Here is a 65148-nt window from a genome sequence, read left to right on the forward strand (position 1 = left end):
CACACACACACACACACACACACACACATGTCTACTTGTGACCAAAAATATGGAACTCATGACATGGGTATGTTTGAATATTCTGTATCCATCAAAAAATAATTTTAACTAGTCATGAAAAAAATTATCATCGCAGAAAGTGCTCTAGCTAGGTGTGTTAGGCAAGATTCAAGACTTAATGGAATTTTAAAACAAGAGAACGTGTTTCCCTACTGCTTCACTCCCCTGTGTGGTTTCTACTGAAAGGGTTTGGCTCAGCTTTCTGAAAATAACTCTGAAAAGTGCCATGGATACTCTTTTCTAAATTTTTAGTATATATGTGGAAATGTTGTGAATCATTGCCAATTTATGAATCTATTGAAATAAATAAAATATAATGATTTTAATCCTCTTGTGGTCTTTAAAAATGCTTGTTGTTGAGGCATTACAGAGTTTTACAAAGATTTATTATACTATTCACTTCAAGGTTTTCGTGAAACAAAAGGAATGTTTGCCAAATGTACAATTGTATTGTATAAAAAATGGCAGGGTGACTTATTTCCCATATGAATAAGCTAACTCTGAAGCTCCAAGTAAAGAAAAGCTTACTTGTGACCTAGCTAGACAGGTGCCAAATTTTATATTGAAACACACACTTTTTATTACCAGAATCAGTGATAATGGATTGTGCACATTTCTAACAGGAATCAATATACAGAAGGTGTTAACATACCATTGAAATAATTATATAAACTGTCTTCAAAAAGAAGAAGAAATATTGGAGAACATGTCATGGCTATTGATAAATTTAGAGCTGTTTTCAATTTAGTCATTGCTCCTTTAATTTGTGTGTTAATTATATTGAATTGACACAAGAGGGTCCCTAGGCCTGGCCTGAGATCCGGGCCTATCGGGGTTTTCCTTTCCCCAGCTGCAGGCAGCTGGCTCCATACCCAGCCGCTGCCACTGCTTGCCATCTGTGCAGTGCTGTCCCCCTGTCCCCTGCCACCAGCGGCCTCCATCTGTAGGTGACAGGCTGGGGTGCGATGGCTTGGGTGGCTGAGCCTCCCTCTTTCTTTGCTGGGGGCAGGGCCAGCCCAGCGAGGGGCCGTCTTGCTTACCTGATTACCCTAACCACTGGTCTGCCTACCTGATCATCCCTAACCACTCTCCCTGCCTGCCTGATTGCCCCTAACCACTTGCTTGGGGATGGGGCCAGCCCACAAGGGGCTGTGGTTGTCTGGTCTCTAGTTGTTTCGGTCACGATGCCTCTGACTTTTTATTATATAGGATTATATTATACTAGAGGCCCGGTGCACAAAATTCATGCATGGAGTCGGGGGTGCTGTCCCTCAGCCCAGCCTGCACCCTCTCCAATCTGGGACCCCTTGAGGGATTTCCAACCGCCTGTTAAGGCCCGATCCCACTGAGCGGGTGGCCGGACATCCCTCTCAAAATCCAGGACTGCTGGCTCCCAACTGCTCTTATCTGCAGGCCTGGTCCCCCCCAACTCCCTTCCCCTGTAGGCCTGGGTCCCACCCAAAGTTCTCCCCTGAAAGCCTGCCCCCCCACCTGACTTCCCCTACAGGCCTGCCCCCACAACTGCCCTCCCTGCAGGCCTGGTCACCCCTAACTGCCCTCCCTGCTAGCCTGATCGCCCACAACTGCCCTCCCCTACAGGACTGGTCCCCCCCAAGTGCCCTCCCCTGAAGGCCTTGTCCTCCCCCAAATGCTCTCCCCTGCAGGCCTGCCCCCCCCCATTGCTCCCCCCTGCAGGCCTGGTCACCCCTAACTTCCCACAACTGCCATCGCCTGCAGGCCATATTGTGGTGGCCATCTTGTGGTGGCCATCTGTGGTGGCCATATTGTGTCCACATGGGGGCAGCCATCTTTGACCACATGGGGGCAGCCAATTTGTGTCTTGGTGTGATGGTCAATTTGCATATTACTCTTCTATTAGATAGGATAGGATCCTACTGTAAGTAATGTTCCTTTTTCTCTCTGGTTGGTTTGAAGACTTGCTTTTTGCCAGATTTTTTTTCCAGCAATTTGTTTATGAGGTGTTTTGCTGTGATTTATATTTTTATTATTTTGTTCGGATTTATTGATCTTCTTGAATCATTCAGTTTATAGTTTTATTCAGATTTAGAAAAATTGTGACCCTTTCTAACTTCAGATAATTTATCTGTCTCCCCCTACTTCCATAACATAACTGCTACCACTTTCTGGAACTTCAATTACATATATTAAACTGCTTGATATTTTCCAGGGGTCACTGAGACTCTTTATTCTTTCCTCTCTGAATGCTTCATTTTTAACACTTTCTATTGTTATTCAACTTCACTGATCTTTGTCCTAAGTTCAAAATCTGGTTTAGTAAATATTCAACTTCCTTCTGTTTAAAAATTGTCTTGGTTATTCTATGTTCTTTGCAAAAAAACAAAACAAACAAACCAACAAAACACACACACAGAAAAAATAATGTAAAAGAACAACCCCTGCCACCCTCCTCCACAAAAACAAAACAAAACAAAAAAAAAAAAAACAGAACAAACAAACAATAGCCTTTGGAATCTGCTTGTCAGTTTTCCCGAAAAAATTTTTTTTTGAGTTTTTAAGTCATATTTCATTGCATTTATGGATTATTTTTAGGACAATGTTTATGTTAAAAATGTTGCATTTTCCAATTCATGTACATGGAGTATATCTCAATTGATTTCTTTTCTAACTTCTCTCAGCAGTGTTTTATAGTTGACAACATCAAGGTTTTACAAGTCTTTTGCTAGATTTAATTATAAGAATTTGATTTTTTCGTTGTTATTGTGAATGGGTCATAATGTTTTAATTATATCGTCCTGTATTTCTTATGGTATAAAGAAATATATTTGATATTTTAATATTGACCTTATATATTAAGACTGCTAAATTTACTTATTAACTCTGATTTATAAATTCCATAGAAATTTCTTCTTACACGATCATATCATCTTCTAAGAAAGGCAGTTATCTTTCTTTTTTTCCCCCCAATATGTATGACTTTGATTTCCTTGTCTTGTCTTACTGCATTGGTAAAGATCTCTAGGACAATGTTTAGTTGAGGTGGTGAGAGGGATCTTATTTTTTTTCTTGATTTTAGGAATAAATAATTTTATATTTTACTATTAAATGTGATATGATATTAGATCTAACTTTCTCATAAGTACTTTTGAAGAAGTTAGAGAAATTATTTTATATTGTTTGTTTGGCGAGGGATTTGTAATTATTACTAGAGGCCCAATGCACAAAATTAGTGCACTGGTAGGGTCGCTAGTGGCTGCTGGCCGCCAGCCAGGGCCTCCCTCCCTTCCCCCAGCTGGCCTCAACCCCTGGTCAAACTCCTGGATAACCTCCCAGTCGAGGGGACAATTTGCACACTATGCTTTTATTATATAGGATTATTCAATGTTGAATTCATTTAAATGCTTTCTCTGCATCTTTTAAGCTTATCATGTTTTTATTATTCAAGAACTTCCATTAGCACACTTGTCAAATGTTAAAACAATATGCATAATTAATGTTAATTCCATTAGTGATACATATAATATAGTTGGGTTCTATGTGCTAACATTGTGCTTAGAATTAGTATTTGCTTTTATGGGAGACTTTTATCTGTTACTTTCTTCTCTTTTACTGGCCTTGTCAAATTTGGGGTTCAAGTCTGCTGGTCACATAAAATGATTTGTAAAATACTCCATCTATATTTTTTTCCTTCTTTGAAAAGTGTGTATAAGACTGGCATTCTTTCTTCTTTCAGTGGTTTGAAGAATTCAACAGTGAACACATCTTGCCTGTGGCTTTTATTGTAGGAAGTTATTAAAATTGCGATTAAATATCATTTATAGTTATGTTGACATCCAGCTTGTTTAAAACTTATTCTTAGATGACTTTTTGTTTTTTTAGATTTATCTATTTTTTCAAGATTTTAAATTTATTGACATGATATTGTTTATAATATTTTATTTTTTAAAATGATACAATAGGACACCCTAAAGACACCACCAAAAAACTACTAGATTTAACAAATGAATTTGGCAACATAGCAGGATACAAAATTAACACCCAGAAATCAATGGCATTTTTATATACTAGAACTCTCAGAAAGAGAAACTATATAAGCAATCCCATTTACCATTATAACAACAACAACAAAAAATTAAGACACTTAGGAATAAACTAAACCAAGGTTCCTTGTATTCAGAAAACTACAGGACATTGATAAAAGAGATAGAGGAAGCTATAAACAAGTAGAAGAATATACCATGTTTATGAATTGGTAGAATTAATATCATTAAAATGTCCATACTATCCAAAGCAATCTACAGATTCAATGTAATCCCTATCAAAATCAATAACATATTTTATAGCTCTGGAACAAATACTCCAAAAATTTATATGGAACCAAAAAAGACCTGGAATAGACCCAATAATCTTTTTTTTTTTTAATATGTAATGATTTATTGTTATTTTAAATGAATACATAAATATTAAAATATTTTAAATTGCAATATCTAAAATGGTGAATATTGATAAATACAGCCACTCAAAAACTCTAACAAATCTCTCAACGATTTTATTTTATTTATTTTTAATTTATTTTTAAATTTTATTTTATTGTTTAAAGTATTACATATAGTAGTACATATATTCCTTTTTTCCCCCATAGACCTTCCCCCAGCCTTCCTTACCCCCTGTCACATGCCCTCATCCCAATATTAACTTTTAGCTGATTGAAATGCTGTTATACATTTTTTTAAATTTCTTTATTGGTTAAGGTATTACATATTTGTCCTCATCCCCCCATTCCCATCCCACTCCCCTCCCCATGCATGCCTCCACCCCCCTGTTGTCCTTAACCACTGGTTAAGCTCATATGCATGCACACAAGTCCTTTGGTTGATCTCTCCCCTTTACCCCCACTCTCCCTTACCCTCCCTCTGAGGCCCGACAGTCTGATCCATGCCTCCTTGTTTCTGGGTCTGTTCTTGTTCATCAGTCTATGTTGTTCATTATTTCCCCTAGATGAGTGAGATCTTGTGCTATTAGAAATACACTTATAAGAACCGAAAATGAGACAAGCAATAATGGTTATGCTGACAGGCAAATGAATCAGTCTGAAGTGAGTTTCTTTTTGGGCCAACAGTTCTTTTGAGACCCGATTTCAATGTCCAACAGTTCCTTATGTGTACATGTCAGCACTGACATTTCAGTTCTGGATGGTGGACAAATGGTGGTAATGCAGGTCCGACTCTCTCTGGTTTGGTCCGGGGCAACCTGCAGTGACCAACAATCTTGAAAAAGAATAATAAAGTTGGTGGGATCATAATACCAGAAATATTAATACTATTAGTATTAATATTATTAATATTAATAATAAATACTACAAAGCCACTGTAATCAGATCAGACTGGTACTGGCACAAGAACAGGCATATACAGTATATCAATGGAACAGAATGAAGAACTCAGAAATCAATCCAAGCCATTATGCTCAATTAATATTTGACAAAGAAGGCAAGAGCATACAATGGAATCAAGACAGTTTCTTCAATAAATGGTGTTGGGATAATTGGACAGGTACATGCAAAAAATAAATAAATAAATAAATAAAAATAGACCACCAACTTTAACCATACACAAGAATACACTCATATGGAAAAAAGACTTAAATGTAAGTCATGAAACCATAAAAATCCTGGAAGAAAACATAGGAAACAAAATATCAGCTATCTCATGGAACAGAACTTTCAGTGATACACGGCCTAAGGTAAGAGAAGCAAAGGAAAAATAAACAAATGGGACTACTTCAAAATAAAAAGCTTCCATACAGAAAAAAAAGGAAGAAAGTTAGAAAAGGAAAGAAAAAAACAAACCAACAAACAAAAAAAAAAACAGCATCAAAATGAAAAGCGAATCCATTGTATGGGAGAACATATTTACCAATTACATATCTCATAAGGGGTTCATTTCCAAAATATATCAGGTACTCAAATATCTCAACAAAAAGAAGACAAACAACTCAATTTTAAAATGGGCAGAAGACCTGAATAGACACTTCTCCAAAGAGGACATACAAATGGCCAAGGGATATATGAAAACTTGTTCAAGGTCTCTAATAATCAGAGATGCAAATTAAAATGACAATGGCACCTTACACCTGCCAGAATGGCTATCCTACATAATAAAAAGGTAATATGCAAATTGCATCACTCCGCTATGCCCACGATTGGGCTGGCTGGAGGCGCGGGGGGCGGGTCTCAGGGTGGCTGATTGGCTGGCGGTAGGAGCGGGGGGGCGGGGACTCGCGAGTCCCCGACCCCCACTCCTCCCGCCGGCCTAAACAGCTGCAGAAGGACCCATGGGGCCGGCGGAAGACTCTGGTGGCGGAACTCGGGGTGGCCGATTGTGTGGCTGCGGGCACCAGTTTTCCGCCAGCAGCAGTTTTCCTCTGGCCACCCGCCGATCGGAGCGCCTCCCGATCGGAGTTCCTCTCGGGCATAATGGCAAATACCCTTAGGGGAGAGAAGAGTAAAGAACAAGGTCAGTCCAACAATTGTGCCAGCCTTCCGCCTGGAGGAAACTCACAGATCATTGTTTGGGAAATTGATCAGAATTGAGGAGGTAGAAATTGAAGTTCGGGGAGACTGAGGCAACTGGAAGCCATAATGCAGAGCTCTGGACAGGATAAAATGTTATATAAAAAAAGAGCTTGAGAAAAATATCTCAGGCCATCCTAGACCAGCTGAACAATGTGCCATGTAAGGGGTGACATAACTCCATGAGGCCAGCAAATAAATGGGAGCTGTAAGCTAAACCAATTCCACAACCCAAAAAGGGTGGGTAGTTGTCTGAGCTCAATACAACCTTTTTTTCCCAAAAAATTTTTGAAAACTGTGCAGTCACTGATCCCAAAGATCAACAAACCTGAAGAAAGATAAACAGGAGGAAATTGTAAAAAGGTACATACATCACAACCAAATTGCTGAAAACCAATTATTGAAAGAAGCCACGGGGAAAAACAATACAGTATACACAAAGATACAAAACTTCACTGAAGAGCAAAATTCTCAGAAACTAGACAAGCTACAAGGTCACAGAATGACATAGTTAAAGGATTTGAGAAAAGGACAACTAAAATCATATATTCAGCAAAATTATCTTTTAACATGGCCTAGACTGCCCTGGCCAGTGTGGCTCAGTTGGATGAGCATCATCCCATGCACTGAAAGATTGCCTGTTCAATTCCTATATTTTGTGATGCCACCAACTCAAAAGATAGTTTCCAGGTCCTGTGGATGCTAACCACTTCTGTCTGAAAATGACACACATTAATTTATATCTGATCCCTTTGGCTAGCTGGGGTCCCATAACCTTACTTAACTGCTAGAGAAGGGATCTAAAAGTTATAGGGGCACATGGATATTCAGAGAACAACCAGTGTCTCCAACACTGTCACTTGGTTTAGTATGATCTTAGCAAATTACTTCATCTTAATCTCAGGTGCTTATCTATGATCGGAGACTAATTGATGAACTGGGTCAAGTGAGGTTTCAGTGTAAGAGACTCATGGAGGGCGGAACTGGCTTCACTCCATCTGCTGAATGAGCTTGTGCAACTTTCTGAACTTCCCTCCGTCTGTTTACTGCTCTCTCACATGACAGTAATACTACTGAGGACTAAATAACATTTAAAGTTTTGGTAATCTGACTCGGATACAGAGTTAAGTGCTCAAACATGGTTAGCTATCTTCATGATTGTGGGCTAATCCTACATAATAAAGCAGTAATATGCAAATTGACTGCACCTTCGCTACACCTAAGCCACACCCACCAGACACGCCCACCAGCCAATCAGAGCGAGTATGCAAATGAACCAGACTAAGATGGCGGGTAATTTGGGTACATAGGCACCCTGAGCTGACCCCCTGCCACGGATTGCAGGGAGCTGGGTGTCCGGGGGCTTTTGGCCTTGTGCATGAGCGAACCCCCTGCCATCGGAGGCGGGAGCTGGGACTGGCAGGCGCTGGCTCCAGCCAAGCCCTCCAGCGCCCGCCGCCTCAGGCAGAACCCAAGCCACGCCGCCATCGGGATCGGGGACCCGGACTGGCTCCAGCCAAGCCCCGCAGAGCCAGCAGAGGCAGGAGGAACCCAAGCCACGCCCCGATCGGACTCAGACTGGCAGGCGATGGCTCCAGCCAAGCCCTCCAGTGCCGGCCGCCTCTGGGGGAACCCAAGCCACGCCCAGATTGGGGACCCTGGCAGGCAGCATGGGTCAGCGCCCTAGCCACTGCCCTGATCCAAGCCGCCATCACACTGCCTGCCTGTTCCAAGCTACAATGGGGGCCCGGGCAAGCAGCGGGGGGCAAAGCCCTAGGCTGGTGCTTGCCTGGATCGAGGACCTCGGCGTGTGGCAGTTCCACACACTGCTGGTGGGGTCCAAGCCAAGAGGACCTGGGCAACTTCTGCCAAGGCCCGCCTGTGGGCTCGAGCAGAAGGAGAAAGCTGGCAGCTTAGAGGGCATCGCTCCCTCTGGAGCCCCAGCTTCCGCTTCCCAGCTGTGAACATTGACAAATGGTAGGAGGAAGTCCCACCCCCACAGAAACGGCCAGAATCAGCCGTTGGTCACACAGCTCAAAGGCCTGACAGTTAAGACTCATTCACCTGTACCTCAGACCGTGGCCGTAGAGAGGTGGGACTATGTCCAAAGAAAAACTGTTGATACAACGTAGCTCTGCAGCAGAAAGATGCCGATGTTATCGACAGAAAATGTCTGAAGAGCAAAGGGCGTCTGATCTTGAAAGAAGGCGACGCCTGCGACAGAATGTATCTGAAGAGCAGCTATTGGAAAAACGTCGCTCTGAAGCCGAAAAACACCGCATCTTCGACAGAAAATGTCTAAAGACAAACGCGCCTATGAAGTTGAAAGAAGGCGGTGGCGAAGACAGAGGTCTAGAGAACAGTCATCAACAAGTACTAGCAACATTGGTAGGAACTGCCTTCTCAGCAATAATGGAGTATATGAGGATGCAATTCTCGAACATAGTTGTGGTGGAATGACTGTTAGATGTGAATTTTGCCTATCACTAAATTTCTCTGATGAAAAACCATCCGATGGGAAATTTACTCGATGTTGTAGCAAAGGGAAAGTCTGTCCAAATGATATACATTTTCCAGAATACCCAGCATATTTAAAAAGATTAATGACAAACGGAGATTCTGACAGTAAAAATTTCATGGAAAATATTCGATCCATAAATAGTTCTTTTGCTTTTGTTTCCATGGGTGCAAATATTGCATCGCCATCAGGGTATGGGCCATACTGTTTTAGAATACACGGACAAGTTTATCACCATACTGGAACTTTACATCCTTCGGATGGTGTTTCTCGGAAGTTTGCTCAACTCTATATTTTGGATACAGCTGAAGCTACAAGTAAACGATTAGCAATGCCAGAGAACCAGGGCTGCTCAGAAAGACTCATGATCAACATCAGTAACCTCATGCATGAAATAAATGAATTAACAAAATCGTACAAGATGCTACATGAGGTAGAAAAGGAAGCCCAATCTGAAGCAGCAGCAAAAGGTATAGCTCCCACAGAGGTAACTATGGCAATTAAATATGATCGCAACAGTGACCCAGGTAGATATAATTCTCCCCGTGTAACCGAGGTTGCTGTCATATTCAGAAACCAAGATGGAGAACCTCCTTTTGAAAGGGACTTGCTCATTCATTGTAAACCAGATCCCAATAATCCAAGTGCCACTAAAATGAAACAAATCAGTATCCTGTTTCCTACATTAGATGCAATGACATATCCTATTCTTTTTCCACATGGTGAAAAAGGATGGGGAACAGATATTGCATTAAGACTCAAAGACAACAGTGTACGCAACAATAATACTAGACAAAATGTAAGGACACGAGTCACACAAATGCAGTATTATGGATTTCATCTCTCTGTGAGGGACACGTTCAATCCTATTTTAAATGCAGGAAAATTAACTCAACAGTTTATTGTGGGTTCATATTCAAAAATGGAAGCAAATCGGATAAATTTCATTAAAGCAAACCAATCTAAGTTGAGAGTTGAAAAATATAGTGGTTTGATGGATTATCTCAAATCTAGATCTGAAAATGACAATGCACCGATTGGTAAAATGATAATACTCCCATCATCTTTTGAGGGTAGTCCCAGAAATATGCAGCAGCGATATCAGGATGCTATGGCAATTGTAACGAAGTATGGCAAGCCCGATTTATTTATAACCATGACGTGCAACCCTAAATGGGCAGATATTACAAACAATCTACAACGCTGGCAAAAAGTTGAAAACAGACCTGACATGGTAGCCAGAGTTCTTAATATTAAGCTGAACGCTCTTTTAAATGATGTATGCAAATTCCATTTATTTGGCAACGTAATAGCTAAGATTCATGTCATTGAATTTCAGAAACGAGGACTGCCTCACGCTCACATATTATTGATATTAGATAATGAGTCCAAATTACGAACGGAAGATGACATTGACCGTATAGTTAAGGCAGAAATTCCAGATGAGGACCAGTGTCCTTGACTTTTTCAAATTGTAAAATCAAATATGGTACATGGACCATGTGGAATACAAAATCCAAATAGTCCATGTATGGAAAATGGAAAATGTTCAAAGGGATATCCGAAAGAATTTCAAAATGTGACCATTGGAAATATTGATGGCTATCCCAAATACAAAAGAAGATCTGGTAGCACCATGTCTATTGGAAATAAAGTTGTCGATAACACTTGGATTGTCCCTTATAATCCATATTTGTGCCTTAAATATAACTGTCATATAAATGTTGAAGTCTGTGCATCGATTAAAAGTGTCAAATATCTATTTAAATACATCTATAAAGGGCACGATTGTGCAAATATTCAAATTTCTGAAAAAAATATTATCAATCATGATGAAGTATAGGACTTCATTGACTCCAGGTATGTGAGCGCTCCTGAGGCTGTTTGGAGACTTTTTGCAATGCGAATGCATGACCAATATCATGCAATCACAAGATTAGCTATTCATTTGCCAAATGATCAGAATTTGTATTTTCATGCCGATGATTTTGCTGAAGTTTTAGATAGGGCTAAAAGACATAACTCAACTTTGATGGCTTGGTTCTTATTGAATAGAGAAGACTCTGATGCAGGTAATTATTATTATTGGGAGATTCCACAGCATTATGTGTTTAATAATTCTTTGTGGACAAAACGCCGAAAGAGTGGGAATAAAGTATTAGGTAGACTGTTCACTGTGAGCTTTAGAGAACCAGAACGATATTACCTTAGACTTTTGCTTCTGCATGTAAAAGGTGCGATAAGTTTTGAGGATCTGCGAACTGTAGGAGGTGTAACTTACGATACATTTCATGAAGCTGCTAAACACCAAGGATTATTACTTGACGACACTATCGGGAAAGATACGATTGAAGATGCAATCGTCCTTAATATGCCCAAACAACTACGGCAACTTTTTGCATACATATGTGTGTTTGTATGTCCTTCTGCTGCAAACAAATTATGGGATGAGAATAAATCTCATTTTATTGAAGATTTCTGTTGGAAATTGCACCGAGGAGAAGGTACCTGTGTGAACTGTGAAATGCATGCCCTTAAAGAAATTCAAGAGGTATTCACATTGCATGGAATGAAATGTTCACATTTCAAACTTCCTGACTATCCTTTATTAATGAATGCAAATACATGTGATGAATCGTACGAACGACAACAGGCAGAAGTTTTGATAAATTCTCTGAATGATGAACAGTTGGCAGCCTTTCAGACTATAACTTCAGCCATCGAAGATCAAACTGTACATCCCAAATGCTTTTTCTTGGATGGTCCAGGTGGTAGTGGAAAAACATATCTGTATAAAGTTTTAATACATTATATTAGAGGTTGTGGTGGTACTGTTTTACCCACAGCATCTACAGGAATTGCTGCAAATTTACTTAATGGTGGAAGAACCTTTCATTCCCAATATAAATTACCAATTCCATTAAATGAAACTTCAATTTCTAGACTCGATATAAAGAGCGAAGTTGCTAAAACCATTAAAAAGGCCCAACTTCTTATTATTGATGAATGCACCATGGCATCCAGTCATGCTATAAACGCCATAGACAGATTACTAAGAGAAATTATGAATTTGAATGTTGCATTTGGTGGGAAAGTTCTCCTTCTTGGGGGAGATTTTCGACAATGTCTCAGTGTTGTGCCACATGCTATGCGATCGGCCATAGTACAAACGAGTTTAAAGTACTGTGATGTTTGGGGATGTTTCAGAAAGTTGTCTCTTACAACAAATATGAGATCAGAGGATTCTGCTTATACTGAATGGTTAGTAAAACTTGGAGATGGCAAACTTGATAGCAGTTTTCATTTAGGAATGGATATTATTGAAATTCCCCATGAAATGATTTGTAATGGATCTATTATTGAAGCCACCTTTGGAAATAGTATATCTATAGATAATATTAAAAATATATCTAAACGTGCGATTCTTTGTCCAAAAAATGAGCACGTTCAAAAATTAAATGAAGAAATTTTGGATATACTTGATGGAGATTTTCACACATATTTGAGTGATGATTCCATTGACTCAACAGATGATGCTGAAAAGGAAAATTTTCCCATTGAATTTCTAAATAGTATTACTCCTTCAGGAATGCCATACCATAAATTAAAATTGAAAGTGGGTGCAATCATCATGCTATTGAGAAATCTTAATAGTAAATGGGGTCTTTGTAATGGTACCAGATTTATTATCAAAAGATTACGACCTAACATTATTGAAGCTGAAGTATTGACAGGATCTGCAGAGGGAGAGGTTGTTCTGATTCCAAGAATTGATTTGTCCCCATCTGACACTGGCCTCCCATTTAAATTGATTCGACGACAGTTTCCTGTGATGCCAGCATTTGCAATGACTATTAATAAATCACAAGGACAAACTCTAGACAGAGTAGAAATATTCCTACCTGAACCCGTCTTCGGACATGGTCAGTTATATGTTGCTTTCTCTCGAGTTCGAAGAGCATGTGACGTTAAAGTTAAAGTTGTAAATACTTTATCTCAAGGGAAATTAGTCAAGCACTCTGAAAGTGTTTTCACACTTAATGTGGTATACAGGGAGATATTAGAATAAGTTTAATCACTTTATCAGTCATTATTTGCATCAATGTTGTTTTTATATTATGAGTTTGTTATTGTTATATCATTTTGTTATTATTTATTAATAAAATTATGTATTATTTTCATATACACTGTACTCATTTCCTTTTATCTCTCACACTTTTATTATAGAGAGAGGGCAAATAGCAATATTAAAATATTTCCTCTAATTAATTCCCTTTTAATGTGCACGAATTTCGTGTACCGGGCCACTAGTTTTAACATAATTAGTATTACTTATTGACATTTAAAATTGTAGCAAGACAATCAAATGTTATAATGCTATAAAATTTAAGTGAGCGTATTCATCTTGCTTTGTAAAAGCTCTCAATACTTTCTAAAGATTTGTGTTTTTTTTTCTCTCTGAGATGTGTTATTTGAATCATATAATGGGTTTGTTGAATTTTCCTCAGGCCTTTAAAAAGATAATCAAGTATTCTGCACCACATGATATGCAATAAACTGTTTGCTTGACTGCCTAGCCACCCAGTAAGAAGGTTGGACAAGATAAAACTTGCAAACGGTGAGTGCTGTATGTTTACAGTGATCTTTGTCCTCCTACTGTTTATTTCTGAACAGCCAATGAAACGACACAGGGAGCAGTGGAGTTTGTGTTCAGGAAGTTAAGTAACACATTATGATAGGTCCAAACCTGGTTATGAAAGTTCTGTCTCTGAATATTTCAAAGTGTATTTGCTGTGCTGGCAAGGAGAGCAGACGGGAAACAGCATGGGAAGAAAGACTGTTTTGCTCCTGTTGGTGGGCATTTTCACGGCATATTATGTTTATACACCTCTCCCAGATAACATTGAGGAGCCATGGAAACTAACTGGGTTTAACCTCATATTTAAAACTATATCAAATGTGGTAAGTATAGAATTTTATTGACTCAATATCTAACCGTTTAATCAGGAGAAAATACCTGTTGTATTACTTTTAACAACTTCTACTGTCTTGGACGTTTTGCTCTATAAGTTTGCTGATTTTAAAAATCTTTCTTATATTTTAACTATTCTTTAAGGCCGACCACTAGCAGAATGAAAATGAAGGAAGTGGTCAAGTAGTTTTGATTTTAAATATTAAAGGACAAAATGTGTCGGCTGAGAAAAACAAAAAGTCTTCTTGTGAGTTTCATGGCATGAACACAGTCAGAAGGAAGCATGTTAACGCATGAACTACAGAAATGGTAGGACTGAGCAATACTCTGGTTAGTCACAGAATGCTATGCAATCATCTTGTATTCGGACATGAAAATGAATTCTTACTGAGATATTTGGAAACAGGTCACTGGTAAAGGCCAGGGAGATGTGTGATGTCCAGTAGCTGGTGAACTGCTCAGGTGATCAGGCAACTGGCAGGCTAGCTGCCCACCATGGCTGGTCCTCAAAGACCTATGGTTCTTTCTGAGTGAAGTTAATTACCTAGAAATGAAACCATTCATTATCTTCTTTCATTATCTCCATAGCAATTTTCTTGTAGAAGAAAAAAAAAAGATAATTCAAGGACAATTAGCCTGACTAATAAAACTCTTGGCTTTTTATCTCATTCCTTGCACCCGCCCTTTTTGAGGTATTTTAACAATCTCTTTTGGCATATAATGTAGCTTTGAATCAGTGCAATATGTAACATAGGCACTATTTCTCAGTTTTGATCATCAGAAATTTAGCTGATAGATCTTTGTATGACTAAGGTATAAGAAATGATTTTGTCCATACACTGAGGCATAGAAATTCCAGAGTTGCTCAAAATTTTCACTCTTTATCATTCGATATTTCAAATTTATGTCAACAATTGCTTTTGGGTTTTAGAGTCAGTATTAAGAGAGCACGCTGGTCTGAGATATTAATCTACTGCTCTAATTCAGCAAACTTCACTAAAGGGAAGAGTCAAAGAAACTTTAATAACCTTAATTGCTCATTTCAGACTGCAGAGACACTGGGCGATAGTTTTAGCCTACACTGATGGCTTTCTAGTCTTCAGTTTTATGTTTATCATACTTCCTAGTAGAATCTAAAAACTTGTGCAATTATCCAGGGGTCCCAGATTGGAGAGGGTATAGGCTAGCCTGAGGGACAACCCCCCTCCATGCACGAAATTCATGCACCGGGCTTCTAGTGCAATTATAAAGTCACATTAAAAATTTCATACTTTGTACTTCCTTACACAATATTGCGATTTGTTTTCATAACTAAATTCCAGTCCTTAAATTGCATAATTTAGTAAATCTCTGTCATTTAAAAAATATTTGAAACAGTCTTATTCTTTCAGGATAAATGGCTTGAGTCCAGTGATAAATGTTTTGAAAGATGGTCTTGAATTATCTGTACTTAACTTACATTTAAAGCCAGAAGGTCAACTAAATTGGCATAAACTACTTTTGTGGTATACCTATTGATACCTCCTCTACATCATAGGTTGTAGAAACTTTAAATTTATTTCCTAAAATTAAGTAAATGCTATGACCTGCATCTCAACTTTCTGTGTTACCAATTAAAATCAGCCTAATATTTATGTGATTTCTTCAAAATCTCACTGTTAATTGGTTGGAGTGCTTGTGCAAAACTCACACTGGGCAACATGGGAAAACATAATGTAACACTGCAGAGATAAAGAGCACAGATGATGGTCCACTGGGGTAGGAGTCTCCACCCCTTCTGTCACTGCAGAGAGGAGCAGGTAGAAGACACCCCCATGCTGGGGCCTGGTCAGCATGTGGAGCTGTCTCTGTGTGTGTGGGGGGGGGGGGGGGGGAAGGGGAGGTACCCGCAATGTGGAAAAGGCCTAGAACAGACTTATAGCTGGAGTAGCCAGTCTCCTAAGGCTTGTCAGGCAGACTAAGCATTTGCATTTCACTCTCATCTGCATGAATTCTACTCCTCTGGTGGCAATTACAGCATGAGGACAGCCATTTCTTGAAGGTGTGTGCTTTTCTGTTTTCTGTGAGTCTAACTTCTACAGTCCCTTTGGGACAGCTGCCAGGCAACAGTAAGGAGATGTATTTGTTTGCACTTGAACATCAACTTGGGTGTAGCATTCGTGGGCTGGGAGATGCAGCTGGGTTGGGGAAACAATACCCTTCCACTGGACCCTGGCCCGTAGTCTGCATGTTTCAAAATTAGGAGTGAAATCATCATCTTTTTGATATTTGGAATCCCAGCGTGATAGGTCTTTCATGATTGGCTCACACTCACGTTCTGGGACCCCGTTTATTTCATGCATCCCGGTGTGGACCTGACCTTGTAGCTTTACTAAACTACCCGAATTTCTCTAATTGTAATAGTAGTGTCTCTGTTCCTCTGGCCTAGAAAGAGATTTTCTCCTTTGTTCAGCCAAATGTCCCTCTCTGTACTCATAGCAGAGTTCACATACTGTTTGAAACCTTCTCCCTCGGGTCTCTAGTGTCTTTTGCCAAAGTTCTTTGTACATGTCTCTGAGATGGGCAGCTATGTTGTTTCATAATTGCTTATGTATCCATTCCTCCCACTTGACTCTGAGCTTATTTAGAGTAGAGAGTGTACATTGTTTATCTGTGTACTCAAAGTAAGAAGCATCGATGTCATTTCAGCCTGGCTGGTGCGGCTCAGTGGTTGAGTGTCAACCTATGAACCAGGAGGTCACGGTTAAATTTCTGGTTAGAGCACATGCCCAGGTTACCAGCCTGATCGCCATTGTGGGGCATGCAGGAGGCAGGCGATCAATGATTCTCTCTCATCATTGATATTTCTATCTCTTTTCCTTCCTCTCTGAAATTAAATATATTTTTAAAATTCATTTCAAAGCTCATAATAACCTGAAGCCTAGATCCTTCCAAGTTGTAATATCTCAAGAATTCTTTAAATATCTTCTTTCTTTTTTTTTATTCTGAGGCAACTATTATGGTAAAGATTCTGAATCGCGAATATTTCTGTGTAATTCAGATTCAGCTGTGGTAATAGGACACAGGGGTCCTGGGAGCATATGTGCATACTTCTATGTTCATAATCAACACTGGCACTTGCTGTTTGTAACCTGCGATGGTATTTGTTTTCTTTCTTTCCTTTTAGGCCCTGGTTGGTGAACTCCTGGGAATCAACCATTTCATGAACACTGCAATGTTTCTCATGAGCCTTCAAGATGTTCCACCCACATCTGATGAAACTGTCACTGTGTTGGACACAACCTTCAGCAATGTTCCTGTCCGTGTATATATACCAAAGCGCAAGTCAGAGGCGCTAAGAAGGGGCTTATTTTACATTCATGGTGGTGGTTGGTGTTTGGGAAGTGCTGGTAGGTACCCCTTGTTGCACATTTTTCTTATCATATAGCATATATTTTATTAATTTGTTTTCTCTGACATATCTGGTAAACATTATCACAGATTACAGAATACCCCAGCTGTCTGAAATTTCTTTAGTTGGAATTATGTTAGTTTAAAAAATTATTTTGAATTTATTTCTCAAAGGAAATAAATATCAAAGTTGTAGCAAATCTCAGGTAAGAAGAAAAACTTTCATGAATGTAGAAATTTATTATTAAGATTGTTAATTGCAAATATGATGGAATGTTGTAATGAAGACCAAAATTAAATGAGTTGAAGAGTGGAGGAGAAGTGAGAAAATGAAGATGGTGACGCAGTCTTTTAATAAATTTAGGAAAGATGGGGTCTCAGATAGAAAAGAAGCACAGGGTTGAGTAAGTGTACTTTATTTTTATTTTATGTAAAATATATGTACAGCCCTGGCAAGTGTGGCTCAGTTGTTTGGAAGGTCTTCTCGTGCACTGAAAGTTTGCCTGTTCAATTCCCTGTCAGGTTTCATACCCAGGTTATGGCTTTTACCCCTGCTAGGAACCCATATGGAAGGCGAGGAATCATTGTTTCTCTCATATATTAATGTTTCTCCCTCTCTTCCCTTCACTCTCACTCTTTCTCTCTCTTTCTTCCTCTTCCCCTATCTCTAAAATCAGTAAAAAAAAATATGCTTGCTTGAGGCTTAACAAAAATTAAAATGCACATTTTAATTTATTTTATGTACTTCCTATATTTCTACAAATATATCTAAAATATATCATTTTATTAAATGCAATATAAATTTTATATCTTATATAAAAGTTATATCTACACTAATAAAAGAGAAACATGCAAATTGACCATCACTCTGCTACACCTACCAGCCAATCAAGAGCGAGTAAGCAAATTAGCCCAACAAAGATGGCGGCGGCCACGGAGCTGGAGCAAGCAAGAGGCTTGAGTTGCCCCCGGCGATAAAGAAAGCCAAGCTTCCCGACCGCCCTGGCCGGCCCTGGCCTCCACTCAAGGCTAGAAAGTTTTAATTATAGAAGATAAATAAATCCCAGATACCTGCTTCCAACTGGCCCTGGTCTCTGCTCAAGGAGGCACTGAAAAAAAGAAAAGAAAAGAAAAGAAAAAAAGGAGGAGCTGGGAGCCTGGATCACCAGGTGGCAAGGCCAGCCTTAAAACAGCCCTCAGCTCCTCACCCAGGCTGGCCACACTCCCATGTGGTGAAGGTCTCCGCTGGGGGGCTTGGCCAGCCTGCAAACAGCCATCAACCCCTCACCTAGTCTGGCCAGACACCCCAGTGGGGACCCCCATCCTGAAGGGGGTGTGGCCAGCCTGAAAACAGCCATCATCCCTCTCCCAGGCTGCCAAGGCACCCCAGTGGGGACTCCCATCCTGAAGGTGGTGTGGCCAGCCTGAAAACGGCCCTCAGTCCCTCACCCAGGCTGGCCACACCCCCATGGGGTGAGGGTCCCCACTGGGGGGCTTGGCCAGCCTGCAAACAGCCATCAGCCCCTCACCTAGTCTGGCCAGGCACCCCAGTGGGGACCCCCTTCCTGAAGGGGGTGTGGCCAGCCTGAAAACAGCCATCATCCCCTCACCCAGGCTGGCAGGCACCCCAGCAGGATGCCCCACCCTGAAGGGGGTGTGGCCAGCCTGAAAACGGCCGTGAGGATCCCCACAGGGGGGGGCTTGGCCAGCTTGAAAACAGCCATCAACCCCTCACCCAGGCTGGCCAGGCATCCCCAGCTTGTATCCCCACCCTGAAGGGGGTGTGGCCAGCCTGAAAACCACCACAGGTCCCTTGCCCAAGCCGACCCATGCCCCAAGGCACCCCCCACCCTGATCTGGGACACCCTTCAGGGCAAACCAGTTGGCCCCCACCCGTGCACCAGGCCTCTATCCTACCTAATAATAGACAAGTATGCAAATTGACCGCACCTTCTCTACGCCCAAGCCACGCCCACCAACCAAGCCACGCCCACCAGCCAATCAGGACGAGTATGCAAATTACCCCAACAAAGATGGCGGATAATTTGCATATCAAGACAGAGTAGAAAGAAGCCAAGAGCTGCAGAAGGGAGCAAAGCTGCGGAGAAGCAAGCAAGCCAGGGGGCGGAGAAGGGAGGAGCGGAGGTGGGGCCAGGGGAGAAGGGAAAAGCAGGCGGGCTGGTGGAGAAGGCGGGCCGGGGGAGAAGGGAAAAGCAGGCGGGCTGGCGGAGAAGGCGGGCCGGGAAGGGAGGAGAGCAGGCAGGGCGGGGTAGAATGCAGCAGGAAACCCTATTGCAGGATTTTTCCTGCAACGGGAACGCTAGTCTATAATAATAAAAGTGTAATATGCTAATTAGATGGGGAGACCTTCCAGGAGACCTTCCAGATGTTCTTCTGGACAAAGCCATGGTGGCGAGACCAAGGTAGAGGCAGTTAGAGGCCAAGAGGGGAGGGCAGTTGTAATCAGGCCAGGATGGGACGGCAATTGTGGGTGATCAGGCTGGTGGGGAGCGGAGCTGTTGGGGGTAAGCAGGCCACCAGTGGGGATCAGTTGGAGGTGGTCAGAACAGTGGTGGGGGCAATTTGGAATGAGCAGGCCAACAGGAGGGCAGTTGGGGGCAAGCAGGCCAGTGGGGAAGGAAGGTGGGGGCGAGCAGGCCAGCGGGGGGCGGGGCAGTTGTAGGTGAGCAGGTTGGCAGGGGAAGCAATTGGGGGCAAGCACACTGACACGGGAGGTAGTTGGAGATGATCAGGCTACGGGGGGGAGCAATTAGTGGCAAGCAGGCCAGCGACAGGGTGCAGTTGGGGGCAAGCAGGCCAGCAGGCAGAGTGATTAGGGGCAATCAGGCAGGCAGGCAGGCAGGTAAGGGGTTAGGAGCCAGCAGTCCCAGATTGTGAGAGGGATGTCCAACTGTTGGTTTAGGCCCGATCCCTGTAAACCGGCAGTAGGACATCCTTCGAGGGGTCCCAGATTGGAGAGGGTGCAGGCCAGGCTGAGGGACACCCCTGCCCCGTGCATGAATTTTGTGCACTGAGTCTCTAGTCTGATATATTTATGTTTAAATACATATTGTATTTATATATGGAAGGTCTATGAACATGTTTATAAGCTGAAGGTAAAATAGCAATAAATAGCCCTAACTAGTTTGGCTCAGTTGATAGAGCAAGGGCCCAAGACTGAAGGGTCCCCATCTTGATTTTTGTCAAGGGACTGTACCTTGGTTACAGGCTCGATCCCCAGTAGGGGGCAGGCAGGAGGCAGCTGATCAATGTTCCTAACTCTCTATTCCTCCCCCTTCCTCTCTGTAAAAATCAATAAAAATATATTTTCAGAAAAAAAAAAAGAGAAAGATAGCACTAAATAGAAGTGTGTTGAAATGTGGGAGGAGGCACAGGAAGACAGGATGAAGTTTGCCTGACCTACAGGATGTTGGAGGGAACTGGACTCCTTACAAAGGCGAGTATTGATATCACACACGGGGAGGAACATAACTATCTCTGTTATGTTTTCTCTCTCTGTTTTCAGGAGGAAAAAAAAAAACACAGGTATTGATGAGTATTGATGTCGATTAGAAATGTAAATTGGAGCAGTAAAGGGTATGATCCTAACATTTTCTATAAATTCAGGCAGTGAAGTCATCATATAATATCTCCTATGTCATAGAGTTATTTTGAAAATCAAGTAATAGTAAAGTGATGTTTTTAAGACTAAATTTGAAAAAAAACAACAACAAAAAAAACCAACCTGATTCTGCCACTATGCCATGCCTGTTAGTTTCTATGAGTTCCTGCTGACAAAAGCAGTCCCTTAAAAATCTTTCCATCAGTGTTTCCCTAAAGAGTTGGGAGCATGCTGCCCTAGCTGGTTTTGCTCAGTGGATAGAGCATAGGCCTGCGGACCAAATTAGCCTGGGTTTGATTCCTGTCAAGGGCCTGTACCTCGGATACAGGCTCCTCCCAGCCTGGGGCCCGGTGGGGGTGCATGCAGGAGGCAACCAATTGTTGTGTTCTCTCACATCAATGTTTCTCTCTGTTTTTCCCCCTCTTTTCTATTCTCCCTAAAAATCAATGGGAAAATATCCTCGGGTGAGGGTTAATAACAACAAAAAAGAGTAGGAGCATGCTTACAAGAGGAAAAAAAAACACAAAAAACTAAATAAGAATAAGCTCTGAAGCAAAATAGTATTTGCCTGATGCTTTCTCTTTCAATATTAAAGAAAACTCTAAAAAATATGTGTCCTAATCCAAAATACAAGAATGACTTTGTCTAGTAAATGTTAAATAAAAGTTCAAAATTTAGTGTGTATTTTACATTTTAAGAATATTCAGCATCTGCCCTGACTGGTTTGGCTCAGTGGCTAGAGCGTCGGCCTGGAGACTGAAAGGTCCCAGGTTTGGTTCTGGTCAAGGGCATGTACCTTGGTTGCAGATACATCCCCAGTTGGGGGTGTGCAGGAGGCAGCTGATCAATGTTCCTCTTTCATCGATGTTTCTAACTCTTTATCCCTCTCCCTTCCTCTCTGTAAAAAAATCAATAAAAATATATCTTAAACAAAAAAGAATATTAAGCACCCAACTTTGGCAACATCATCAGAGAATATCTACTCCTCTTTTTATGGTCCACAGGATGTACCTTTTGTGACAACTTTATATGCTGATATTCCCCTCAGTACTTCATGATCTCTTCCTTCTCTTGTTACTGGCAAATCGTATTTTATTTTCTTAAATGTTTCTTATGTGCCAAAGGAAGCACTTTTCCAAGCACAATAGCAAACATGTGTGACCCCTCCCCAACCAATCTGTATACATGGCCAAAATAACTCCAGAAAACACGTATCTTCTCATCTGCCTACGAAATATGAATGCCAAAATCAGGTCTCAGCTCTCCCTATTTCCTTTTACGCTTCTTTAACATGCTCTTGCAGTTATTATGAAATCTAATACTATTCCACAGAGCACTCTCTCTACCCCTCCATTAAAGCCACTATTATATTGATTTTAGTATATATGCTTGACCTTCCCAGTTCCTGTCTCCAGTAGGCTTGTTACAGAGATTCGGAACAATCAAACAATGCAGGAGCAGAGCTTGGAGATCCACTTTATTCACCACGGGGGGCTTAGAGAAAATGAATTCAAATTCTAAGCAAGGCTACAAGCAGAACTTCCCTTTTTATTAAGGAGCCAGCCCTATGTGCACTTAGTGGTTATCTCACTGCTGGCCTTGAAAACAACACAGTTCTATCCAATTAAAAAATTCACCTGGCATGGCATTGAAATTATGGGCATATCTAGTGTCTGGCCTACAAGGTCAGGCAGCTAAGTTTATCTTCCTCATTATTCAAGCAGGCTAAAGCTGGCTAGAAAGTAAAGTTATTTTTTTAGAATAAGAATCTGTCCAAAATAACAGCAGAGAATTCCAAACAGTAGTTTTACAAAATAAGGGTTTTCCTTCTCAGGCTGTGACCTCCTGAAAGTCAGGGAGGTATATTTATGTTTATTCTTTCAACACCTAACACCTGCTGATTGAAGAGAGCACAGATTAATCTTGAAAAGAGGGAAATTGCTTAAATTATACAGTGTAAAATATGTGGAAGAACAAGAAACCTGACAAAGTGCATGCAATAGGATCACTGGGCAAGAGAATTCATGTTCTGTAGCTGTGATGAAATATTAGAAATATTTTTCCAAAACATTTTCATGAAGAATGAGATGTCATAGTAGGCTTTTTGCTGGGGAAAAAAATTGTCCATCAATTTATTTGTCAGTCTCTGATTTTCTTTTTCTTTTATTTCAGCTCATTATTCTTATGATATACTGTCAAGACTAACAGCTAATAGACTTGATGCTGTTGTCATTTCAACCAAGTAAGAGCACTGTTGGTTGGCTTGGGTTTGGGCCAGGTGCCTTATATAGTGAGATGTTTTCAGGTGTTCTGATGATTCCATGGTTATGCTAGGTGTGTTTCTAATGGAAATCAGATGGTGAGAATAAAGTGAGCTTGGGCATGACCAGAAAAAGAGACAGAGAGAAAAGATTTGTACAGTTGGGTCAAGTGGGGATCAAAAACAGGATGTCAAGAAATTGTTAGAGCCCTAACCGGTTTGGCTCAGGGGATAGAGCGTCGGCCTGGGGACTCAAGGGTCCCAGGTTTGATTCCAGTCAAGGGCAAGTACCTTGGTTGTGGGCACATCCCCAGTCAGAGGTGTGCAGGAGGCAGCTGGTTGATGTTTCTCTCTCATCAATGTTTCTAACTCTCTATCTCCTCTCTGTAAAAAATCAGTAAAATATATTTTTTAAAAAGAAATTCTTAGAATAAAGTTACAATATTAAATTTTATTGAGAAATGAACTTCGTTGGATTTCCCACCTACTCTTAGTTAGCAGAGTGAATAAGGATGGCTTCAGAGAATCAGGTTCAATATTTGGTTCTAGAATTTATTGAGTGACTGTGACAGTTAAATCTCATTTTAACTCCATTTTCTCATATGTAAACTGGGAATCATTTAATATTTCCTATGTCAGAGTTATTTTGAAAATCAAATAATAAAGTATGTTTAAAGCAATTAGTACAGTATATATATTTTTAAATATATTTTATTGATTTTTTACAGAGAGGAAGGGAGAGGGATAGAGAGTTAGAAACATCGATGACAGAGAAACATCAACCAGCTGTGTCCTGCACACTCCCTACAGGGAATGTGCCCGCAACGAAGATACACGCCCTTGACTGGAATCAAACCTGGGACCCTTGAGTTCGCAGGCTGACGCTCTATCCACTGAGCCAAACCTGTTAGGGCAGTATAGTATAATTTATGGTATAATCCTTCATCAAAAGCAAGTAGTAACTAAATAACATGGGAATACAGGCACAGACTATTCTAAAAAGCATTCTAGATCAATAATCAATAATAGAAAATGAAAAAAAATAGTAATGACTGCATGGCGACTTGATCATGAGATTAAGTTGGCATAACATAATTTCTAAGAATTGCTTAATATCTATTGGTTAGTAATAAAGAATAATGATTACAAAGAAAATAACGTTCTAGGAGTTTAGTTAGTTATCATCTGGGATATTTTATTTTTCCTAAACCCAATCCAAGTTTTGCATTCAGGCCTTTACTCATGCAAAAATGACATTTGTGAAAATTTTCATATCCAGCATTATCATTAGGATTAAGTCTGGCTTTGGATTCATTGTAATTCAAAGTATATTTGTTAAAGAAAAATTTTACTTTTTATTTTAAGGCAATAGCATGCACACAAATGGGTATGCACTCAAACACAAACACACACACACACACACACACACACACACATGCATTTTTATTATAAATATTGACTTAAAGGTCATTGTTTTTCTACCCACAGCTATAGACTAGCACCTAAATACCACTTTCCAAATCAATTTGAAGATGTGTATAATGCATTAAAGTGGTTCTTACGCCAAGATATTCTTAAAGGCTATGGTGTAGATCCCAAAAGAATTGGTATTTCTGGAGACAGTGCTGGAGGAAATTTAGCTGCAGCAGTGACTCAACAGGTATGTTGCTTAGATTTGTTTCATTTTTAAAAATAGACTACACTTAAATTTATTTATTTCAAACATTAAAATATTAATGCAAATATGTTATATTAATACATTAGAGATACATAGAAATCATATCAGAGAACATTAATATATCTAGTGCCTCTATGCCTACCTCCTGCCATATTTATAAAAATAAGGTTATAAAATCCTCTTTCAAGATCATTGGTTTAAACCTAATTGGTATTGTCAGGTAAGTACCACAGTGTATGTTATATTACTGGATTGCATTTGTGAAATCAATCATTGATACCAATCACCATGACCAGAGCATCAGATTATTTCAGTATTCTTTAGTGGAGTATGCTAAAACATGCATGAAAACTGTTATCAGAATAATAAAGTTGCCTATGGATGAAAAAGTTAGCAGGTTAATAAATACTCTTCATTTGCAGAAGGAACTATACTTTTCATACATCAATTAATACACTATTTCTATGACATTTAGCTAAAACTGGATACCTATTAACTATAGATTTAATATGGTAATAATTAATTATAATTAGTCTAATAGATTATGAGTAAAATTGCTTTGGATACAGGTTTAATTATCCTAAGAAATTAACTTGGCACTGATGGCTTGGAAGCAATGTTCCTGTAGAGAAAAAAAATTCTAATGTATTTACAAATAAATGTTTATAATTTAATTCTAAACATAGATATTTCACATAAATGTATTGTGCTATAAAACAAACCTTGCTATTATTTTTATTGTTTATTTTAATACACATTTTAAAGTATATAAATTTTGGCTACTTGTAGTTTAGAATAATCATCTTGTCTTCAACAAGAAAAAAGATACCAAAAATTATGTACACACAGCCTACACAGGGGTGCTCCTAGAGTGCCCAGCTCAGATGACTTGGGAGGCTGAGCCACTGGACCCTACAGGACATCTACTACACAAGGCCACTCTACCAATTCCAGGAGACATAGCAGCTCTACCTAATACATAGAAACATAGGGAAGCAGCAAGAATGGGGAGACAAAGAAACATCACAAATGAAAGAACAGAAGAAATATCCAGAAAAGGAACTAAATTAAATGGAAGCAAACAAACTATAAGATAGAGAGTTTGAAACAATAGTTATATGGATTCTCAAGGATCTTAATAAAAGCTTCAAGGGACTTAGTGGGAATTTCAAGGATCTTAGTGAGAATTTCAAAGACATGAAAAAGAACCAGTCAAAAATGAAGCATTCGGTAACTGAAATAAAGAATAATTTACATGGATTCGACAGTAGAGTAGAGGATTCCAAGAATCAAATCAATGATTTGGAATATGAGGAAGCAAAAAACACCCAACCAGAAGAGAAAAAAGAATCCAAAAATAAGAAGTTAGTGTAAGGAGCCTCTAGGACAACTTCACGCATTCCAACATTTGCATTATGGGGGTTCCAGAAGGAGAAGAGAGAGAGCAAGGTATTGAAAACCTATTTGAAGAAATAATGACAGAAATCTTCCCCTACCCGGTGAAAGAAATAGACTTATAAGTCCAGGAAGACCAAACAAGATGAACCTAAAGAGGCCCACACCAAGACACATTATAACTAAAATGCCAAGGGCTAAAGACAAAGAGATAATCTCAAAAGCAGCAAGAGAAAAACAGTTAGTTACCTACAAGGGAGTACCCATATGACTGTCAGCTGATTACTCAACAGAAACTTTTCAGGCCAGAAGGAAGGGGCAAGAAATATTCAATGTGGGGAATAGCAAGGACCTGCAACCAAGATTACTCTACCCAGTAAAGCTATCATTTAGAATTGAAGGTCAGATAAAGAGCTTCACAGATAAGAAAAAGCTAAAGGAGCTCATCAACACCAAACAAGGATTACATGAAATGAAATGTTGAATGGTATTCTTAAAGAACAAAGAAGGAGAAGAAAAAGGAAGAAGAAGAAGAAGAAGAAGAAGAAGAAGAAGAAGAAGAAGAAGAAGAAGAAGAAGAAGAAGAAGAAGAAGAAAAATTATTACATATCTATCAACAATTGCATCTAAAAATCAAAATAAACAAGGAATCTAATGAACAAAATAAACTGATGAATAAAATAGGATCAGAGATATGGAAACAAGGAACAGACTAATGAGCCTCAGAGGGAAAGGGGTTGGGGGAGGTAGGGCAGGAAGAGATTAACCAAAAAATTCATATACATATAATGAAATTCCTAAGGACACAGACAATAGAGTGGTGAAGGCCTGGGGCAAGGCAGGAACCAGGTGGATGGGGGAAATGGGGGTAACAAAGGAAAACATTTGGAATACTCTCAACAATAATGATTTTAATAAAAAGAACAAAGGATAAAAAATAACATTCAGATAAGCTAAAACTAAGAGAACTTGCTATTAATGGAACACTCTAAGACTACTTTAAGTAAAGTGTTTCAGATGAATTGAAAATGCAGATGAAATTTTAACATGCATGAAGAAGCAAAGAGCAAGACTGTGGTAAGATGTGAATAAATCTTAATAAACTTGAATATTTTAAAATAATTAGATATATAGAATTAGAATATGACAAAAAAAACCTCTAAGTTAAGGAGAGGATAGATTTTAAATCTTATAAGGTATGTTTTTATCATCTAAGAAGAAAAAAAGACTTAGAATTGGCTTTTGATAAGATCATTAGTCTTTGAGAAGTTAAGAAAACATATTTTAATGTTTAGGGAAATCAATTAAATAATAAAAACAGGGTATAATATAAACAGCTACAGGAAAAAAATAGAATAATTGAAAGATCAACCAACCTGAAAGAATGCAAAAAATGGAGAAAAAAGAAAAAGAAGATGCACAAAATAAAGTGGTAGGCATAACTAATGATTTTAGTAATTATAACCATTTATGTTTTTAATGATCTTGCTGCAGTACTAAGATTATCAGATTAAAAATAAGTAAGCAGAAAATTTGAAAGCAAATGGATGAAAAATTATACACTGTAATAATATTTAAAAAAATTGCTAGATAAATAAGATCACATCATTACAGAAAATGTTTCAATGGCCAAGGAAATAAAACTAAATCTGCATGGTTTTAATAACATGGCATTAAATACATAAAAGAATGACAGGAGAAAACACAAGTTTATGACCACAGCAAGAGGTTTAATAATACTACTTTTAGCAATGAAGAGAACAATGGGCAAAAATAATAAGTGTTTAGAGGAGTGTAATAATAATCAATATATTTCATTCAGTGGAATAGGCAAATAAGCAAGTACCTGTGATCATTTTTAAAAATCAACCAAGTTCTGGGCCATAAAAAAGCCAGTCTCAAAAAAAAAAAAATCACAAAATTTAAATTGTGCAACATTTGGACTTTTACTACAATGAAATAATGTGGGAAATCAATAAGAAAAAGACAAATAAAATTTTCTTCTATGGAAATTTTAAAAAATAGACTAAAAACCTATGGATCAGTATTTAAAAGAATGCATCTTTTTATATGTTCCCTACATTTAGAACTATATTTATAGAAAATTGTACTTTTTCAAAAGCATATGTTAGAAAATAAGGAAGGCTGAAAGAAGCATCTGACTTAAGAAATAAAGTCAATAAAATGAAGATAATGACAAGAAAAGAAATTATGATATTCAAACAAGATCAGAGTAAATATAACAAAAAACAAAATGTTAATTCATTGAAAGGACTAATAGAGTTTTAATTCTCTGAAAAGACAAATGAGGAAAAACAAAAGTTAGGTACAAATGTCAGGATTGAGAAAGGGATAACTCTTCAGACCCTTTGACATAAAAAAGAAATAGTTTTTGATGAGTTAAGCATGCACATTGCAATTCTTGAAAGCAATATTTGAACAACTTTAAAATTAAAACATCTAATAATATTTTAATTGAATTAAAAAATAAGAAAAATGTATCATGCAAAACAGACACAATAAGAAATGAAAACCTGTCATTTTATAATCACAAAATAAATTACATAAATAATTAAAAAAATAGTTCCAGTAAGAAACTTCATTGGCAATTTGCTTCAAACACTTAAAAAGAAATAAATCCAAAATAAACATAAAATATGCCAGAGAATGGGGAAAATATGTACACTCTTCAGTTTTTTTCAGAGAAACATGATATTTATGACTGACTAATCACATATTAGTCTTTTTCCCTACCCATGAGGAAAATAGTTTTGTTTATATTTATAGTATTTAAGTGTAGATACTGAATATTAGGTATAATATTAAAAATTTGGCAATTTCTTTGAGATATATTTCCTATTATTTCTGACTATCTTTTTGAAATTTTGAATGTATCATAGCTTCATAAATAAAAATATACGTGTAATATTAGTGAAAATTATTATTTCAACAACTTACTTTAAATAATTTTCAGCTCATAGATGATCCAGATGTCAAGATCAAACTCAAGATCCAGTCTTTAATTTATCCTGCCCTTCAGACTCTGGATATGGATTTACCATCTTTACGGGAAAACTCACATTTTCCAGTTCTGCCCAAATCACTTATGGTCAGGTTTTGGAGTGAATACTTTACCACAGACAGATCACTTGAAAAAGCCATGTTCGACAATCAACATGTACCAGTGGAATCAAGCTACCTCTTCAAGTATGTTAATTGGAGTTCTTTGCTCCCAGAGAATTTTAAGAAGGGGCATTTTTATAGCAGTCCAACTCATGGTCCTTCTGAGCTAGCTAGAAAGTATTCAGGGTTTCTAGATGTGAGGGCAGCCCCCTTGTTAGCTGATGACAAAAAGTTGCGTAGCTTACCCTTGACCTATGTAATCACCTGTCAATATGATGTTTTAAGAGATGAGGGAATCATGTATGTCACCCGACTTCGGAATGCTGGAGTTAGGGTGACCCATAACCACGTTGAGGATGGATTCCATGGAATAATTTCCATTCCTGAATTTAAAATTGTACATAGAGTACAAAATCAGTATCTGAGTTGGCTAAGTGAAAATCTATAGTAAATATCTTAGCAGTGGTTTATAAAAATATGTAAGCATCAAATATAAAACATTAGTGAGAATCAAAAGGTTATGTTTAAATTTCTCTTTATCATCCGTGACCTCTCTAAGGTCCTCTGAACCATTGTGATTTTTTGTTGTTGTTGTTTTGGGATTTTTTTATTGTTTGCTTTTTTACTGAATGTATTCTCTATTTCTTATTCTAAGTGTTGTTTACTCACTTTTGTTATTTTAGAAAATGTCTACATTCTTAAATATTTTTTCTTGCTACTCAAGTGCCTAAGAGATTGCTGGTATTAATTTTGGTATCCTAGAGCAGAAATAGGCTTGGTCACATTAAGAAGTGGATTTTATAGTAATAGATGGCATTATATTGAAGCAAATACTTAGAAAAACAGTTGGAACAGAAGTCATATTAGTTAGTGCCTACAAGGTTGTTTCAAGGCACTAAATCTATTTTGGTAGAAGCTCTGGTATTTTACAAGCCAGATGTGTTTGTTTAAACCTTTTTTCTCAACAATAATACTATTACACAATAAAAAAACTAAGGCTGTAAATTACAGCATAAAAATGAGTAATGTCTGTTTGTTTTAAAGAAAATGCCACGTTTATTACAAAATATGTATGGAAATAAAATTGATATAAAAAATATTATTTTGTTTTGAGGAAACAAATTTGGAGGATTTATAGATTGCAAAGCAATATAAAGCTACCAGTCAAGATAGCATGGCATTTCAATACAGATAAGCAAATAGATAATACAATAGAATCCAGAAACCAATTCATATATTTAGAGTCAATTGTTGAGATAAGGTTGCCAATCTAATTCCATTCCAAAAATATTATATATATTTTAAATGGTGATTAAACATTTGAATATTCATATAAAATACCCTTAACCCTGACCTCGACTTACTTCACATTATAGAAAAAAATTAACTCAGAATAACTCATTGATCTAAATATAAAAACCTAAATTTTAAAACTTCTATAAGTTTTATTTTTTTAGATAGGACTACATTTTACTTGAACTGTTGCATCATATAAGCTATCATTGTATTGAAGTGTCAGCTGTGTGGGCTATTTCCAGTATTATACAAAAACCACAATCTAGGCACTGTCAACAGGCTGACTTAGTACAAATGATTTCTTGAATGTAGCATTGTAATGTGTATTTGAATATTTCATGAAGAAAGCAGGAGATTTGTGGTATTTTTGTAAATCTTAATTGGAAATTACATTGAAATATTTATTTATTTTATTTACAATTTAATCATCCTTCTGGTTTGAAAAAATAAGTTGGACACATTTTAATGGATAAATTAAATGTATAAGACGAATGCAGTCAAGCAGAGATGCATAAGCTAGTGCAGATCCTGAAATAGCTACAAAAAGACAAGACTGGAAGAAAGTGTATTAAAAACTTTATAGCAAGTGGCAGCTGAGATTTTCCGTAGCAGAGAAAAACAATAGGTTACTTGTCTGTTGTATAAAACAAATTGTGAAAATAATAAAGTGGATAATATGAATAGACATAGTAGTTTATGCATAATTTGTAAATTATTTTTAATGTGATCTGAGTTTATAACTTTGGCCAACTATAGTTTATATTCTGACACAAAAAAGAAAATCATTTTTAGATGGAGAGGTGGTAATAGATAGTGATAAAACTACATATACATATACATATACATATACATATACATATACATATACATATAAATGTAGTTTTACATATGGCATATATATTATTATAATTATGGTGTTTGTTAGAAAATTATGAAATAAAGGCTAAAATAATTGTTCAGAAAAGTGAACTATTTTAAATTAAGACACCAAACAATTATATGTAGGATGCAAAATATTTATAATAGTACCAAAGATCAGTTAATTAAAAATTTGGAAAAGTACAAACCCTTTTAGTTTTAGATAAGTTGTATGATATGAGACACTACCCAATTAATACTCTGGGTATTTTTTTTCTCCAAAATACTCCAAATTCATGCACACACACACACACACACACAAATATGTCTACTTGTAACCAAACATACTGAACTCATGACATGGATATGTTTGAATATTCTGTATCCATCAAAAAATAATTTTAACTAGTCATGAAAAAGATTATCATCACAGAAAGTGCTCTAGCTAGGTGTGTTAGGCAAGATTCAAGACTTAATGGAATTTTAAAACAAGAGACCATGTTTCCCTACTGCTTCACTTCCCTGTGTGGTATCTACTGAAAGGGTTTGGCTCAGCTTTCTGAAAATAACTCTGAAAAGTACCATGGATACTCTTTTCTAAATTTTTAGTATATATGTGGAAATGTTATGAATCATTGCCAATTTATGAATCTATTGAAATAAATAAAATATAATGATTTTAATCCTCTTGTGGTCTTTAAAAATGCTTGTTGTTGAGTCATTACAGAGTTTTACAAAGATTTATTATACTATTCACTTCAAGGTTTTCTTGAAACAAAAGGAATGTTTGCCAAATGTACAATTGTATTGTATAAAAAATGGCAGGGTGACTTATTTCCCATATGAATAAGCTAACTCTGAAGCTCTAAGTAAAGCAAAGCTTACTTGTAACCTAGCTAGACAGGTGCCAAATTTTATATTGAAATACACACTTTTTATTATCAGAATCAGTGATAATGGTTTGTGCACATTTATAACAGGAATCAATATACAGAAGGTGTTAACATACAATTGAAATGATTATATAAATTGGCTGCAAACAAAACAAGAAATATTGGAGAACATGTCATGGCTATTGATAAATTTAGAACTGTTTTCAATTTAGTCATTACTCCTTTAATTTTTGTGTTAATTATATTGAGTTGACATAAGAGTTTTTAAATTTACTTACATTGGATAAATACAGTTTTGAAACTGATATGTTTTTGCTTAAAAGTCAAATGAATTATTTTTCTAATGATGAAGCAATTTGTCAATATGGATGGATGTGAATAATAAAGGAAATTTATTTTTGTACTTAATTTATTATTGGAAAACTTTTCAGTGTGCTAATGAAAATTTGAGTCTGTGATTCTATAGTTTCAATGATAATTTCATAAAGGATTAGTACAAAAATATCTTATTTTATATTGATTAAATATTAGTAAAGTTAATTTAAACTATTTTTACCTTTCATTGATGTATATGCTAGAAAATTTAAAATTACATATGTGGCTTGTATTTGTAGCTCACATATTTCTAATGAAAAGCAGTGATGTAGGTTATTGTAACTTGTTTTTGTTATGTATGGAATTTTTAGAAAGTTCACTTTAACTCATTTTTGAACTAGTTATAAATACTATGTGATCATTTTTTGGAAGATTTGTGGGAGCTTCAAATAAATTAGTTATCTTTGGATAGGAAAATACATTTGGGGATATACTTTAATGTCAACGTACATGTTTAGAAATATCCTGGTATGTATTTTAGTGCCCTGTTTATATTTGAATGTTTTATTATATGTGCAGTTACAACTCCTTGTTAAAAGAGATACTAAGCCCTGACCAGATGGTTCAGTTAGTTAGAGTGTCGTCCTGATACACCAAGGTTGTGGTTTTGATCCCTAGTCAGGGCAAATACAAGAGTCAACCAATGAATGCATAAATGAGTGAAACATCAAGTTAATATTTCTCCCTCTCTCTCTCCCTTCCCTCTCTCTCTTTCAAATCAATACATTTTTAAAAAGAGATACTAAACAGAAAGAAAACATTTAAAAAGACGTTTAATTTATTTGACTGTAAGAAAGGCATTATAATTCCCTTTCAGTTAAAGAAAATATTATTGAACAAATTAACTGAAAAGCTATTGTGCATCAGCCTCTGAGTTTGGGATTGAGCAGATAGCCATGAAACAAGTTCTCAGTGTTAAGTCTCTATTAGTCGAGAAAAACAGAGATGGGAATTAAAACATGACTTGGGCTTTAATAGAAATATACCTGTAAATGTATGGGTGCATGGGTCAGGGCCCAGCCTGTTCAAATGCTCTCTTCAGTGAGGCAGAGATGTTAGCTCATATCATAAACCCCATTGCACTTGGAGTGTTTTCTCAGCCACAGAGCTTGCCAGACTGAGGAAATTACAAAGGAAGGTGATGACATTGGCTATTTCTTCAGCCTTGTGCAAGCATGCGAAGTCTTGGCACTCAGAGGTTGCAGCATGGCAGCTGAAACTCCTGACTATGGGAAAGAGGCTCCCCAAGATTGTTTATGCTGCCTGACTTATAGCCCATGAAGGATGTAGCCAACTCTTCAGGTCCTAGTCCACAGTTCTCTCCTGCTTCCCATCATACAACCAGTGACCCTGCCAGATTGAGGCACTGCATGGCAATATTAACAATTGTCATATTTCTAAAGTCTTATGGGCATGCATTATGATTTCTGTCAGTGTTGGCCTTGTGTCTTTCTGCTGCAATAAATATCACTTTAAATTCCTTTGGACCATAAACAACGAATGAGGACCCATTTCATAGGTTAGTTGGAGTCAAGTTAATTTTCCTAGATGGGGTAAGAAGATTGAGGGGAGGAAATGCAACCACTTTCATACTGATTTCTCTCATGTGATATTTTTAAAATATATTTTTATTGATTTCAGAGAAAGAGAGGGAGAGAGAGATAGAAACATCAATGATGAGAAAGAATCATTGATCAGTTACCGCTTGCATGCCTCTTACTGGGGATCAAGCCCACAATCCAGGCATGTACCCTTGACTGGAATCAAACCTGGGACCTTCAGTCCGCAGGCTGACACTCTATCCACTGAGCCAAACTGGCTAGGGATTGTGTGAGATTTTTTTACAATATCCACAATATTTCAAGGTTGTGAGCAGATTTCTGAATCCTTAGGTATTAATTAAAATGCTGAGATGAACTCAGTAAGAATCATACTTTTAAATTGCAACCTTTGCTAAGCATGTAAGAAAAACTTTAATTTGCGATTGGAAACATATTTAAATATTAACACTTCATTGGTTAACAGAAAATAGAATCCTAGATTTTAGATATAATTTAAATTCTAAATGCCAAACATTTTGGGAACTTATTCACACCTGCAACATGGGAAGCCACATATGTCCTGCCTGGGTGAAAGTTTCTTTGAATCTAAGTGAAACTGAATTCAGAAAAAAAAAAGAAAAAAAAAGTTGAGAATTTGACTTACCAACAAACTCTTATGTCAGTATTCTTACAGTGTAGTGTAGGAAGGCTTGGCATGTCATTATTTTTGTTCCTTGTTTGTTCTCTAGTACTCAGATCCTTGTAAAGGGAACATTCTTTCCTAACATACTTGCCCTACGCACCATGCTTCTCTGTACTCAACCTTTGCTCACAGGTAAGGAGGAAGACTTTTCCCATCAATTCATTCTTGGAAGCACATCTTGTTTGAATCTTATGTAATGTGCATTATCTAAAAGGAGCAGTGTGATCCAGGTGGACAGTGGCGAGGGGGGAATCAACAGAATTGTTTTCATATTTGTGTAAAAGCTTTATGTCTTTAATTCATAGACTTCCACTTAGAAGACCTGGTGCCTTTTATCTATTTTTAATGGACTAATAATCCATCCATAATCAAGGTGCAGGGAGTTTTGGTTCCCATTGGTCACTATGCCTTTATTCAACTCCACTTTCTGCACTGTACAATCTGGGCCTTTTCTATACGGCCACCCAGTTCGCAGGAGCAGTTCCTGGGCTTGTGCATTAAATTGCTGCTCTTCATAGTTCAATCCAGCAGTTTAGGAAACACCAAGGAGTACATATTTTTTAAATGGGCAATGGATTAAGTCAGATCCATCTGGGCATAAATATAGTGTTTCTTTCTCACTGTAATCCTACATAATAAAATGATAATATGTAAATTACCATCACTCCACTACGCCCACGATTGGGCCAGCAGGAGGCGCAGGGGGCGGGACTCAGGGTGGCCGGGGTAGCTGATTGGGCCAGCAGGACGCTGAGCCGGAGGCTTTCGGAAGGCCTGGTGCACCGGCGGACAGCCGGCCCGCCGGTGCACCAGGTGCATGATTAAATCATGCACTGGGCCTCTAGTGTTAATAATAATATAGTATACAGTGATAAGAGTAGCAATTACAACATCACCATTTATTGAAAACCTAGTAGTTAAATCCAAATGACTCTATTCGATATGAATTAATATGCCTTTATTATAAATGAAATTATTGCATCAAGAATAATCTAAGAAATTTCCTGGTGATCATACAAGTAGTGAATCATACAGGTAAGTTTCAATGACAACATCTATTAAACGAGAAGCGTAATGCAGCCTTATTCTAGTTTTTAAACAATAAGCACCTTTATTACATAGACTGTGATTGAACAGAGGAGGACTGGCTTTGCTTTTTTTACATGGGTCTTTCTCAGAACTCCAGCTTCTCGATTTCTAGGACACGGCACAATTTTGATTACATTGGAATTGAACTGGCCTCAAAGTGATGAACACCAGAGTGCACCCTGCTACAATCCCAGCTGAAGTCCACTGATCCTAGCATTCTTTCTTCTTAGGGCTTTTGAATTTCTTTCTTTCTTCTTGGGACTATGAAGAAAGGTAGAGGTTGGTTAGACAGAATTCACTAGGGCTTCCAGCTCACACAGTGAAATGCATCAAAAAGACAACCTGCTCAAAACTGCAATATTTTGAAAATGCACACACACACACACGGGGGAGAATCTCTATGGTGTAATCTGGGGAGAAGAGCGGCTGCTGAAGAGTGACAGAAGCACATCAGCACCTTCCTCCTCTGCGTGTCTTAGAAAGGAACACTTTCATGAGCAGGAGAGGAGGGCACTGGGGAGAACTCACCGCAGCTCCATAAGGAACCAAACTCAGCAGCAGCCACAAAACTATCTGCACTGTGGGAAGGCAGCATTTAAATTGAAAATGTTCATAAAATAGTCTGTTTTTCAGCTTTATTGAAGTATAACTGAGAAATAAAATTGTAAGATATTTAATGTATACATTTCTATTCTATTTATTACTGTGACTTATTATTAATTTTATGTCCTTTAAATTATATATATATATATATATATATATATATATATATATATGAACTGTGTTGAACAAGGCAAAAATAAATGAGTGAAAGAATAGAAAGAAATGTGATTTGTGACATTTTCCCATGGGCCTTAAGCTGCCATTTATTTCTATCCAATACCTTCTCCCTACAGTCAAATTATAAAACAAAGACTACATGTTGTATTTATCTATATCTATGTTTCTATCTATCTATCTATCATCTATCTATCTATCTATCTATCATCTATCTATCTATCTATCTATCTATCTATCTATCATCTAGCTAATTTTGAGCTAATTACCAGGTAGACAAGAAGTTCATTGAGTCATTTCCTGAGGAGGAAAAGACATTTGTAAATATTAAAAAGTGAAGGGCTCTGGACCATTATTGGCTGTGGCAATTAGGAATTGAAAACCAGCTCTCCAAATAGTACCAATGTGTAGGGAGCGGTTATAGGGTTAAGCCTCGGACTGACCTGTTGGCAAAGCCAAAAACAAGTCGCAGCTTAGAGGGCACAGCCCTCTTAGCACAATTAAGCTTCATCTTGTGACTGTTCCCTAGATCTTTCCTGGGTAGCTAATGGGCTGTGGGAGGTGCAGCAAGTGCTGCCCAAACAAGTGAAACTTATAAGGACATTGTAAATTACCTGTTTACCTCTGACTATAAAATAAAGGCTCAGCTTGCAATCTGCATCTGTTTTGTGGTCTCAGCCAGGCACAGAAGATCCACCTAGACCCAGCTTATTCTCTTTGTCTGTCTTTTCTTCATCCTTCGCCAGCCCTCCCTCAGGCTTGCCGAACCCTTGGCTGTGCTGGCGCGGCACACCAATGAGTCCATATATCTGTACACAATAGGTTAAAACAAGCCCCATGGATCATTAGTTACAGAAGAGTCTTCAGTTGGATTCAGGTCACAGTTACTTAAAGTGCGTGGCTCTCTAAGAGCATTTGTGTCGAGAGAGTTCTAGTGAAGCACAGCATTAAGTTTTGATTCTCTCGGGCAAGTACTGCTATGGGTGAAATTTTTACTTTTTATACCACCTACTCTCCATGCAGAAATTCCCTTGTAAACACAGAAAAAGGTGGATATCCAAATTCTTTTCCCTGCTTCCCTTGAAAGAATAGTTACACACTCATACACACACACACACACACACACACACACACACACAAATCTCACATTAAAGTCAGCAGAATTAGCTTAATGACACACCTATAACATTTCCATTTCTGATATGATTCAGTGGAGTTACTCAACATCATGTGAATAGAGGTTATATACATATTAACCAGGATGGATTTTTGAAAGAGCAAGAAGTTATATATTAAGCTGAGAAATGCACTTTAAAAATTGGACTTACAAATTTTTACTACGATGCCTTTTATTTTGCAAGGTCCTTTATCCTTCTCCAGTCTATCCAACAATGAATATTTCTAAGACTTGATTCAAAGTTACCTTTGCAACAAAGTTTTCCATGATTCACTCCAAACGACTCCATTCACTACATAGCTCTTAAGATATTCAATTGCATTTGATTATTTGGCTTTTATTAAAGATATAAGAAAAATAAAGATATATCATTAAAAATATGTAAAAACCCATGTTTGAATCCCTTTTCTTTTCCTCTCCTCTAAGGAGAATGTGCTCTACTATATTTTCCAAATTCTGAAAATGAATATACTGTTCTCCAAGTAGGTGTTCCACAAATATTTGTCCAGTGACTAAAGATACAATCATGCCGGCAGATTTAATAGAACCTGCCTCGGGAGAGTGCTTTGTGTTACAAAGCACACACTGGAACTTGCGCTTTTATCAGCAACACTACCTGTTGATACTTGCCACATGAAAATCTGGTGTGCTTCTAAGGAAACTCTGTGGCTGCGAAGTCAGATAATCATTTGGATGGGACTTGCCCAAAGTCTATTTAGTTGCAGCATTGAAGTAACGTGTAATAGTCTTGTTAAAGATATGATATGGTTATAATATGGGGAAAAATCCTTTTACTTCCTGGTATTGGGAGTCCTCCTAGCATATTATATTTGCATACCACTTCCAGATAACATTGAGGAGCAATGGAAAATAAGGCTGTTTAATGCTGCTATAAAAATAGCATCATATTTGGTAAGTGAAAATATTTATTAACCAAGAGGAAAGTTTTTTAAAATTCTAGTTTGGGTTTGGTTCTCTTTTTTAATTATTATTATCAAGTTGTACATGCCTTTAGCTTCTTATTATCAAATTTTGCTGACTTGTTTTATTATGTCTCTCAAAGCAGACCACTAAAAAATGACCAAGGTGGCATTTGATTTATATTGCTAAAATGATTTATTCCAGTAGCAGCTTGATCCTTGCTTGGTAGGGGGCGTGCAGGAGGCAGGGGATCCATGTTTTGCTCTCATATCAATGTTTCTTCCTCTCTCCCTCTCCCTTCCTCTCACAAAAAAACAACAAAACAAAACAAAAACAAACAAACAAAAAAACAATGAAAAAATCTTTTAAAAAAAGAAAAACATGTTTCATATAATAGCAAGCATCCAAATATCATGCTGGTAAAGTAAGTTTACTTCTGATTTTGTATTGGGAGTACATGCCTTGTTTGGGTACATAAATAACAAGTAATGATTAAGGAAACATTGGTGGGTGTGTTTTTTTAACCTACAGCTACAGACTAGCCCCCATAGAGTAATTTTCCAGTTCAATTAGAAGCTGTATACACTGCATTAAAATGGGTTTTACAGCCCAAAGTCCTTGAAAGCTACGGTGTAGATCCTGGGAGAGTTGGTATTTCTGGAGACAGTGCTGGAAAGAATATAGCTGCAGCAGTCACTCAGCAGATAAAATGTTCAGCATTTTCATTTGTTATGTTTTCTTTCATCTTTAATTTAATAATAGTTGATATACATTTAAATTATAAATACAGTGTTTTCAATATTTTTTCTTTTACTTATTTAGGGAACATTGAGAAGAATAATTTCATGCTTTAATATTGATTTTTAATTAAAATACTGATATAATTTCCTATATAACTACACCAGCCTTTTGAATGAGGAAAAATCAATAATGATAGTAATAACCATAATTACAAAGTCAGCATATTGCATGTATTCTGAATATAGTCAGAATATACTTTCAAGGATGTTGTATAACATAACATAATATGTGGATGTATGCTCAGAGCAGCAAATATAGGTCATCACTAGGAGAAGGCAACATGAACCTAGGTTTCAAACTGCTCCTAAAAATACCTATTTTTATTTGAACAAACAATAGCAAGTTAAAGATAGCCAGGTACAAAGGCAAATAGAGAAATGAAAATTAGTAACAGGAAATACCCAGATTCAGTTGTTATCATAATTAGAAAAAAATGTTTTAATAGAATGTTTTCTGATAGCTCTTAGTGTATGATTTATAATTTTCTATATTGATAATCATTGTATTCAAGTCAATCAAACTGAATACAAATTGAAACAAAGAACGTAACCACATATCATATTGGTAACATTACACAAAGAATGAATTTCTAGTAACTTTTTGAGTATTTGACTCAAGTGGAAGAATTTAAGGTAGAAAATAGTATAAACAAATATTAATTATCCTTGGGTGATGGTAGGAATCTTACTATTGAAGTTTTGAGATAATTTCTTATATTTCAATGTAAAGCAAACATGAAATAATATTAACCAAAAAAATCATGTTAATAAAGATATACAGTAAATGCAAGTCCAAGCTGTCTTGCTCCAAAAAGAATAGCTGAGCAAAGACGTAATTCCACATTTAAGAAGTAGATTCTGCAGCAGTAATAAGAAACTATTATGGTACAACAAGATAAATAAGTGTGTGCCATTGGTGAGTTAGTTCATCTTTCTCTGCTGCGGTTTTTATATTTTTAATTATAGATGATGTCAGTTAATCAATGCTTCTGAGGAGAAGTAAATGAGAAAGCCAAGTAATATCACCAATGTTAACTTTATTATTTTTTTTCTACTGATCAATTTCTTTCCATGAAGAAACCAAGACTGCTGGAGCATCCCTTAAAGAAAAGACCTCAAGCAGCCCTTGAATGATGAGGACATAATCCCTACAGGGCCAAGAGGGGGAGGGGAGGTTTCAATGACAAGTGAAACAGAATCAGCCTATTTCAGGGAAGAAGCCATCATCACAGGAGAGTGGAGCAAGCAAGAAACCGTGCAATGTTCAAACAGGAATAATCCAGAAAGGCATAAATAGAAACATCATTGAGTCAGGTGGCTGGAATACAAATAAGACAGAATTTGCATTAGTTTCCTATTATTATGTAACCTTGAACTTGTACTCACATGATTATCTCTGGATAGGCAGTGAAATCTAAACCTTATTATGCTAACCCTAAAACTGAGTGTGCAATTCTGTGTTCACAAATTAGACAGAGCTCTTGGTGGAGCTGAAGCACACTGGCTGAGAACACCATGCTGACATATGAGGCAAGTTTAGTCTCTGTTTCAGAGGACAGAGGAGCATGGGAACTACATTATGGGAAGAAAATCCCTGTACCTTCTGATCGTGGGGTTCCTTTTAGCATATTATGTTTATTTACTTCTGCCACGTGATTTTGAGGAGCCATGGAGAATAATATGGTTGAACACATATATGAAAACTATAGCACATTTGGTAAGTTTGGAGTTTTATGAACATGTGCATATGCAACCATTTGATCCGGAGGAGTAATTTTCCCATGATTTTGATCCTTTGGTTTTTTCATTGATTTATTGGTTGATCAATTTATTAACGTTTTAAAAACAAATGCTGCATTCTTTGCCTCTTTTCTATTTAAAACATTGCTACCTTGTTTGCTTGATTTCTAGTTTCTATATCAGAATCGAGTTAAAAAAAATATTAAGAAAGCCAGGCTTGTGTGGCTCAGTGGTTTAACATTGACCCATGAGCCAGGAGGTCATGGTTCAATTCCTGATCAGGGTATATGCCTGGGTTTGGGGCGTGATCCCCAGGAGGAAGTATACAGGAGGCAGCAAATCAATGATTCTCTCGCATCATTGATGTTTCTATCTCCCCTTCCCTCTTCTTTCCTCTCTCTGAAATCAATAAAAAAATTTAAGAAAAATAAGTGAGGAAACATTTGAGTAGCTTTTACTAAAAATGCTTTGTTTAGGTAGCATTAATACCATAAGAGTGGTGTTTGTTTGCAATTAGATGTTTGCTATCTTAGATGTTGTTTAGCATTTAGTTAATCAGCAAATCAGAGATCTCTGACTCTGCAGCACTGTGTTAGAGACTTTCAGCAATCATTTTTGGATCCAGAGTGTAGACTAAAGACATGTAAGTAAGTTCTCCAGGAAATACTCTGTCAGCCTGCTGGTTAGCAGGTGCTCAGGGTTAACCATAAGAGGCATGATGTGCAGATATGGAGGAGGAGGAGACCCTGGAGTGTCATGGTGACTGCCTGCCTGCCTGCCTGCCTGCCTGCCTGCCTATGACTGGTGGTGGCCAGGAAAAAAAAGTGACCCTCTCTGGCTTCATGGGGATGTTTTTCTATTTCTTCCATGGATGAAACTCCCAGATTGCAACTCTCAGATTGATGTTTTATTTCTCATTTATTCAACAATTGAATTCTTTATCAAATCCTATTATGCAAAGAAAGAGTCTGTCCCGAAAGATCTTACATTCTAGTAGTGGAGAAAAACAACAAATTAGAATTAAATGGATGATTTCAGATCATGAAAACTAGCTTGAAGGAGATAAGCAGGAGGAAAAGAAATGACAGGGGTGGGGCTGCTGTGTGTACAGTTAGAGAAAGCCTCTTTGAAGAGGAAACATCTGCTGAGAGACCAGATTATGAAAAGGAACCAGCTGCTCTAGATATTGAGGTGAGAGTTACCCGGGAGTGAGGAACAAGTACAAAAGCCCCAGCTACAGCCCTAGCTGGTTTGGCTCAGTGGATAGAACATCAGCCTGGGGACTGAAATGTCCTGGGTTTGTTTACAGTCAAGGGCACATGCCTGGGTTGTGGGCTCGATCCCCTGTAGGGGGCGTGCAAGAGGCAGCCAATCAGTGATTCTCTCTCATCATTGATGCTTCTATCTCTCTCTCTCCCTCCCTCTCTGAAGCCAATAAAAATATATTTAAAAAAAAAAGTCCCAGTTGCAAAATATTGATAAGGTCAAGAAACTATGTGAGACATTTGGGATTTATGAGGGAGGGAGGATGTTGTAATTGAGTTAGGAGAGGTCAGATATCATATCACACAGTGCTCTGTGGGCAATGGCCTCAAGTTTTGATTTAATTCTATGTGCAATGTGGACTTATCAGAGTTCAAGAAGCAGAACATTTTTTTTCCTTTTATCTGTTCTCTTTGCTTACAATTTGTGAGAGGCCCTTGATTATTTTCTTTAACTTTTCTTCTTATCTGGTAACCTCCCTGCCCGCCCCTCCCTGCCTATCCACCACTTATAAATGTAATATATTTTCAAAGCACTCAAAAGATACACATTTTAAAAACTGTTTCAAGTCTTTCTTCATTCCTGAAAAAAAAAAAAAAAAAAATATATATATATATATATATATATATATATATATATATATATATTGTGATCAATTATTCTCTAGCTTGACTGGCTTCCTTCTCTGATGATTTTTGAGTATCTGTTCAAGCATTTTATTGAAAGACTAGGAACCCAGTGCACGAATTCATGCACATTGAAAGGAACTGTGGGTCATGAGGCTGCAGTGGGTACAGGGGCAGGTCTCGGCCCACCCTCCACACCCCTGCCTGGCCCCTCGCACTGCAGCCCCATGTGTCCCCTGTCTGTCTGCAGCCCCACTCCCACCACCCCCACTCCCACCACCACCGCTCCCACGCACTGACAGTGCTGGTCCAGCTCACACCCGCTGACAGTACAGAGCAATTGGGGCCAGTGCCAACAGCAGGTGCAAGTGGCAGCTGCTGCCCTGATTGCCCCTCAGGAGCAGGGGGAGGTGGAGAAGTCCTGAGGGTAATCAGGGCCAGTAGCCACCGCTGAGTGGGCTGAGCGATTGGGACCAGCGCCAGGTCCTGGCAGCAGGTGTGAGTGGTGGCTTCTGCACTGACAGTGGGTGCAAGCGAGGCTGGCGCCAGCAGCAGGTGCAAGTATTAGGTGGGACCATGGTGCACAGGAGCAATGAATTTTCAGTTACTACCAGAGGCTTGCTCTAATGACAGCTACTGGTGCCCTGCTTTGGTCTGGTGCCCCTGCTCACCTGCTCCACCATCCCAACGCGCCCGACACCTGCCATGTTCCATGCTCTGCCGCCTGCTGCCAACACCTGCCATGTTTCACGCGTGCCCCCTGGTAGTCAACATACATCATAGTGACCAGTTGTTCTGTTATTCTGTTGTCCTCCATTCGGTCTATTTGCATATTAGCTTTTTACTATATAGGATTATGCTATGCACATTAAAAAAAAATCAAAGTACTGGATTTTGAATCCTGGTAAGTATCACTTACTAAGCTGCATGACTTTGGACTACTTATTTAGTCCTGGGATTATTTTCCTCATCTCTGAATATGACAATATTACCAATCTCATATGTATGTGAGCCATTAGTATTATTGAGATGAATATATATAAAGTGGTTAGAACACTGACTTGTTTGAGGGTAAAAGTGTTAGCTGTGCTGGTGTTAAACCTCGGTTCTTTACTTCAGCAAAGGATGAATTCAGAGCCAATAACTCTAACGCAAGAAGTTTACTTAGCCTTTTAGGAAGAACATTGCAGAGGCAGAAGAAATGAGCCAGCTGGGTTGTGTGGACTCAGAAAACAAGTTATAGATGCACAAAAGCAAAACAAAACAACAAAACACACACACAACAACAACAACAACAACAACCACCCTTGAAACTTAGGAGAAAGAAAGTAAAGAATATATGACTAAGGAAAGAGAGGGGAAAGGTGTAGTGTTCTCCAGAGAGAGAGAGAGAGAGAGAGAGAGAGAGAGAACACTGGGTCCCTGGTCTTATGGGTTTTTATCTATTTTCTAAAGGCAGGAATTTTAAAGGAGGTTCCTGGGAAGGATCTCAATAAAATATTCATCAGCTTTCCAGGTGTGTCCCTTCAGGGCTGCTGTCTTACCAATTGGTTAGCACTAGGTTAGAGGGTCATTAGTCATTGCATTTAGTCCTGTTGTCAGCCATGCATTGCTTCATCTGGTTTTGCTGATTTTCTGGCCCTGGTGATGAAACACAACTGAGGCCTAACTGTTACCTCTAGTTTAACCAAAACTCTGTCTCTTTGACAGGTCAGAACCTTATTTGTTCTGTGCAGAACCTTATTTTCCTAAGGGCTTCGTGCTTAAGGGAGTGGTTGTGCAAGAAAGAAGGGAGCAGGTAGATTAGGATGCTGAGTGGGGCCAGTCTGAATCATCTATCTGTCTCAGTTTCCCCATTTCACTTGTCAAGGAATTTTCCTAACTTCTTATTATCCTGCCTGAAAAGGACAGTTTGAAGGTAGCAGGCTGGGCTTCCCTTTTTTTTTTTTTCTCCCCACCCATTGCTTCACTCCTAACCTTATCTCCATTCCCCATGTGCAACCATACCTTCCTGGGTCAATAAAAGCCTTCTTATTTTGCACGCTAACCTAGTTCCTGGAAGAGTTTTTCCTTTCTTTATATGTTTACCAAGATTCTTATGGAAAAGTCTCCCAAAGTTCAGATAATATCCAACTTCCTGCTTGAAACTCTTTTCCATTTGCTACTCCATCAGCTACACCTGCTATCTGCTCCCAAAGAACCATGTGCGGAGCTCTATGGGAGCATTTGCATTTTTTTTAAACAGTTTACTTATCTGTCTTTTCAACTTAACTCTGAGGTTCTTAAAAAGATCATTTCTCTTATTCTAATCTGTGTAAGCTGGAAGCTTAGTAGAGAACACAATACATTTTTTTGTGGAATAAGGACACATGGTATCTCCACTTCTGGTTTTAAGACAGGCAGCTTGCAGATAACCAATCACAAGGATGTAGCTAAGGCAAAATTCTTTGAAAGAGCCAATCAGAAGCCAGCAAGACATATATCTACCTCTAGACCAAGAATTTTAACTGGTAACCAGTTTTGGGCCCCCTTCCTGCTGCTCCTTGCTGCAGGAAGTCTATCTCTCAATAAGCATTGCTTCCACTTGTTGTCTTTGTCCATGAACTCATTCTTCAATTTTGTGAGACAACAACTCAGACCCGAAAATAAATTTTGCCATCAAAAGTACTGAAGAGGGTTCATGTATGAGAATTTAGCTCGTTGCATTTTAGTTTATTAAAGGGTAATGTATTGAAGGAGCCAAAATACTGTCACCCTGAAGCTTCTTTTTGGGATAATGATTTTAAGCTGTTTATTAAGAAACAAAAGACTCAGGAAAAACCGTTTGACCCTGCCTCCTTTTTCTGCTCCCCTTTTCTGCCGCAGAGATTTAGACAGAGAACCCTGCTTCAGGAAGGAGATCTTAGGATACTCCCTAGTCTAATTTGAATTAAGTATGATAAACAAGAGGTGCGTCAGGAAGGTGCCTGTTAGCTTGATTTATAGTTGACAACAAGGATATATTTTGCTCTCCCTCAACCACCTGTTCGTTGCCCATTCTCACTTCTGAAATCTGACAGCCTGTGCTCCTCCCCCACCTTTCTCTTTTGTCCAAAACATCTTATAGACTCAATGTTGCCTCACTGTCTGGAATTTTCATGGCTATGTGCATTCCCCATACACATGTATTTTCTTCTAGTAATCTGTATCTGTTAATTTGGTTATTAGCCTAGCCTAGAAAAAAGGAGTAAAAAATATTAACATTTTTTTAGCCCACGTAGTGTTCTGATATATCCAGAGATCTCTGACATTTGGAATTTAAATTCTGAGATTCATTTTCAGCCTGAATTTGTCAAGCTGCTTGGACCTAACCATTTTGTGGATTCCTTGATGATTTTTTTTTGAGCTCTAATGAGGTTCACCAACCTCAGATGAAAATATCACTGGGACTGAGACAACTTTCAACCACATCCCTGTCCGTGTATATGTGGCAAGGAGGAATTCAGGGGCACTAAGAAGAGGTCTGTTTTATGTCCATGGTGGTGGCTGGTGTCACGGAAGTGCTGGCAAGCAAATGCTTTGAAAAATTTTCTCTTACTGGGATAGTGTGCAACTTTTATTAGAAAATAATGCCTTCAGTAGGTACACAATGCACTTCTACTTGGACACTACAGTCTCTTTTGTCTACCCTTGTTTTCCTGGTAAAGTTTTTACTCTTCCTTGAAGCTTTAAATTATTCTCTTCCACATATGCTTTTCTCATCAATTGGAACTGAGAAGACAAAAGTTTTCATATTTATTGCCAATATTTTAAGACAGCATACTTTGCTTTCTTTTTCCCTTTGATATTAAAGGACTATCTATTGTATCAACTCATTTACTCACATATTTACTATATTTCTCACAAAATTCTGGAAGATTACATTCTAATGGAAACAATCTCAAAGAAGTTGATAAACATATAAATCATACAGTATGCTATAAAGTGATAAATACAGAAAATAATAGATCAAGGTAATCAAGATTGAGTATGTAGTTTGCAAATTTCTCAACATACAGAATTATAGTAGAGTGGAGTACTGGGATAAAGTTCCCAATGTAACTTTGAGAAAATCACCTAACTGTCCTGAGTCTAAATTTGTTTGATATTTATCAGTTTAGTTCAGATGAATGAGATATAGGTCAACTAAGGGAACAGACATTGGACTGGGGTCTAATTTAAGAACTCTGAACTCCAGAGAGGAAGAACAAATTAGTCTAAATATGAAATGTTACGAACTAAAAATTAAGCAAAATTTTCAGTTGATGTCGGTAATTGAAAGAGAGAATGAATGCCTTGCTTCTGATAGAATGATTGATTAGGTGAGGACCGATCTATGGGAAAGAGAGACACAGTGTGGGTGAAAGAATAAGCAACCAGCCAAGCACTGGAAGTTGTCAAAGAGTAGGGGTGAGGGTGGTAAGCACCAAAGGAAGTGAGAGTCTCAAGAAAAAGAGATTAATTAAAAAGTACCAAGTGGTGTAGAGATACCAAAGAGTAAAAAGTTCAAATTTATGCAGTTCTTCTGGCTGTTAGTCTTGGAAGAAAGAATAAGATATCAACTTTCTGACTATTGCTTAGATTTTTTTTTTTAAATTTTCCATGATAAATTAGAAGTATACTTTTCCTTGAAAAAACTAAAAGTAGATCTACCATATGTCCCAGAAATTCCACTTCTGGTTATTTATCCTAAGAAAACAAAAATACTAGTTCAAAATGATACATGCAGCATTATTCACAATAGCCAAGGTATGGAAGCAGCTTAAGTGTCCATCAATACATGAATGATGAATAAGGAAAATATGATGTATTCACACACACACATGATGGATTATTACTCAGCCATAAGAAATAAAATAAAATATTGCCATTTGTGAAAACATGGATGGATCTAGAGAGTATTCTATTAACTGAAAATGAAATAAATCATATGAAGGGCAAATACCATGTGATCTGCTTACATGTGAAATTTAAAAAATCAAAACAAAACAAACAAAAATAGACTCATAGATATAGAGAACAAACTGATGGTTGCCAGAGGAAAGAGGTGTGGGTGGATGTGTGAAGGGGAATAAGAGGTACAAACTTACAGTTATAAAATAAATAGTCACAGAGATACAATGCACAGCATAGGTAGTGTAGCCAATAGTATCATAATAACTTTGTATGGTGACAGATTGTTATTAGATTTATTAGGGTGATCACTTTGTAAGTTATATAGATGCTGAATAAGTATGTTATACAGTTGAAATTCATATAATGTGGCACGTAACCTATATTTTAATTTTAAAAAGCATCCTTTATTTAAAGACTATCTGGTTCAAGAAAACCATTTTGAATATTTCAAAGTTTATTGAATGTTATATTTAACTTATTACTGGTTTTTCTGAGAGTATAAATTTATATATAGCTTATTTTGTTAAAGTAATCCCTTTCTTGTGTACATCATCAATTCCCTTGACTCCTTGCTTTACTTTTTTTTCATAACCACAGCCTGAATAAATCTATCTTTCTGCCTACTCTGTACATCTACTTGTGCAGATAAACAGTCGATGAAAAACAAAGAAGCATGCTAAAATTTCCCCCTGTAATCAATACTACAAACTAACATGCCTCCTTAATGTCCTTAATGATTTTCAGCAGTCATACTACAGTTTTCCCATCAATTGAACCTTTTTATCTCCTTAGTTGCTCAACTCTTCTCCACCAGCCTTTTTCTCAGCTGATGACTTTGCTTTTTATTTTACTGGGGGTGGGGGTGGGGTGTGGAGGGAGATACACAAAAACAGAAGCAATTCAAGCAAAATTCCACAAGTTCTCACTCCATGTTGACCCAACTGCTGGTATCCTCACCCATAAAGTCTCTCTTCCTGTTACTAGATGAACTAAGGATTCACACTCCCTTGTAAGTATTATTTCCCTCTGTGCACTTGGTCCCATCGTCCTGTGGATTCTCTAGGGCTTTACTCCAGTAGTTCTCTCCTTTCAATTCTGCATCATCAATTTCTCCATCTCTACTGGATCATTCCCATTAACTTACAAATATATTTCTTTCTCAAGCAGTTAAAAAACAAATAACAATGCAATAAAACTTTCTTGACATAATTTTTCTGTCGGCTTACTCCCTAGTTAGTGTTCAGTACTTGCTGTATCTATTATCTCTCACTCCATTCTCTTTTATATTTACTTCAATCAGTCCAAACTTTTCATTCATCACTTGTCAAGCTTAATAATCATCTCTACATTGTTAAATTCACCTTTTCTTCCTTGAAATCCTTTCTTCACTTGGCACTAGGTCATCAAATAATCATAGACATCTACCTCTTGGGCAACTTTTTCTAAATCTCAGTGGCTGCATCCACCTCTGAACTCTGCTCAGTGTGCTTTCAGTCTCAGTACTTGGACTTCTCTGTTTGCATTCACTTCTCTGGTGATGGTCCCTAATATTGAGGTTTACATGGCCCATATGCTGAAAACCTCATCTCACATTTCTAGCCTCGATTCCCTCAAGTTCAGATAACTGCCTACTTGACTACATTTGGACGCATAAAGACGTCTGAAATTTAATTTTCTGATTTTTTTACATGAAATAATCAATAATCATAGGTCATCTCAATTTAGTAAATGGAAACTCCAAAATTCCTCTTGCTGGCTTGGGTCAAAAGAACATCAAAGTCAAAGTTAATTACTTTATCTCTGTTACTAGAGGCCCGGTGCACGAAATTCGTGCACTGGGGAGGGTGTCCCTCAGCCCAGCTTGCACCCTCTCTAATATGGGACCCCTTGGGGGATGTCCAACTGCAGGTTTAGGCCCGATCCCTGTGGAATCGGGCCTAAACCTGCAGTTGGACATCCCTCTCACAATCCGGGACTGCTGGCTCCTAACCGCTCACCTACCTGCCTGATTGCCCCCTAACTGCTCCCTTGCTGGCCTGATTGCCCCCTAACTGCTCCTCTGCGGGCCTGATTGCCCCCAAATACCCTCCCCTGCTGGCCTGATCACCCCCAAGGCTTTTATTAGTATAGATATGACCCTGCACAGAAAATTTTACTAACCCTGCTTTACAATAAGGGCTTGACGATTGAATCATTAGGACCAGACACCAAGATTTCCTTTCTTTGAATAGTGGAGGGAATACTTACCTTGTCTTTAAGTTGCCCGGAAATTAAAATGAGATAATGACTTAGAAAAGTATAAAAGCACCATATAAAGACAACTGTCTTTTTAATGAAGTGGTAAAATGAAAAACACTTTTTATTCTCCCCTTCCTTCCTTTACAGCTTTTATTTAAACTTTGAAATTTATAAAAATTTCACTCCAATTTTCATTTCTTTACATTCAACATTATTTTGTATTGGTTTCAGGTTTTATGTTAGTTACAGAATAGTGGTTAGACAATCATATACTTTACAAAGTGTTCCCCGATATTTCTAGTACCCACCTGGCATCATACCATCATTACAACACTATTGACTATATTCCCTATTTAAGTGACAATGGGTTTACAGGTTCCTTTCAGTCTTTCTTTTGTGTTGCTTGTCCTTCCTTTTCTTTCTCACTTCTTCCCTCATTTTCCTTATATAGTATCTCAATTGGCCATCAAAGCTCAGTGAAGGCACTGGGACACGCTTAATCCATTTTACAGACCAGGAAACTGAGACCAATTCCAGTTGGCTGTGGAACTTGACTCAGCACACAGGAAGCCCTCAGAGCCATGCTCTTTGCGCTTGCTAAGGGGCAGCCACCAGGCAAACAGAACAAACCTTCCAGTCAGGCTTCCGAGCCTCTTTCTCAAGCACCTCTTCATTGCGGATGCTCCACATTCTTTCCTCTCCCCCCATTCTTTACTGCCCCCCCTTCTCCGAAGCAGGTGGAAGGCTTCCCACTCACTGCCTAGGCATGCTCTGCCATGGGGCAGGGTGTCTCGAGCTTGCTTTTGGGTCAAGGCAGGAGCAGGAATCACTGCCTCTGAAGTGTGAAGGCCTCCTTAGTGTGGCTGATGAGCACTGGGAGCTTCTCTGAATCACATCAGTCAGTCCAGTACCCTGCAGTGCAGCACCCCTCCACTGAGGTGGCACCACCCCTCAACCCCCGCCTCAGGGGTGAGGGTCCTTGCCCCTCTGCCAGGAGTCCTTCCATGCCCCTTGATCCCTGGCTGGGCCCACCCACGTCTTGGGGGCAACTGCAGAACCTCTGTCTCTCTGCAGATGAGGCAGATCCCTGCCCTAGGTCTCTGCAAAGCTATGAATCTGTGGCCAGAGGCCTGGTCTGGGTATCAGCAACCACATGCCTGCAATGTTCCCAGGGACCCCCGGGAGTGGCTGGGTGAGTCTGGCCACACACCCCGGTTGCCAGTCTCTGGGAGCTGGCTGAGCGGGCTGGCCACGCCACCCCAAGGCTGCTGATCTCCCCAGGGACCCCCAGGAGCGGCTGGGCGGGCCGGCCACGCCCCCCTGGTTGACGATCTCCCCAGGGACTCCGGGAGAGGCTGGGCAGGCCCGGCCACGCCTCCCCCGGGTTGAGATCTCCCCAGGGACCCCCGGGAGCGGCTTGGCGGGCCCGGCCACGCCCCCCGGGTTGCCGATCTCCCCAGGGCCCCTGGGGAGAGGCTGGGTGGGCCGGCCACGCCCACCCAGGTTGCCGATCTCCCCAGGGACCCCCGGAAGAGGCTGGGCAGCCAGGTCTCACCTCCCTGGGGCAGCGATCTCCCCAGGGACTCCCGGGAGCGGCTGGGCGGGCCCGGCCACTCCCCCCCGGGTTGACGATCTCCCCAGGGACCCCCGGGAGCGGCTGGGCAGGGTGGCCACTCCCCCCCGGTTGCTGATCTCCCCAGGGACTCCCGGGAGAGGCTGGGCAGCCAGGTCTCACCTCCCGGGGCGGCGATCTTCCCAGCGACCCCTGGAACTAAGAGGACTGCGAGCTGCCATCTTGATTTTCTCAACGGCCAGATAAGCCACCCGGAGTCCGGCCCCCCAGCCTCCTGCCAGCCCAATTGTGGGCATAGCGGAGGTGCGGTCAATTTGCATGTTTCTCTATTATAAGGTAGGATATGTGTATTTATGCACACGTGTGTAAGAATGTATATATATTTTTTCACAACTTTATGATGTATATAGTAATATCAATCTGTGTCTTTCAGGGAAGAAAAATGAGGAAGTCAGTTATGTGGATTCCCAAGATCAAATGGCTAGAAAGTGGCAAATTAAACCCTAAACAGCCAGCTTTGAAGTCTGTACTATCAATTACTTAATGATACTGGAGGCTACTCTTCCCTGCCTTACGATGGTGGGGAGAGGAGGGAAAGTACAGGACAGTTCATTAGCCAGGCAACCTAGGGCAAGGTTCAAAGTGCCTGGGTCTGCTCCAGGGTGCCACAGTTCCATTGCGGTAGTATATTAGTGTATCATGTGGATCATTAACAGTTCATTCTTTTTAATTGTTCATCATATAACCCATCAGCACCTTCACCGGGAACATATTTCTGATGTACTTCAATAGTGTAAACAACATTTAACAACTGCAAAATAACCACCTCAAAGTGTACATGTTAAGGGAAGCACAAGAGAGTGAGCTGCACAAATACCCAATGTGTGAAGAAGGTGCTCAGGTATTTCAAAACTCACCAGACTCTGGAGAAGGTATGAGGCCCAGGAGCCAGGAGCCAGAAGAAAGGGTTTGGATTTCCTCTGTGCTCTGAGCATTTCAACTTGGACTTGAGGAGAAGCTGCCTGGCAACCTAAGGGAAGTAGTGGGAAGAAAGCCACAAAGTGGTGGCTGGTGGACTTAAAACATTTTAGTTTAATCACGGCAGCTCTTTGCCACCAAATGCCAGTAAATCACCCAATAATGTTGATTTTACCACACAATTTATAACTGCCTTCTAGACTTTATTTTTTCCATATTTTGGCATGCCTTTTCAAGTTTTTTTAAAATATCTATGGTATTAAAAGTGGAGTCTAATCTTGGTTGGCATTAGTCTAGATAGGAATGTCCTCCCTGGACTGTTATTCATTTTTTTCCTTTTGATTAGGGCTAGAATGATTTCTAATGGTATTTCTAAAATTCTAAGTTCTTCTTTTTCACTAGACTCTAGGCTATGGCATCATTATTAAATAAAAATATAACCCTTTTTGGAAAACCCAAGTTCCCTTAAAACTCAAGTCCCTGCCCTACTCAGTTTGGCTCCGTGGATAGAGTGTCGGCTTGCAGACCAAAGGGTCCCGGGTTCCATTTCAGTCAAGGGCATGTAACTTGGTTGCAGGCTCCTCCCCGGCCCAGGCCATGGTCAGGGCTCATGCAGGAGGCAACCAATCGATGTGTTTCTTTCACATTGATGTTTCTGTCTTTCACTGTCTCGTCTACTCTCCTTAAAAACCAATGGAAAAATATCCTCTGGTGAGGATTAACAACAACAACTCGAGTCCCTTATAAAAGTAGAATTCTGAGAGTAAGCCAAGGGCGGGCTTCTCTTTCATTTGTCAGTTTCTTGAAAACAGGAGGGTTTTTTTTGTTTGTGCATTTAAATTTCTGAAGAAGATGAGGTGTCTGCATATGAAGAATAACTGTTTTACTCTAGCACCGTTTTCTCTCAGGGAACATCTGCTGAATCTCTTGGAGGGTACATCTGAGTGAGAGATCCCTCCCTCAAGTAAAGCCCTAAAGAGCCAACTCTATCTGCCAAGCATACACTTCATTTAGTCTCTTGACAACATGATGTCACTCTTCTCTTCCAAGCTGAATCCTCAGGTTCTCCAAAGGCCTTGACCTCCTGTGAGTCCTCAGGAGGTGACTCACTCTAGTGAACCCCACCCCACTATTATGTCAATGACAGGTCCCAGGAAAACTCTGCAGTCTCTCCTCCTTCCAAGACCTGGAGAGATGTGTTCCAACTATTTCTGCATGAATCAGGAACACCACTATGAGATGGTGTCATCCAAAATGAAACTTAATGTTCTTTTTAACTAAGCTTCTAAAACATGAAGTTACATTTTCCCTATCCTGGCAGAGTCTCCAAAATTATGCTGCCTTGTAGTTAAACTCCCTTCTTTGGCCAAAGTGGCTGAATCTATTCAATAATCATTATTTGTCAGCTTTTGTCTTGGGCTTTAAATTTCTATGCTCTTAAGAGACCTGAAGGTTAGAGAATGTGTTTCTTCCTTTTCAAACCCTTCTCCTAAATTTATGAGGGGTGGGGTCAGTTCACAAGATGACATATGAGTTGGCCTTTCAGCTATAAACAGTTTTAATATCAGTAACTATCTGCTCTTTCATTCTCCTTATCCTGAGGTTAAGATGCACAGTGTCTATTTAGAGATTTAACTGCATTTTATAACTTTTAAACCTTTGTTCTATGAATGAAATAACAACTTTATATACACTGAGTGGCCAGATTATTATGATCTCTGAACGCATAAGAGTGTGTGTGTGTGTGTGTGTATAATCTCAAACAAAAGAATTGCAGTGAGATTAAATAATGATTACTTGGCATGTAGGAGACATTATATCTGGGCTAGAGCTCAATCAATATTTTGGAATTAGAGATGGGCTAAGTGACTTGGAAGCTTCATACTTTACCTATAATAATTTAAGTAAAATGCCTCACTTGAATATATTTAAGTACAAAGTCAGTTAGAAAACATTGACTTTTAAGTCTAGTTGAGATTAGAAGTAATATAAATTAACATATTGACTAAATCTGATTTCTTTATAGTAGATCAAAAGGCTGACTTGTCTTCAGTGAAGATTTTTTTGAACATTTCTTTAAGGATTATTAAGAATTTTGGCTTTTGACAACAATGATGTCACTCTTTATTAAGGATTAATGTAAATGTGATCTTTTCCTTCTTTTGCCAAATAATGGTTTTCAATGGTTTAGTCCCACAATTGTTACCCAATAGTTATTATTTCTAGATAAATGAGCACACACAAATATAACTCACTGGAAAAAAAAATAGCTCTTGTTAGACAAAGTTCTCCCAAATAATCAAATAATTTTCAAGTAAATATAGAGAGATTTTTAAAAGTTTCAATCAAACTACGAGGCCACAATAAGGTAAATACAAGAGCACCCAAACTATTTGTTGTGAAAATACTGATCTATATAATTAGTATAAAAACAAATAAGATATCATGATTAATATCATTTCCATTTTATTTTGAAAATAAACAATTATAAGGAAAATTAATTAGTGGAAAATAATGAAGTAGAAACTATGAAAATTGTATGCTTCCAGAATAATGTATGGCTTCAACATAGTTATTCTATCTTTTAGAGAAAATAAGAGATAAGATGATGAGTTTAGATGTTTAGTGCTCAATCAATTTTCTAATATTGTGCAAAGAAACTGAAATTGCTTTCACAGTCAGGAGAAAACAAGATAAAATTCGGTAAAAAGAAAATAAATAAAATTCATTCATTTTCAATGTTACTTTCACCAGAATAAAAGAAGCTACAAATTGAGGATTTTTTTCTTTCATTTGTTCTTTTTTTTTGTTTAATATATTTTATTGATTTTTTAACAGAGAGGAAGGGAGAGGGATAGTGAAAAACATCGATGAGAGAGAAACATCGATCAGCTGTCTCCTGCACGCCCCCACCTGGGGATGTGCCCGCAACCAAGGTACATGCCCTTGACCGGAATCGAACCCGGGGCCCTTCAGTCCCCAGGCCGACACTCTCTATCCACTGAGCAACACCAGCCAGGGCTTTCATTTGTTCTTAATCTGACCTTTTTGGGTCTCTAGAAAGCTGTTGCCTGACATAAGCTAAAATGGCAAAGCAACATAATAGTCTTATTATATATATCCAATAGTCAAGTTTTAATACCTCTCTTAAAGTGGTTTAGAAAAATGTCTCAGCCTGCTTATTTGAGCATATAAAAAATATTTGAAACTGGAAATAAATACCTAAAGAACAACATCTTTGAATACATTGAAGGAAAATATTTAATTTAATTCCTAAGATTTTTTTTAAGAATACAAATACTATATAAACTATGTATATGTTAAGAATTTCAATATTTTTATGAGCTTCATAGAAATTGGATCTGTAAAAAAACACAATATGAAGCAATTTGGCTGAGAGCTTATCTGTATTCATTCAATGTTCTGTAAATATATTTTGAAAGCATATCTTCTTGAGTTCCTTACAACATAAATTGGTTGAGAGTTACCTAAAAGAGGAAGAGGCGTATGAACTAGTACTGTCACTTGTCCTTAGAAATTGCTCTGATGGAGATACGGCAACCAGATGTGGACCCATTGCTGATGCTGGTGTCATTACTAGGTTTGCTTAAGCCTTAAATGCCAATGTTTGTAGGTTGTAAAAGTGTCCAATGATAACTATCTCCTTGGATATTTTGATAACTAATAGGTTGATACTTATGTTGTATTATAAGATCTTAAATTTTGAGTTTTTAAACAGGTGTATCTCTAAACTATTATATGATTAATCAATATTATACTCCATTTAGTTTTTATTACTTACTAGAGGCCCAGTGCCTGAAACTTGTGCACTTGTAGGATCCTAGTGGCTGCTGGATGCCGACCCAGTACTCCTGGCTGCTGCTACCAGCCAGGGCCACCCTCCCTTCCCGTCCCCTGGTCGAACTTCTGGACAACTCCCGGTCAAGGAGAGAATTTGCACTCTATGCTTTTATTATATAGGATTATATAGGACTAGAGGCCCAATGCATGAAAATTCATGCAAGAGTAGGCCTTCCTTCCCCCGGCTGCTGGCACCAGCTTCCCTCTGGCACCCGGGACCCGGGCTGGCTTCATCACGAAGGACATCCAGAATGATGTCCAGAAGTTGTCTGGTCTAATTAGCATATTACCCTTTTATTATTTTAGATATTGTTTGTCTTATCTGTTACATTGCACACATTTTTTTTCCCATGAATTAGAGGATATGTCTTTGTTTTGTTTTCTTTTTTAGTGGTGCAGTTGGTTTTTTGCTTTTCATGTTGAATGGGTGAGTGGATTGGTAAATGAAATGAATAAAAGAAAGAATAAACACAAACATTTTAATTGCAAGGCCATCTTCTCAAGTAGTATATCAGGTTTCAATCTGACCATAATATTTTAGTAAAGTACAGTATGTTTCAAGATTAAAGACAAAGGGAAACCAGGTGGACACAAACTACGTTATATGCACACACTCACACACATGCACACACACACACTCACACAGTTTTTACCAAGGTTTCTGCCTATAACCCTTAGGCATTCTGGACAAGGCTCCTGCACCTTTTGGGATTTGGCTTTCTCACTTGTAAAATGAGTATAGAAGTTGGTCAGTATTTTTCAAATTAAGATTTTCAGATCTATTTCTAAGTGCTTACCAGTCCTCCAGAAAAAATTTTTTAAGTATTTTGTTTTCAAAATTGTGATCATCTACCCATACATGCAGATTATAACTATTTTATAACTGGGGCATGGCCATGAAGCCAAAACCTAAATGAGAGGCTTTGAACTTGTAAAAATGAGTTTCTCAATAACAAGTCCAAGAACCTTTGTAGTCTTCAAAAGTATCCTCAATAATCCTCAGGTGTTTAAATTTGAGAAACATTTCTTACATTCTTTTCAACATTTAATATGTATTTTAAAATATGATATTCACTTGCCTTAGATGAAGCTGCCAGCAGAGGGCAGAGCATCGCAAAAGAAGGACAATTTTCCTCTTTTATTTTTGGGTTCTCAGTTCCTATAAGCATTTCAAAAGAAGCAAACCAATTTAGAAGACTGTAAGTTATGTGGTGTCTAAAGCCAAGCTGCAATAATGATTGCGAAATAAAACCGACAACATCCGGCAGTGCTGGCTGAAATTTCTGCATAATAATGGTGATATGGAGCGCTCCTTGGCAGGGGAGGGGGAAGGGATGTCATGAACTCAGGAAAACATAAGCCAAAACATAAAAGATATTTGCAACTTCAATGATACTGAAGCAAAGAATGTTAAGAGATTCGAGGAAATACATTCCTCAAGCACACCAAGGCATTCCAGTAAGCCTTCGAAATTATCGAGCTTATGCAAAAATGAAGTTATATAAGCAAATGGACTGAACAATAAATAAGAGCAAACTATGAAAAACAAATGATTGGTGGTTGAATAGGTTTAGAATGAATAGATTCCAAAGGAGAAAATGATTCATCGTATTTGGACTAATCAATTGGAATAACTCCCAACAAGGAAGTAAGAGGTAAAAATAAAGACTGATATCCATTGGGCTTCCAACACGTGTTTGTTTGTAACTAAGATAATCTACTAATGAAAATAGTAGGTTCAAACTCTGTCTCCATTAACAAATAGTTAGTGGATACACAAATAGTTAACGGATCCACAAATAACAAATAGTTAATGGATCCACAAATCTGTTAAGATCACTAAGAAAAGCAGTATTCAAAAATTGTCAAATACAGTATTTATTATTTTTAAATCAATATAACTAGCTACCAAACTATTTAATTGCTATGTTGATGTTGCTTTCCTGATCTGATTTTTTTCTGAGTTTTATTTAATTTGGTCCGATAACACAATCAGGAGTTTGTTTCCAAAATATATAATGGTTAAAATGTTTCATTAAGCAATTATAACTAAGTAAAACTCCACAACTGAATAAGCATTTTATTTTAAAACATCATATCCTACAGTTCACTTCTTCCTTATTAACATATATGTTTTATTTCTGTACATCACATATATAGAAGGGAGGGACATCTAATTAATAATGAAAGTGGGACTTTAATTTTAAAAAGCAATAATATTTCTTTATAAAGGGTATTTTTAAATACTAAATAAGACTCTTTATGGCCCTCTATATATTCATTCCTGATCAAACACATCCAAAATAGAGACAAAATCCAGATAAAAACAAAAACTGCACATCTAAGTTGGATCTGCCCCTTCCTCAATTTCCAATAATGGGAAAATAAACAGCTTAAACAACTTTGTAGGAAAAATACATCTGACCTAGAGTTCAGAGACAAACAGCAAAACAGTCCATATTTTACTATGACGTTAACACAAATAAAAGGGAAAGCAAACATCTCTCTCACGGCTGTCACAGTCCATGGGGTTAACAGCGACAGCTGGCTTTGCCTTCCTGAAGCCATATGCCATGAACACGATGGCCTAACAGTGACTTACAGTTTTCTCATGCACTGAGTTGAAGGTATATGGAGAGAAGGGCCTATCATTTCTGTGCTGGGACCTCTAGCTGCCTGAGTTCTGCTACATCTACAGCACACGCTTGCATATTCTCCCTCAGCCCAGGCCCATGTCTCAGCACGTCACTACTTGGTGTAACTGCTTCATGATTTTGCCATATGTGTGCGCCACCTCTACTATTAATTTTTAAAAAATATATATTTTATTGATTTTTTAACAGAGAGGAAGGGAGAGAGATAGAAAGTTAGAAACATCGATGAGAGAGAAACATCGATCAGCTGCCTCCTGCACACTCCCCACTGGGGATGTGCCCGCAACCAAGGTACATGCCCTTGACTGGAATCGATCCTGGGACCCTTCAGTCCGCAGGCCGATGCTCTATCCACTGAGCCAAACCAGTTAGGGCTCTACTATTAATTTTATTTCTTTAGTAATTAACTATTTTAAAATTAAGTACATTTATCCTTTTTTAAAATATATTTTTATTGATTTTAGAGAGGAAGGGAGAGGGAGAGAGAGATAGAAACATCAATGATGAGAGAGAATCATTGATTAGCTGCCTCCTGCAAGCCCCTCACTGGGGATGGAGCCTGAAATCCAGGCATGTGCCCTGACCAGGAATTGAACCGTGACCTCCTGGTTCATAGGTCAATGTTCAACCACTGAGCCATGCTGGCTGGGCTAATACATTTATTTTTTAAAATAAAAATTCATATATATCATAAACAGGAAACCAATATCACCAGCCATAAGTGTAATGAACACAGAATGCCACTAAGTGCTATCCAAATATTCTTGCCTATCGATGCCTTGAGCCTGAGGCCTCATATCCTCTGTTAAAAAGCGTACAAGTAAGTGTTAAAGAATTTTAAGAACTTGAAATAATCAAAATTAGACTTCTTGATGGTTTTGACTCATAACATTTCAGGCACTTTACACAGAAAAATATGAATTTCAGATCAAGCTCTGAGATGACTCAGCTCCTATCAGGCCTCTCCAAGATGTGGGAGGCTGAGAGGGTGGGGTCTGTTCAATACTTAATACAGAGGCATTACAGGTTTCTGCAGCAAAGACTGGGCTCTGCATCTGTCCTGATCATGCCTCTCCTCATGTGTTCTTCTCCCACCAGGGTCACTCCTAGTCCACTGGCTATCAATGTACACGAGCTGTCATGTAAGAGTCAGAACAACTGAGGGGTAGACACTGAAAGGATTTGGCAAACATGTGAAGTTTGACATTTGCTGTTTCCAAGTTTACTTACCTTCAATACTAGGCTAAAATCAGAACTGTTTATTTGGTTTTCCCCTCAGTGTTATCAATCATCAAACGTTGAAAATCTATTTTTGTTTTCCTCCGAAGTCTGCCACTGAACAAACTGCAATTCCTTTTCTGGAAACAAATTATAAAAATGACAAAATAAATTGTGCTTCAATCCCATCGGGACTTTAGTCAATTAACACCACTTGGCTGAACATAATTTATTTTATTTTCCAAATTTAACTCAAAAGCATATCCTCTTTCTTTATTTCTTTGATAAGAACTTTACTTATTTTTAATGACAATTTTGTTCCCTTTTTTATTAGTAGTAGCTCACCATTTTTCCCCCCATTTCTTTATTCCCCTCTGGTGCTTATCACAGTGTTTTGTACTTAAAACTAAATAAACACTTCCTGAATCAGTTTAGGGAATTAATAAATAAAAAGTGAATATACTTAAACAAGTCTCTCTTACAGTCTTCAGAAATAATATGTTGATTTTTGGAAATAGGATATCTATCATTTCTTGCATAACAACATATTCAAACTCAAATAAAATGGGTTTTGAAAATATGATATTTAGGAGGTTAACTTTGTACTTTAAAATCTAGTGGGTAGGATTGTTACATACATGACAGTGTTCTGTATACAAAGGTAGCTCCGTCCTCTAAAAAGAATGAAAAAATTATACTTTTATCTTTATTTCATTTAATAGAATGTATAGTAACCCTCAGAGAAATTACTTCACCAAATATTTTTTATAAATTGAAACCACCACATATATGTCATGTAATAGCAAGTTACATTCAGATGTAGAAACTAAAGTTTATAGAATTGTTTCATTATAGCAGAACTAACAAAATCTTAAAATGTTTATTGTTTTACTAGCTATATTTTATTACTGAGTAAGATATGAATCAAAGTTAATCATTCTCTATATTTTTATTCTTTTAAAAACATGCTGAAGTGGTGAATTATTTTCACATTGGAATTTTAATGAAGTACACATGTTCTAGTTTATAATTTATTTATTCAGCAAATATTTATTCTGCCCTTATATGTTGGGCACTTCAAGTATATAATGATTATTTATGTTTTCGTTCATCCTGTTTAGTTGGGGACATTTTGCTTTCAAGTAAAAGAAACGGATTACAGCCAACTAAATAATAAAGCAGCTAGAGGAGAGGAATGTGGGAGTGGGATTATTAAAATACCAAGAATGGCTCATAGAAAGCCAAGGGCAGGAAGCGCATAGAGCAAGAAGAGCTCATGGAAAACCAAAGGCAAGGCCCCAGAGAGCCCCCTTCTTTCTCCCAAAAGAGAGTTCCTCTTCCTTGCTCTGGGCTCTGATTTAAATATTGAATAAATGACGCAGCAACACCCTTCACTTCATAGAAAACCTCATTATATGCTTTGGCTTCTTCTCTTGATGCTGCCTCATTTTCTCAGTTACCCACATTTTTCAAAGAGAAATCCTAGTGCTGAGTTTACTTTTCCAAACCAGGCTATTGAAACCATAGGTCAAACCCGGAGTGGCTGCCCCTAGACAGCTTTTGTAATAAGAGCGTCCTTGCTCAGCAGGGCCTGGGGTGAGCAGGGTCTCTGAAGGGTGAGTAGGTTTCCTTGTCCATTTCTTTCCAAATTTTATATTTTGCTGAGGTAGATAGGAATATTATTCAAAGCCTTTGCATAGTCAGAGGTAGAGCCTAATTTTACCTACCATTTTTTAAAATAACATGTTGACTTACATTTTTCCTATCATTTTAGCAGGCTATAGACTGAATTCTATTTTTTAAGATATTTTTAACACTTCATTTACAAAATGTTCTAACTACTTCCTAAAGTTTTATTTCAGCTCTGTGTCTCTCTCTTCATAATACATTTGTGCTGATATTTTCCTTTCTGTTTTGCTCTGATCAAGACGAGGAGAAAAACCACATTTATTCTTGGTAAAAGAAGCCAGGCAATAAACCATGCTTTTTTATATCTGGGAGAAATATTTGAAACATAAAAATTATTCATCAGTAGAAAATTTTGAAAAATTCCATGCAGTTTCTTTTTAAAGTTGTTTCCTTTTTCCCTTTTAATTCCTCTTTTATTGTTCCTGCCACATTCTCCATTTGATATCATTTTTGTTATTCTGTATTTTTAGGTTGGTTTTGACTTCCAGTTGGAAATAAAAATATGGATTATTTATAAATATATTTCAACTGTCTAATATATAACCTTTCTCTAGTTCTTATTTTATTTAATGACATGTCCCCTCTTGTCTTTCACTAATTAGGCTGATTCTTTGTCCAACTCAGATAAATTGATTTCATTTGCTTTCCATTTTGTATAGTTCTGCTCTTTCAATATTTCCTTCTTGTGAGTTCCTATTATTACTGTCGTTAGCTAATTACTGAGGGAAAAGGAAGCAAAGCGGGAGACACGGTTGAGCATATTTAGCTAAGCGGAGATCTGTTTGCTTCATCAGGAAGCCACATCTTCACACCCCAACAAATTGCAGCATTGTCCTTCCAAGAGGATTAATACCCCACAACTCCCCCTCCTGCACCTTACAGGGAGCAGGGGAAGAGAAGCAGATGCTTAATGAAGTCAAAATGGCTCAGAGGGAGGCGCTGGACCCTAGACACCTGTCAGTCTAACCTGGGAATAAGATCATTGGTTAGTGGGTGGACCCCATCAGAAACCCAGAAGTAAAGTTTAGGAGGCTAATTGGTTATTTTGAAAAGCTTCGGGTTCCTATCAAGCCTGAGAATACAAAATTCCAGGTGAATAAAGAAGCTCTTTCTTGCTCATGACTCATACTTGCCCAGTTCCTTCGTGTTCTCTCCCCGCTGCCACTGGGAACCCATGACAATGGGGGTCTAGTAGCCACCTGGAGCCCACGGAATACCACACAGGCTCCAAAGGACTATGAAGGAGAAACTTTGGGCATTAGCCTTTGCTCTGGCTCAGCTGAAGACACGATTGGACTTTTTTCATGGTGGGATGGAGAGACATGGGACATTGGGAAGCCCGGAGGACAACTCTTTTGATATTGCTTTGCAAATAAACCATGACACATCACAATCTCCTGTGTGTGGATCCTTGAAATGCTTTTCTCATGATCCCATGGAAGAGCCTGCTTCCCCCTGACAACACTATTATGCTCTTTAGATGAAGGCTTAATGGAAGTAGTTAAGCTAAGTCTGTTTTACAAATGCAGACGTTTAGCTCAATACATCATCTCTTAAGGGATACATACCTCCTGGAAAAGGTATGTTTTTATTTTCAGTTTTTGTCCTTTCTTTTCAAACATTAAATATGAAAAATTTTAAACATACAGAAATACTCAAAGAATTTTACAGTGAATATTCATATATATACCACCAAGATTTGACAATAAACATCTCAAACACCTGCTTCATTAGCTCTCTATTCATCTACTCTTTCTCTATTGATCCATCAATCCAACTGACCTTTTGATGCATTTCAAAATATCAAGCTTTATTACATTCCAGCCCTAAACATTTTAGCATGCATTTCACTAAATAGGGAATAGTAGTTATTTTTGTTTTTGCTTCCTTTGAGGTAAAATTTATATACAATGAAATGCATAAGTCTTAAATATATTATTCACTGAGTTCTGACAAATCCATAGACCTGGGCAACCAAAATCCTATTCCTATCAAGATATAGAATATTTCTATCACTCCCTAAAAGGTCTCTTATATTATTTTTCTAGTAAATACCAACCCTGTGTTCTGATATTTTCCACAATAGATTTGTATTTATAATTTTAAGAAATCTTTTATATGCTCAGTTTTCAACATTAACCAAAGCATTATTTGATAAGATACTGCTAAATTACAATAATAAGAATAATGTTATAGTAGTAGAAAGTCTAAAAGCATTTCAAATGTCACACACTATATGATTTGACTCTCCCAGCAACCCTATTTTATAGATGAATAATCTTAAAATGTTTAAGATAGAAAAACCTATTTCAATGCATTCAAGATTCAATCCCAGATTTGCAAACTCCGGAGCAAATGTTCTCTGTTATTACTTCATATAGTGCAATTGTTCAAAT

At 38.1% G+C, this 65148-nt stretch overlaps 1 protein-coding gene across 1 annotated transcript; it reads left to right on the top strand.

Moving 5' to 3' along the window:
* Positions 1-13946: 13946 nt before the first annotated feature.
* Positions 13947-32354, top strand: LOC307097349 (arylacetamide deacetylase-like). Its single transcript, XM_079767353.1, has 5 exons — positions 13947-14090; positions 17267-17489; positions 23285-23354; positions 24861-25032; positions 29420-32354. The coding sequence occupies exons 1-5, from the start codon at positions 13953-13955 to the stop codon at positions 30014-30016; spliced, it is 1200 nt and encodes a 399-aa protein (XP_079623479.1). The 5' UTR covers positions 13947-13952; the 3' UTR covers positions 30017-32354.
* The last annotated feature ends 32794 nt before the right edge of the window (positions 32355-65148 follow it).

This window comes from Cnephaeus nilssonii (assembly GCF_951640355.1).
Source record: "Cnephaeus nilssonii genome assembly, chromosome: 3".
Taxonomy (NCBI): domain Eukaryota; kingdom Metazoa; phylum Chordata; class Mammalia; order Chiroptera; family Vespertilionidae; genus Cnephaeus; species Cnephaeus nilssonii.

Excerpts from the sequence above, each read along its gene's own strand:
- LOC307097349 (XM_079767353.1), top strand. The coding sequence starts at position 13,953 with ATGGGAAGAAAGACTGTTTTGCTCCTGTTGGTGGGCATTTTCACGGCA. Across the intron at positions 14,091-17,266 it reads TTAAAACTATATCAAATGTG|GCCCTGGTTGGTGAACTCCT; the intron begins GTAAGTATAGAA and ends CTTTCCTTTTAG. Across the intron at positions 23,355-24,860 it reads GCTGTTGTCATTTCAACCAA|CTATAGACTAGCACCTAAAT; the intron begins GTAAGAGCACTG and ends TTCTACCCACAG.